Source organism: Salmo salar, chromosome 16 (genome assembly GCF_965601325.2).
Source record: "Salmo salar chromosome 16, fSalSal1, whole genome shotgun sequence".
NCBI lineage: Eukaryota > Metazoa > Chordata > Actinopteri > Salmoniformes > Salmonidae > Salmo > Salmo salar.
In genome coordinates, this window is record NC_138306.1 from 25,552,617 (window position 1) to 25,624,371 (window position 71,755).

The following is a 71,755-nucleotide window of genomic DNA, read 5'->3' on the forward strand; positions in this document are numbered from 1 at the left end:
CTTTCAACAACAGGTTATGTCTAGTATCTGTCAGTAACACTGCTGTTGCCTCTTTGTTTTACTGTTATATGCCCCCCTCCCGTCCCTCTCTGCTACTGGAGTTTGACCTCTAGCCTCTGACCTCTGTCCAGGTGGTGCTGAGGTGTCTGGTACTGAATCAGGAGCGGGAGAGAAAGTGTCTGCTGAGGCTGCTGCACGGGGACTCCCCAGACAAGCTACAGGGACCAGGAGAGCAGAAGTCACCTGCAGAGGGTCAGTCTGTATATCAAATATAGCTAAATGACTGCTTTTATCTATCTGGATCTCTGCTATTATCTGTAATGTAATCAGTGATGTCCAGTAACCAGTTGTGTGACTGTGATCTGTGAGGTGTTGTGTTAGCAGAGTGGGTCCAGCAAAGGGAGGAGGCGCTGAGAGCGGGGTGTATGAGGAGGCTGAGACACACACACACCCTCCTGCTGACTCAGGCCCAAACACATGCCCAGCTCCAGTCCTGTCTTCAGCCCCAAACCCTGCCAGCACAGGGCCCTGCCCAGCCCCAGTCCCTACCCCAATCCTCCCTCCAGCACCAGTCCCAGTGGGGAGGCTGTGCTCTGGTCCTGCTGGTTGAGCTGATGGATCTCCAGGAGGCCCAGGTCTCTGCAGTGCTGTCAACTCTACTGGACAGGGTCAGTCACAACACTGTGTTCAAATCAAAGCAACTTTCCATGGTGGCTACACTGGCAGATCTATTTGGTCCACTATTTGAAGTGTGTGTGTGTGTGTGTGTGTGTGTGTGTGTGTGTGTGTGTGTGTGTGTGTGTGTGTGTGTGTGTGTGTGTGTGTGTGTGTGTGTGTGTGTGTGTGTGTGTGTGTGTGTGTGTGTGCGTTGCGTTGCGTCTGTGTCCAGGGTGAACAGCGCCTGCTGACCCTGATAGAAGAGTATGAGTCTGAACTCAGAGAGCCTCGTCTCTCCTGCTTGCTCACACTCCTCACCTCTAACCCCTGCCTGACCTCGGACCCCAACACACTACTGACTGCTGTTGACCCCTGCCTGGGGCCTTCTGACTCAATCTCAGTCCAGAACAACTCCTCAGCCTCCCCGCCCACAGACCTGACCAGAGGTGACCCAGAAGAACAACACACAGGGGACCTCTGCACAGGTAATACACAGACACACATATCATTAAAAATGACACATCACATATTGTGTGTATGTGTGTCTCCAGGCTGTGGGACGGCCCTGGCCCCAGAGGACCTGCCCTACCTGGAGATCCTGTGTGTTTCAGACACCATCCACTCCCTCGACACACACCACACACCCTCTGCCTCCAATGGATTCTCTGCAGAGCGAGAGGTGTGTGAGGGGCGAGAGGCGAGGCAGGGCAGCCACAGAAAGACTCCTCAGAGCTATGAGAAGCAAGGTTCTCTCATCACTCTGGCCTGGAGCAAACCACCGGATGGAGAAACTGAGCAGCAGACAGGAACAGTAAGATATGCTACATTACCTCACACAGATCTAAGATCATAAACATTATCTCACACACAGATCTACGATCAGAAACACTACCTTTGCTCACACAGATCTAGGATCAGAAACACTACCTCACACACAGATCTAGGATCAGAAACACTACCGCACACCAGACCTGGCATAACTATAGTTTTAACTATGCTTAATGGAAAGTAACTATTTTTCCAGGGGAACAAATAGATCCCAAAGAATGACTACTTTTCAAAATGATTTGAATACATATCTGAGAAAGCAACAACATTTTCAAAATATCTGAATACAGATCTCAGGAAGTGACTACTTTTCTGAAACTATTGGGTTGATTGCCTTCAACTAATGGCAGGGCTGTATCTGGAACTGCATGTTGAAGATAGAAATATCTGAAAGTCATATTTGATCTACACAATACATTTCTATCTGAACATTCTGTAACTGTCCATTCTCCTGAATGTCCATTGCCCCATGTGTACATAATCAAGTCAAATAAGTTGTGACGCTCCACTACTGTATGACTCTATCAACATGCCACTGAATCTGTCGAAAGCTGCAATTCATTTTATGATACCGGAAAATACTTCAGAGTAATTCAAAGCCAATTGCAAACATTGCAAACAGCAAGTTGGAAGCTTACAGAGCATATTATACAATTGCTAAATCAACACTGAAAGTGTGGAGTCTGTGGACCCATATAGGCACTGAAACAGTGTTAAAATTAACACACTGCTTAGCGTAAAGTCTTATTTAAATATTTCCCAGAGTGCCTTGCCTTTCGAGTAAGTTGCAGAGACATGGTTGTTGCATTCATACATTTTTGTTCCTGTAGACTTCACCAAGTAAGCGAATATGTAAAAAAAAAATAAAAAAAATATTTACACTGCTCAAAAAAATAAAGGGAACACTTAAACAACACAATGTAACTCCAAGTCAATCACACTTCTGTGAAATCAAACTGTCCACTTAGGAAGCAACACTGATTGACAATAAATTTCACATGCTGTTGTGCAAATGGAATAGACAACAGGTGGAAATGATAGGCAATTAGCAAGACACCCCCAATAAAGGAGTGGTTCGGCAGGTGGTGCCCACAGACCACTTCTCAGTTATTATGCTTCCTGGCTGATGTTTTGGTCACTTTTGAATGCTGGCGCTGCTTTCACTTTAGTGGTAGCATGAGACGGAGTCTACAACACACACACGCGGCTCAGGTAGTGCAGCTCATCCAGGATGGCACATCAATGCGAGCTGTGGCAAGAAGGTTTGCTGTGTCTGTCAGCGTAGTGTCCAGAGCGTGGAGGCGCTACCAGGAGACAGGCCAGTACATCAGGAGACGTGGAGGAGGCCGTAGGAGGGCAACAACCCAGCAGCAGGACCGCTACCTCCGCCTTTGTGCAAGGAGGAGCAGGAGGAGCACTGCCAGAGCCCTGCAAAATGACCTCCAGCAGGCCACAAATGTGCATGTGTCTGCTGAAACGGTCAAAAACAGACTCCATGAGGGTGGTATGAGGGCCCGACGTCCACAGGTGGGGGTTGTGCTTACAGCCCAACACCGTGCAGGACGTTTGGCATTTGCCAGAGAACACCAAGATTGGCAAATTCGCCACTGGCGCCCTGTGCTCTTCACAGATGAAGCAGGTTCACACTGAGCACATGTGACAGACGTGACAGAGTCTGGAGACGCCGTGGAGAACGTTCTGCTGCCTGCAACATCCTCCAGCATGACCGGTTTGGCGGTGGGTCAGTCATGGTGTGGGGTGGCATTTCTTTGGGGGGCCGCACAGCCCTCCATGTGCTTGCCAGAGGTAGCCTGACTGCCATTAGGTATCAAGATGAGATCCTCAGACCCCTTGTGAGACCATATGCTGGTGCGGTTAGCCATGGGTTCCTCCTAATGCAAGACAATGCTAGACCTCATGTGGCTGGAGTGTGTCAGCAGTTCCTGCAAGAGGAAGGCATTGATGCTATGGACTGGCCCGCCCGTTCCCCAGACCTGAATCCAATTGAGCACATCTGGGACATCATGTCTCGCTCCATCCACCAACGCCACGTTGCACCACAGACTGTCCAGGAGTTGGCGGATGCTTTAGTCCAGGTCTGGGAGGAGATCCCTCAGGAGACCATCCGCCACCTCATCAGGAGCATGCCCAGGCGTTGTAGGGAGGTCATACAGGCACGTGGAGGCCACACACACTACTGAGCCTCATTTTGACTTTTTTTAAGGACATTACATCAAAGTTGGATCAGCCTGTAGTGTGGTTTTCCACTTTCATTTTGAGTGTGACTCCAAATCCAGACCTCCATGGGTTGATAAATTGGATTTCCATTGATTATTTTTGTGTGATTTTGTTGTCAGCACATTCAACTATGTAAAGAAAAAAGTATTTAATAAGATTATTTCATTCATTCAGATCTAGGATGTGTTATTTTAGTGTTCCCTTTATTTTTTTGATATATACACTGCTCAAAAAAATAAAGGGAACACTAAAATAACACATCCTAGATCTGAATGAATGAAATAATCTTATTAAATACTTTTATCTTTACATAGTTGAATGTGTTGACAACAAAATTACACAAAAATAATCAATGGAAATCCAATTTATCAACCCATGGAGGTCTGGATTTGGAGTTACACTCAAAATTAAAGTGGAAAACCACACTACAGGCTGATCCAACTTTGATGTAATGTTCTTAAAACAAGTCAAAATGAGGCTCAGTAGTGTGTGTGGCCTCCACATGCCTGTATGACCTCCCTTCAACGTCTGGGCATGCTCCTGATGAGGTGGCGGATGGTCTCCTGAGGGATCTCCTCCCAGACCTGGACTAAAGCATCTGCCTACTCCTGGACAGTCTGTGGTGCAATGTGGTGTTGGTGGATGGAGCGAGACATGATGTCCCAGATGTGCTCAATTGGATTCAGGTCTGGGGAACGGGCAGGCCAGTCCATAGCATCAATGCCTTCCTCTTGCAGGAACTGCTGACACACTCCAGCCACACGAGGTCTAGCATTGTCTTGCATTAGGAGGAACCCAGGGCCAACCGCACCAGCATATGGTCTCACAAGGGGTCTGAGGATCTCATCTCGGTACCTAATGGCAGTCAGGCTACCTCTGGCGAGCACATGGAGGGCTGTGCGGCCCCCCAAAGAAATGCCACCCCACACCATGACTGACCCACCGCCAAACCGGTCATGCTGGAGGATGTTGCAGGCAGCAGAACGTTCTCATTTACATTACATTACATTTAAGTCATTTAGCAGACACTCTTATCCAGAGCGACTTACAAATTGGTGCATTCACCTTATGATATCCAGTGGAACAACCACTTTACAATAGTGCATCTAAATCTTTTAAGGGGGGGGGGGGGGGGGTTAGAAGGATTACTTTATCCTATCCTAGGTATTCCTTAAAGAGGTGGGGTTTCAGGTGTCTCCGGAAGGTGGTGATTGACTCCGCTGTCCTGGCGTCGTGAGGGAGCTTGTTCCACCATTGGGGTGCCAGAGCAGCGAACAGTTTTGACTGGGCTGAGCGGGAACTGTGCTTCCTCAGAGGTAGGGGGGCCAGCAGGACAGAGGTGGATGAACGCAGTGCCCTTGTTTGGGTGTAGGGCCTGATCAGAGCCTGAAGGTACGGAGGTTCCGTTCCCTTCACAGCTCCGTAGGCAATCACCATGGTATTGTAGCGGATGCGAGCTTCAACTGGAAGCCAGTGGAGAGAGCGGAGGAGCGGGGTGACGTGAGAGAACTTGGGAAGGTTGAACACCAGACGGGCTGCGGCGTTCTGGATGAGTTGTAGGGGTTTAATGGCACAGGCAGGGAGCCCAGCCAACAGCGAGTTGCAGTAATCCAGACGGGAGATGACAAGTGCCTGGATTAGGACCTGCGCCGCTTCCTGTGTGAGGCAGGGTCGTGCTCTGCGAATGTTGTAGAGCATGAACCTACAGGATCGGGTCACCGCCTTGATGTTAGTGGAGAACGACAGGGTGTTGTCCAGGATCACGCCAAGGTTCTTAGCACTCTGGGAGGAGGACACAAGGGAGTTGTCAACCGTGATGGCGAGATCATGGAACGGGCAGTCCTTCCCCGGGAGGAAGAGCAGCTCCATCTTGCCGAGGTTCAGCTTGAGGTGGTGATCCGTCATCCACACTGATATGTCTGACAGACATGCAGAGATGCGATTCGCCGCCTGGTTATCAGAAGGGGGAAAGGAGAAGATTAATTGTGTGTCGTCTGCATAGCAATGATAGGAGAGACCATGTGAGGATATGACAGAGCCAAGTGACTTGGTGTATAGCGAGAATAGGAGAGGGCCTAGAACAGAGCCCTGGGGGACACCAGTGGTGAGAGCGCATGGTGCGGAGACAGATTCTCGCCACGCCACCTGGTAGGAGCGACCTGTCAGGTAGGACGCAATCCAAGCGTGGGCCGCGCCGGAGATGCCCAACCCGGAGAGGGTGGAGAGGAGGATCTGATGGTTCACAGTATCAAAGGCAGCAGATAGGTCTAGAAGGATGAGAGCAGAGGAGAGAGAGTTAGCTGTAGCAGTGCGGAGAGCCTCCGTGACACAGAGAAGAGCAGTCTCAGGTGAATGCCCAGTCTTGAAACCTGACTGATTAGGATCAAGAAGGTCATTCTGAGAGAGATAGCAGGAGAGCTGGCCAAGGACGGCACGTTCAAGAGTTTTGGAGAGAAAAGAAAGAAGGGATACTGGTCTGTAGTTGTTGACATCGGAGGGATCGAGTGTAGGTTTTTTCAGAAGGGGTGCAACTCTCGCTCTCTTGAAGACGGAAGGGACGTAGCCAGCGGTTAAGGATGAGTTGATGAGCGAGGTGAGGTAGGGGAGAAGGTCTACGGAAATGGTCTGGAAAAGAGAGGAGGGGATAGGGTCAAGTGGGCAGGTTGTTGGGCGGCCGGCCGTCACAAGACGCGAGATTTCATCTGGAGAGAGAGGGGAGAAAGAGGTCAAAGCACAGGGTAGGGCAGTGTGAGCAGGACCAGCGGTGTCGTTTGACTTAGCAAACGAGGATCGGATATCGTCAACCTTCTTTTCAAAATGGTTGACGAAGTCATCCGCAGAGAGGGAGGAGGGGGGGGGGAGGGGGAGGAGGATTCAGGAGGGAGGAGAAGTTAGCAAAGAGCTTCCTAGGGTTAGAGGCAGATGCTTGGAATTTAGAGTGGTAGAAAGTGGCTTTAGCAGCAGAGACAGAAGAGGAGAATGTAGAGAGGAGGGAGTGAAAGGATGCCAGGTCCGCAGGGAGGCGAGTTTTCCTCCATTTCCGCTCGGCTGCCCGGAGCCCTGTTCTGTGAGCTCGTAGTGAGTCGTCGAGCCATGGAGCAGGAGGGGAGGACCGAGCCGGCCTGGAGGATAGGGGACAGAGAAAATCAAAGGATGCAGAAAGGGAGGAGAGGAGGGTTGAGGAGGCAGAATCAGGAGATAGGTTGGAGAAGGTTTGAGCAGAGGGAAGAGATGATAGGATGGAAGAGGAGAGAGTAGCGGGAGAGAGAGAGCGAAGGTTGGGACGGCGCAATACCATCCGAGTAGGGGCAGAGTGAGAAGTGTTGGATGAGAGCAAGAGGGAAAAGGATACAAGGTAGTGGTCTGAGATTTGGAGGGGAGTTGCAATGAGATTAATGGAAGAACAGCATCTAGTAAAGATGAGGTCAAGCGTATTGCCTGCCTTGTGAGTAGGGGGGGAAGGTGAGAGGGTGAGGTCAAAAGAGGAGAGGAGTGGAAAGAAGGAGGCAGAGAGGAATGAGTCAAAGGTAGACGTGGGGAGGTTAAAGTCACCCAGAACTGTGAGAGGTGAGCCATCCTCAGGAAAGGAACTTATCAAGGCGTCAAGCTCATTGATGAACTCTCCAAGGGAACCTGGAGGGCGATAAATGATAAGGATGTTAAGCTTGAAAGGGCTGGTAACTGTGACAGCATGGAATTCAAATGAGGAGATAGACAGATGGGTCAGGGGAGAAAGAGAGAATGTCCAATTGGGAGAGATGAGGATTCCAGTGCCACCACCCCGCTGGCTCGATGCTCTAGGAGTATGCGAGAACACGTGGGCAGACGAAGAGAGAGCAGTAGGAGTAGCAGTGTTATCTGTGGTAATCCATGTTTCCGTCAGCGCCAGGAAGTCTAGGGACTGGAGGGTAGCATAGGCTGAGATGAACTCAGCCTTGTTGGCTGCAGACCGGCAGTTCCAGAGGCTGCCGGAGACCTGGAACTCCACGTGGGTCGTGCGCGCTGGGACCACCAGGTTAGAGTGGCAGCGGCCACGCGGTGTGAAGCGTTTGTATGGCCTGTGCAGAGGGGAGAGAACAGGGATAGACAGACACATAGTTGACAAGCTACAGAAGTGTTGTTTCTTGTATTATTGTCTCTTGTGTCTTTAGAGAACTGTTTCACTTTGATATCCTTTTTCTTCTGTCCTGATTTTCTCTTTCTTTTCTTCTGTTAACTAGATATTCTTTGTTGTTCTTCGTTAGCTAGCTAGCTTCTTCCAAAAGAGTCCCTAGCAACTGCTTAGCAACTGGTAAACAATTCAGCTAGCTAAGATAACTACAATTTTATGAAAAATAGTTATTTTTCAAAAGCCTATCTTATTTGTTTGTTGCTTGTTTTTTCTCCTATTCAGTCTTGCAGTTTTCTTTTGCTTTTTTCCGATGTACTTCACTCTAAAAACCATGTAAATTTCAATATTTGTAGGAGCTCATTTTTCAGCTGCTGCTGCTCAAATTGTTGTTCTCCACGGCGTCTCCAGACTGTCACGTCTGTCACATGTGCTCAGTGTGAACCTGCTTTCATCTGTGAAGAGCACAGGGCACCAGTGGCGAATTTGCCAATCTTGGTGTTCTCTGGCAAATGCCAAACGTTCTGCACGGTGTTGGGCTGTAAGCACAACCCCCACCTGTGGACGTCGGGCCCTCGTACCACCCTCATGGAGTCTGTTTCTGACCGTTTGAGCACACATGCACATTTGTGGCCTGGAGGAGGTCATTTTGCAGGGCTCTGTCAGTGCTCCTCCTTGCACAAAGGCGGAGGTAGCGGTCCTGCTGCTGGGTTGTTGCCCTCCTACGGCCTCCTCCACGTCTCCTGATGTACTGGCCTGTCTCCTGGTAGCGCCTCCATGCTCTGGACACTACGCTGACAGACACAGCAAACCTTCTTGTCACAGCTCGCATTGATGTGCCATCCTGGATGAGCTGCACTACCTGAGCCACTTGTGTGGGTTGTAGACTCCGTCTCATGCTACCACTAAAGTGAAAGCAGCGCCAGCATTCAAAAGTGACCAAAACATCAGCCAGGAAGCATAGGAACTGAGAAGTGGTCTGTGGTCCCCACCTGCAGAACCACTCCTTTATTGGGGGTGTCTTGCTAATTGCATATAATTTCCACCTGTTGTCTATTCCATTTGCACAACAGCATGTGAAATTTATTGTCAATCAGTGTTGCTTCCTAAGTGGACAGTTTGATTTCACAGAAGTGTGATTGACTTGGAGTTACATTGTGTTGTTTAAGTGTTCCCTTTATTTTTTTGAGCAGTATATATCGCACAATACCACACGTATTTCATAAGGCCTTATCTTGAGGGGCTGGATTTACCCTAAATTGTGCTGAAAAACGGTGATTTTGTCGGTGCTTCGTTATCTATTCACAATGCACATTAGAGACATCTGCTGGTCAGCAATAAATAGCAGCATCTGATCATTTTTAATCCATTTCATTATAATACGGTGGTGCACCGGTAAATCGTTGCCTTTAGTAACCTATAATCAGTTGGAATATCAGGTTCGCATCTTACATTCTGCTTCCCTTTTTCACCTTCAAGTTGACTATTTTTCAAAAACTGAATCTATAGCATTATTTAGGATGCTTAAGACATAAGCTTTTACTATACTAAATAAAACAAATACTTGAACAACAGTGCAGCCAAAACCATTTTCATACTAGTGTGCCCTCAACGAGATTCAACCTTATACCTTTCACATCCCTGAATGTTCCACACAGTCCCCTACTCTACCTGCTATGCTACCGGTCAGGTGAATCTTTATATACAAAATCCTAACTCTATTTGTAAGTACAGTGTCCAGTAGAGGACAGTGTCTGAAAGCAGCTTGGAATGGGAAAAAGCAGTGAAACCACGGCAAAATCAGTGGGATCTCACATTTTGCAACACACGGCGTGCAGTCCAAACACTTAAATAAACATCCTCGTCCACTTACCCTCACCTTATGCTCTTGGGGGAATCCCCGCCGGCCATCTTGGTGGGCGGTCCAAATGGTTAGCCAAGCAAGTTTGCAACGTAAGCCCCTCAGCCCTCGTTTTTTGTTGGCTTTGCGAGTGTACAAATATATTCACTCCAGGGCCTGAATCTCCCCATAATTCAATTTGCGACGATTGTACATCCGCTAAGAAAAGTCAGCGAAGTGTACACTCGTCAGACGTCATGATACGTCATCAGAAGTGTCTTCTTAATTTGAGGGCTGAGGGGATAGTGTGTGTCTTTTAAGTGTTTGGACCGGTATGAAAAAGCATGTGATCAAATGAAGCTTTGTATGTAATTGATTACGTACTTCTGATAAAGCGATTTCAACACATCCCTCATAGCTCCGGTATCAAATGTAACATCAGTAGAAAAAAATGAGAAAAATGGAACATACAATAAGTAAATATGGAATGGGAAAATGAACAAGCCTTCTAGAAGATCTGATGAAGGAGAACATGGTGGATAGGGAAAAAAAGTAGAAAATTGGAACATGTTTTGAGTGAATATGGAGTGGTGGATCACACAGAACTTTTGGAAAAGCTACAGAAGGAATTTGAACGTGACAAGAGTGAGGACGAATCAATTGTGGTGGCAGGTACGGTGAAGACCGCCAAGTTTGAGCCTCGTCCTTAGGATGACAAAGATGATTCTGGCCAAGTAGGAGTGAGATCTTCGGAGAGAAGGTATCATTGCCTTGTGGCAGATCCATATGTGGTGTCAGGTTGGGTGGAGAAGAGGTTGGGTTGATGAAAGTGACTCGAAATGTAATCGTGTTGATGTTTTGTGTTTCTGCCATCCAGAGGGAGCGTGCGCTCCGCGCCATGCAACCGGGGACAAGAAATGTGTCTGCGGTCCAAACACTTAAAAGACACATCCTCGTCCACTTACCCTCGCCTTAAGCCCTTAGGGAAATCCCCGTCGCCATCTTGGAGGGCGGTTCAAATGATTAGCCAAGCAAGGGAAGTTTGCAACGTAATCCCCTCAGCCCTCATTTTTAGTTGGCTTTGCGAGTGTACAATTATGTTCACTCCGGGGCCCGAAACTCCCCATAATTCAATTTGCGACGATTGTACATCCGCTAACAAAAGTCAGCGAAAACTTAAAAACAACATCAATGGAGAAGTCAACATACAAGTGTAAGTAAAAACGAATGCAAATAAGTTAGAAATTGTGCTACTAATGCACATGACGGCACAAACACGTCTCATTAAAAAGTAAATATGTTTTTGTTTGGTTAGCTTTTGGAAATTGTAGAAATAAAACATTTCCTTCTTCAGAAGTTCCAGCTAGGCAGGTTAACGTTAGTTAGCTAATTAATTTGCTAGCTATCATACAGTAGGCGTATATTAAAAATTATATTTTTAATATAAGTCGACATGCACTCATAATTGACTGTAGCGCATATAAAGCACCCACAAGCTAACGGTGGCTGAAAACACAATCATCGCGGGATGAATGAGTGACGAATTTCCAGCCAAGGGTGGTCCATTTAAAAATCATTCTTTCCTCACTCGCCCCTTGCAAGTGTATACTCGTCAGACGTCATGAACGTCATCAGAAGTGTCCACTTAATTTGAGCTTTGGACCGCAACCTGTGACTTGCTTTCCTATCTGGAGCAGGGCACGGTTGAAAGTAGTGGCAAATGGAGTGGCGTTAAGTGTTGAAGATTCCCGGTGTGTGTGACTCTCGCCGTTGGGTGCGATGCAGACCCAGTGGAGAGCGTGGTGAAACAGAGAAGACGCTGTCTGTACTAATGAGTTTTTCCATTACAGATTACAGTGTTTAAGTTGTTAAATGTATGGTCACGTGGCAGCAGTGTGCAATAGGGAGATTCCTAGATGTGAAAAGTGTGCAGGAGGACTTGAGACAATGGAATGTGTATTATCAGTGGAAAAAGTGTGTGTAAACTGTATGAGTACCCATGGTGCTGGTTGTCAATTGTACCGCATAAACTGAATATAAATCACAGAGGATAGATGTTGTGGTGGCAGCTGCAGAGAAGTACTTGGGTGTACGAGATTTTACTGCATTAGATTTATACAATGTTTTGAACAATAGAGTCCCGTTCTCCCAGGCTGCTGGCCTGGAGTAGGATCAGGTAGGGCCAAAGTAGTGGAATAGTGGTGAGGTTTTAATGGGTGTAGGTTTAGTTGGTAGGGCAATTTTTCTCAACACGTAATGAATTCATACTACTGTCGTGTCTTTGGCATCATTAAACTGAAGACTGTTAGTTTATCAAATCAATTTTCTGTAATTATTATTACGTGATTAACTAATCAGGTAAATGTTATTAACTAGGAAGTCGGGGCACCGAGGAAAACATTCAGATTACAAAGTTAAAATTTTCCTAATATAACTTTCAGATATGTTAATATCTGATCAATTAGTCTTCTAATTAATGAATTATTCTTTACCTCACGTTAGTCTCATTCCAAACGGCGTAAATTGTTGGTTATCTGCATGAACCAAGTCTTCACTATGAATCATCCACACATCAATTGTCTCAATCATTTATTTATTAACTAACTAAATAATCACAGAAATGCATAAACAAATAACAAAGTAGATATGGTTACAAGGAAATGATAGGGGATGTGCCCTAGTGGGCTAAACCGGAATGGCGGCTTGGTAGACAAAGGGACTGAGAAGGGCGCGAAAGACAAAAAGACACTACACCGTTGATAATTATAACAATTGAAATGCTAAGCCTTTGCACATGAACGCTCACTCATTCGGGAATAATTGCAATCAATATATATATTTACGCTCAGTGTGTCGTCATGATCTCTGCTGGAATCGTCCTTCTTTCTGTTGGAAGTTCATCCGCCCCTCTCTCTGCGTACCTGGAGTCTTTGGTTAGAATGGCTACTTCAGAGTAACATTCAGAAATTTTCTTATAGAATAGATGTTTCGGCGGTTATCGGCCTTCGCATTCAATGGTATAGAATTCCTAGCTGCAGACTAGTAATTAGTATCAAAGATTTGCTCTTATTCTGTCGCTATCGATAGTCTCAGAGTTTCAACAACCATTGCAACCTTAGGTTTATGGTCTCTACTCAAACCTTAACCCACTCAGTAATCGAGGTAAGCTGGTCTGCTGGGAAATACTTCAGGTGGGGGTTATATTCATAACAGCAGAAAAGGCCAGGTCAATGTCTGTGCTCATGGGGCAGGCCTATGACTTAGTTAAACTCCAAAGGGAATTGGAGTTTCCTTCATTAAACAGTTTATAATCACATTACATAATTTCACAAATAGTTTAATCTTTACTCATTCATTTTATACAACAATTAGATGCAAACCTCACAACTGAGACTCTTGTATAAACAGAGTTATGGTAATGTGGCTGTATTGTCTCTCATGAGATTCACAAACATTAAACGAAATGGACCGGTAGTAGCTGGATTCTCCCCCGACCGTGTACACATTCTCCAAAACATGGACATTGTTCAGTTCTCATGCACCTTTAATATTTGTTTGCAGACCGCCATAATACCGAAGAAGAACAATCCATACAATTTATGTAATAACCTCATTATTATGGAATTATAAAACATTTTCAAGCTAAGTCCTATGAAACAACAATGTTGCTATTGTTATGATCAAAAAGTTACTACAGATGTATAAGAAATTGATGTCAAGTGTTACTGTATTACCGTAGGTCTCACTTATTTTTAAAATATGTTAGGTCATTTTGAAGCCGCAAACGTGGTCTACTCGAATGTTGAGGTGATTCAATGTCCCTCAAGTATTTTATTCTTGCTATAGTCTATATTAAGATTCATATTTAAGAACCCTCCAAACCATATGCTTATGATAACATATTTAGACTAATTCAACTACAGAGCCTTGAGAAAGTATTCACACCCCTTGACTTATTCCAAATGTTTTTGTTACAGCCTGAATTCAAAATGTATTACATTCATATTTTGCCTCACCCATCTACGCACAATACCCCATAATGACAAAGTGAAAACATGTTTTTAGAAATCTTAGCAAATGTATTGAAAATGAAGGCGAAGGTTCACCTTCCAACAGGACAACAACCCTAAGCACACAGCCAAGACAACGCTGGAGTGGCTTCGGGACAAGTCTCTGAATGTCCTTGAGTGGCTCAGCCAGAGCCCCGACTTTAACCCAATCTACCATCTCTGTAGAGACCTGAAAATAACTGTGCAGTGACGCTCCCCATCCAACCTGACAGAGCTTGAGAGGATCTGCAGAGAAGAATAAAATAAATACCCAACAAGACTGGAGGCTGTAATCGCTGCCAAAGGTGCTTCAACAAAGTCCTGAGTAAAGGGTCTGAATACTTTAGTAAATGTGATTTTTTTTTCTCCATTTGTAATAAATTTGCAAAAATGTATAGAAAACCTGTTTTTGCTTTTTCATTATGTATAAGGGCGCAGGGTAGCCTAGCTGTTAGAGCATTGGGCTAGTAACCGAAAGGTTGCAAGTTCGAATCCCCGAGCTGGCAAGGTACAAATCTGTCGTTCTGCCCCTGAACAAGGCAGTTAACCCACTGTTCCTAGGCCGTCATTGAAAATAAGAATTTGTTCTTAACTGACTTGCCTAGTTAAATAAAGGTAAAATAAATAGATTGATGGTGGGGAAAGAACAATTGAATCCATTTTAGAATAGGGCTGTAACAAAACAAAATGTGGAAAAAGTCAACGGGTCTGAATACTTTCCAAATGCACTATATTTGACTACCTTGAGTATTTGAAAAGTTGGCCCAGGTACGTCTCACACACAGATCTAGGATCAGAAACACTGTCACACAGAGATCTGAACTGTGTATTCTTTGTGTTGTGGTTCTGTAGGTCATGTCTACTGCAACAGAGCAACAAGAGGAAGTGGGTGAGGTGAGTGTGCACTGTGACACACACAACACCCCCGGATTCACACACTATGACACACCTGGACACATACACTACAACGACACAACCAGAGACACAGACCAGGTGGCGTTGGACTCGTCTCTGTTCCAGTACAGCTCTGAGGTTGAACAGCTCTTACCGCCTACAGACCAGCACCCCACTACGGGCCAGGTAGTCTATGTTCGTCTCTCGTTCCATCTGGCTCTCAGATTCAATGTGGCACTCTTAAGATTCTGTTTGGCTCACCAATGTTCCATCTGGCTCACTAAGGTTTTGATTATAACTGTGATGACTGTGTGTGTTGCAGAAGGAGTTGATGATGGAGCAGTCAGAGAAGACAGAAACACTTCCTAATGTGCCCACACACACCCCTATCACACACACTCTGCCCCCTGAGCACACACACACTGAGGAGCCTCCAACATGGGGCAGAGCCCAGCAGGAGGCTGAGACAAGGCGCGGAAGTCCACCGGTCAATGAGGAACACACTGATGACCTCACTGCTTTGGGAGCCAATGGAAGTGCTTACCCACGCTCTGTGGGAGGGGAGAGGGAGGACATGACAGAGCTCTGGGCCCTGAGTAGACCTGCACCCCTTACATCAGCCCATGAGACCCTTAACACCCCACACACTACTCTAGAAGGAGACAGAACAATGGAGGGAGAGAAAACAATGGGGAGTGTGATGGAGAGAGAAAAAACATTGGAGCCAGTCTCTATGATGGAGAGAGAGAAAACAATGCGCAGCTTGGTGGACCTGCAGAGGAAGGTGGAGCAGAAACAACAGCGAGACAGAGAGAGACAATTACTGAGGGTGAGACAACTACTGAGAGTGAGACAGAGTGGGGGTGATCAAGAGAAGGGAGAGAAAGAATGGAACAGACAGGGACTACTGAGGGTGTGTGAGAGAGCGAGAGCACTGTACCAAGGGTGGGTTTTTAGAAAGAAAGGCACAGAACAAAGGGAAAAAAATATTATAAAAGAGAGATGTCACTAAGGCATGTGACTACTTCCTGTGTCAGGTCCAGGAGCGGCTGTCAATCATTCAGAACAAGAAGTCCCAGGAAGACCTGATGGGCCTCAGACAGACTGACAGACTCCGACACCTCACACATAACCTGCCCCAGGTGACAAACACACACACAACCACATGTAATATACCCCATTGTCCGGCATTGGAGGGGGTGTGTGATTCTGGACTGTGTGTTTCTGTCAGGCGGATAAGAGCCAGCAGAAGACAGTGGTCAGAGAGAGACTGGAGCAGCTGAGGAGAGAACGATCCTACGTCATGCAGTCCAAACGAGACAGGTAACACACACACACACACACCCACACAATATGTAAGAGATACAGGTAACAAACCAGACTGGTGTCAAGTTCCACCTTTCACTCGTTCTTTATTCACGCTTTCCCTTTTGCTCTCCCTCCTCCCAGGAATACAGCAGGCTTCAAGGAGCTGCTGGGTCCAGTGAGACTCCACAGTGCAGAGCCAAACGACACTGCTGACTCACTCAGGCTAGCCACCAGCGCAAGCTAATTTTGCTATTACTACACATCTGTCTCACTAGAAATCTGATAAGTATTTGCTGGTTAAAGTCCCGCCCCGGCTGTTCCCCCCTCAATCTGTCACACTACACTACTACCCACCCCGTTTACAAGCCACACTAGCCATTTCTGGCTTCTTCTGTCATTAGCTTATACTGTAGCCTGATGGTAAGTGGATGAACACAAAAACAGAGCTGATTATACAGTTTATTATACAGTTTAATTGTCATCCTGACAAACATGAGCATCATTAACAATAATAACATCATTTACTAAATAAAGCCCCTGTCTGTAGCGTGTCCCTCCAGTGGCCTATATAGCATATATACAGTGACAGTCAGATTACTACATCTCTACAGTTTAAAGTAGCCTCCTATCCACTCCATCTGTACTGATCTGACAGAACGACATGAGAAAGGAAATCCATGTGTGGCCTAGTAACGCCATCCTGCTATCACCTGGCTCATGTTCAATAGTGCACACTAATGCAAAATGTTGAAACAGGAAATTATTGTTTTTCCAGGTAGTGTTCCAAAACATTTGTGCCAACTGACCATGATGTCTTGTCCCATCAGTGCAGATGAAGAACAGGAATTTGGATAGGAGGGAAGGAGGCAACTGTAGAGTATTGAGATGTGACCGTGTACAGGGGCTGGGGTTGGTATTTACAGAGCTAAGGGAATGGAAGTTGAGATGGCATGTGTGACAGTTGTACTGGCATGGAAAGTTGTGTATAATGCACAGGTCAGAGGGCAGGGGTCAGGGGCTAAATGTTACATGGTCAAGGTGGGAGAGAAGTTCAACACATTCAAATCTTTTTATCTTTAATTGAACATAAACGAGGTCTCCACTCACACTGGTGATACACACAGAACACACACCGCTATGAGCAGAGAAGCCAGAATATTCTACAGCAGCTCACACACACCCAGCTACTAAATCACACACACACACTCACTCAGTTTAGAGTATGCTACTCAAGACACAAGCTCTGTGGTCACACGCACGCATGCGCAAAAGCACAATCCTCACACAGAAGAGAAACATGTTGTTTTCTGACAAATGTAAATAAGCCTAAAGATTGAAGCTATTTGATTGGTGGAGAGAAATCTTAAACAGGTAGTCCCGAGGTGCCTCGGCGATGGTTTGAGCTTACAGGAAGCAATACAATAGCTTTCTGTGTGGCTCAGCAGGCCGCCGTGTAGACCAGGGGCTATGGTAGGTCTGTGTTAAATGTGTTTTCAGCATGCGCTGGTGTGTGACTAAGCCTAGACTACGACACTGAAGCCTGTTAGAAGATAAATTAATAATTTCACTAGACAATATTTTCATTTTGTACACAAGGTTCCCAAATGACAACGTTTCCAGACAGATGTAGAGCCTACAAACCTAAGATGTCAAATGGCCAGTAAACATCCATCACAGCCTGCTGACCACACTCAAACACACACACTGATTGGCTGATGGAGGAATGAAGAGGATGGAGGGTCCTGATGGGACCTGGGGGTGGGGCAGTGGAGGGGTGCCCTTCCCTCCGAGTACTCAACAGATGGGCACACAGACCAGCGAGAGAAGGGTGTGTATGTATTCAGTCTACTGGTGGGCACACTGTACCCCTGGGCCATGTGGTCCACCCTCCTCATCAGAGCTGTCGTTGTAGGCCTCTCTCCTGGCCCCCGCTGACCCCTGACCTCTGACCTCACAGTCCTGAAGGTCAACCTCTTCCGCCTCCGATGAGATAACTGGAACCTCCGCACGCCCAGGCAGCAGATCCTCCAACTCCTAAAAACACAGAAAAAACACACATTCTGCATATCTCAGTACCAGGTTAGCCGGTAATAGCCGTCTTTTGGATGATACAAAAATGTAAATCGGTCTATAGGTTAATTTGCATAATTTTGTGTACTTATATTTGCGGGTGTATTTTTGTTAGTTTCAAGATTATTATTTACACACGCACAGCATACAGATACAGAGCCAAGTTTATGCAGAAAATTGGTCAGACGGTGCAAGAGCGGCTGCTACAGCTCCTGTTGCTGCTGGAGTGAAACGTGCTTTTATAAGCCCAATCATTGCACAACAATTCTAAATGAATTCACATGTTAAAAACTGTTATGATAGCCACCATTAAAAATAGGTACTATTTTTATTTCTCAACTGGTAATTGAAGTGCACTTCCCATTCAAGTGCATATACAGTGCCTTCAGAAAGTACTCACATGCTACCTTTTTCCACATTTTGTTGTGTTATAGACTGAATCACCTTTATGTGATTGTTTGAAAATCAGATGAAAACATCATGACTGGTTGTGTTTATGCCACGTTAAAAGGCATTTGCCGCGTGTCCATAAAGGAAGCTAACAGGCTGACTACACCGCGAGAGTTGCAAATTAAATTTAGAAATCTATGTTATTCAATTATTGCACCCACACTGCTTTCGCGCGCCAACGGGCGTCTGCGTTGCCAAGGGCTAAAATAGAAGTCAGTTCTATGTCTGACGCAGATCGCGCTGCAAGTCCTGCCTCTCCCATCTCCCCATTGGTTTATAGAAGCAGGTACCCACGTGCCATCTCCTCATTGGTTATACCCACATGGGTGACTGAAAAATGAACGAGATCAGTGGCAGTAACGCACCTAATTTATGAAAGTTGCCAATCGCAATATAAAGTCAAGAGAAGAAAAAGCCTAGGAGGAGAGGACTAGAAACGATTTGGTTGACCGTTTTATGTGTGGATTAATTGTCGGAGTAGAGGACCTTGTGCATTTCAGGTAAAATAACTCAATGTTTATATCCCAGGACAAATTTGCTACCAACAGCAAGCCAGCTAAATAGGACAAATTATTTATATATATATATATATATATATATATATATATATATATATATAAACATGTTTACAACCCAATATTGTTAATCAACCAGGTTGTCACCGAAATACTTATAATAGCAGCCTTACGTTAATGCCAATGCTGATTTCTATGCATGTTTTCACTTAATAATTGGAGTAAAAAGCTGTATTTGTCAGATTTGATGAATATATAAATGTTGGGAAAGACGACCTGTAAAACAAATCTGTTTGGTTTAAATTCCCCTGGTGAAACTGTGTAGTATTTGCAACTATAACGAATCTGGACTATGATCAATTAAACCGTATCAATGCAGCTAAACAGGTTAATGTAAAATAATGAATTATGTTGGCTTACAGTTATGGCACTTCCAAGGCTGTTTCATGATGATTATTACAATCGTGTCAATCACGTTATATACTTAGGCTATTGTAACAAGGCATATGCCAGCATTATTGGCTAGACTTTCATGGCAATGGCCATTAGAGCTCACTTTTCCACGTATGAGCCCTGGTTAGAGTCCCTATTGCAGCTTTCACTTTATTCCGCTATATTGGTGGCAGCGTTGGGATCACCTCCAGCTCACATCTAGTTATGTGATCTAGAGGTGGGAAGCATTCGGTTTTTCAACAACGTCTTGTGTGTTATTACATTGATATATCTAGTGAACAATAGATAAGCAACAATGGGAGTGACAAATAGAAGTAGTTACTACAGGTGGGATCAAGCCTTACATCAACGTTGCCTGAAGCTGAATGGAAAGTGCTATGTCCTGACCAGTTATTCAGAAGAAAAATCCTCTGTGACTGTCTAATTTACATAAGTGAACTTATCAGTGTGGAACCAAAACAAACACATTCTACACATTTACAAACTACCTGTTTAAAGTGTTATTACAACCATGGTGTTATTTTGTTACTAAAACTTACATATCTAATAACCTGACGATGATCCCACATCATATGGGCAGACAAATAATGTAAGTGTGTTATGCAGCAAAACACAACTATCCTTTTTTTAGGATGCAGACCAGTAATATGAATCACTGTTGATCCATCCTGTTCTGATCTAATAAGATGGATATTGGATTTTCTACAGCCTAGAATTGAGGCCTTTCACAGTCATGAAGGACATTTCTAGGCCCTTCTTGGTTCTCATTGGCGAAGACTGAACTCAAGTTAGGGGTCAGACTCTCCTATATCACTTTTCCCAACATGTTATGCCCCAGAGGTTGTAAATAAACCCTTTTTAAAATTTCTTACGGATCAAATCCCTTTAGCGGGATCGATTTGACAACAGCCAGTGAAAGTGCAGTGTTATGCACAGAATTAAAGATACACTTCTCCTTAATGCAACCGATGTGTCAGATTTCAAAAAAGCTTCACGGCGAAAGCACACTTTGCAATAATCTGAGTACAGCGCTCAGACACCAAAAGAAGCTATACAGATACCCGCCATGTTGTGCAGTCAAAAAAGTCAGAAAAAGCATTATAAATATACACTTACCTTTGATGATCTTCATCAGAATGCACTCCCAGGAATCCCAGTTCCACAGTAAATGTTTGTTTTGTTCGATAAAGTTCATTTTTATGTCCAAATACCTCCATTTTGTTTGCGCCTTAGGTTCACTATTCCAAATGCAAGGTGCGCGCTTACTAAGTCCAGACAAAACGTCAAAAAACTACTATACTACAGTTTGTAGAAACATGTCAAACGATGTATAGAATCAATCTTTAGGATGTTTTTATCATGAATCTTCAATAAAATTCCAACCGGACAATACCTTTCTCTTTAGGAATGAAGATCAACTCAGCTCGCTCCCAAGGCCGTGCGCGTTACTGAGCTCATACCTTTTTTTCAGATACCTGACTCCATATGCTCTCATTCTCTCCCCAATAACAGTAGAAGCCTGAAACAACGTTCTAAAGACTGTTGACATCTAGTGGAAGCCTTGGGAAGTGCAATATGACCCCACAGACACTGTATATTGGATAGGGAATCACTTAAAAAAACTACACGCCTCAGATTTCCCACTTCCTGGTTGGATTTTTCTCAGGTTTAAGTGCTGATGCGTCACTAAAGCTGTGTCACAGTCGGCCGTGACCAGGAGACACGAGGCGGCACACAATTGGCCCAGCATCGTCCGGGTTAGGGGAGGGTTTGAACGGGGGGCTTTACTTGGCACAACGCACTCTAGCGACTCCTTGTGGTGGGCCGGACACCTGCAGGCTGACTCAGTTGTCAGTCCAACAGTGTTTCCTCTGACACATTGGTGCAGCTGGCTTCCGGGTTAAGCGGGCGGGTGTTAAAGAAGCGTGGTTTGGTGGGTTCATGTTTTGCTGGACGCATGACTCGACCTTTGCCTCTCCTGAGCCCATTGGGGAGTTGCAGCAATGAAACAAGATCGTAATTGGATGACAATCAATTGGATATAATGAAATTGGGAAGAAAAAGGGGGTACATTTTTGTTTTGTTTTATTCGTTGAAATGACAGTTTCAATAAATTACTTAAATGGCACCATTTTTTTATTGACTGAATGAGACAATTTAGCAATTAGGATTCGTTATCTATAATGGTTATGATAAATTAGGCATTTGGCGCAGTGTTGACATACAGATAAATTCACCGATTTGAAAGTACTCCAACAGTCCAAAAAGGTCTATCCCTAGCCAAAATATGACCAAACGTGGAGGTAATTATTTTATAATGACTTCCATATACAGTGGGGGAAAAAAGTATTTGATCCCCTGCTGATTTTGTACGTTTGCCCACTGACAAAGAAAGGATCAGTTTATCATTTTAATGGTATGTTTATTTGAACAGTGAGAGACAGAATAACAACAAAAATATCCAGAAAAACGCATGTCAAAAATGTTATAAAGCGTCCCACCCCTGGTACACCCTATCAACAGCAGGTGAAATATCAAGGGCGCCAAATTTGAAAACAATTAACCTGTTGGGGGTAGGGGGCAGTATTGACACGGCCGGATAAAAAACGTACCCGATTTAATCTGGTTACTACTCCTGCCCAGTAACTAGAATATGCATATAATTATTGGCTTTGGATAGAAAACACCCTAAAGTTTCTAAAACTGTTTGAATGGTGTCTGTGAGTATAACAGAACTCATATGGCAGGCAAAAACCTGAGAAGATTCCTTACAGGAAGTGCCCTCTCTGACAAGATCTTGTTCTTCTTGTCTTTGTTTATTGAAGACTGAGGATCTTTGCTGTAACGTGACACTTCCTACGGCTCCCATAGGCTCTCAGAGCCCGGGAAAAAGCTGAATGATATCGAGGCAGCCCCAGGCTGAAACACATTATCACATTTGGATAGTGACTGGTCAGAGTACTCTGAGACTCAGGCTCGTGCACGAGATGTTTTTATTTTCTCTCTCTTTGTACGTATACACGCATTCCCGGTCGGAATATCATCGCTTTTTTATGAGAAAAATGGCATAAAAATTGATTTTAAACAGCGGTTGACATGCTTCGAAGTACGGTAATGGAATATTTAGAATTTTTTTGTCACGAAATGCGCCATGCTCGTCACCCTTATTTACCCTTTCGGATAGTGTCTTGAACGCATGAACAAAACGCCGCTATTTGGATATAACAATGGATTATTTGGGACCAAACCAACATTTGTTATTTAAGTAGAAGTCCTGGGAGTGCATTCTGACGAAGAACACCAAAGGTAATCAAACTTTTCTAATAATAAATCGGAGTTTGGTGAAGGCTAAACTTGCTGGGTGTCTAAATAGCTAGCCCTGTGATGCCGGGCTATCTACTTAGAATATTGCAAAATGTGCTTTCACCGAAAAGCTATTTTAAAATCGGACATATCGAGTGTATAGAGGAGTTCTGTATCTATAATTCTTAAAATAATTGTTATGCTTTTTGTGAACGTTTATCGTGAGTAATTTAGTCAATTTTTTGTAAATTCACCGGAAGTTTGCTAGTTCTGAACGTCACATGCAAATGTAAAAAGCTGGTTTTTGATATAAATATGAACTTGATTGAACAAAACATGCATGTATTGTATAACATAATGTCCTAGGGTTGTCATCTGATGAAGATCATCAAAGGTTAGTGCTGCATTTAGCTGTCTTCTGGGTTTTTGTGACATTATATGCTAGCTTGAAAAATGGGTGTCTGATTATTTCTGGCTGGGTACTCTGCTGACATAATCTAATGTTTTGTTTTCGTTGTAAAGCCTTTTTGAAATCGGACAGTGTGGTTAGATTAACGAGAGTCTTGTCTTTAAAATGGTGTAAAATAGTCATATGTTTGAGAAATTGAAGTAATAGCATTTCTAAGGTATTTGAATAACGCGCCACGGGATTTCACTGGCTGTTACGTAGGTGGGACGAAATCGTCCCACTGGCTCTAGAGAAGTTAAATGTCATAATTCAAATTTCTCAAACATACAACTATCTTACACCCTTTGAAAGATAAACATCTCCTTAATCTAACCCCGTTGTCCGATTTCAAAAAGGCTTTACGGCGAAAGCATAAAGTTAGATTATGTTAGGACAGTACATTGAAAATAGCTGTGTGTAATGTTTTGTCAATGCAAAGACAGGCGTCACCAAAAGCAGAAAACCAGCTAAAATTATGCACTAACCTTTGACAATCTTCATCAGATGACACTCCTAGGACATTATGTTAGACAATATATGAATTTTTTGTTCTATCAAGTTCATATTTATATCCAAAAACAGCATTTTACAATGGCGTTGATGTTGAGAAAATATTTTCCCTCCAATACCGCCAGTCAATCAGCACAACAAATTAAATAATTACTATTCGAAACCATTGGTAAAATATTATATTGTCATTCAAAGAATTATAGATTAACATCTCGTGAACGCAACCGCATTGCCAGATTTAAAAGTAACTTTACTGGGAAATCACACTTTGCAATAAACGAGGTCCTGTGCTCAGAAAAAAAGGCTTGGCGATACAGACTAGGTGCCATGTTGGAGAGATCTAAAATCAAAATTCTATGTAAATATTCCCTTACCTTTGATTATCTTTATCAGAAGGCACTTCCAGGAATCCCAGGTCCATAACAAATGTAGTTTTGTTCGAAAAAGCTCATAATTTATGTCCAAAAAGCTCCGTGTTATTAGCGCGTCCTGTAGGCTACTCAAAAACATGAACGTCACCCGCCGGACTTGTCTTCACCAAAGAGGGAAAAAAATATATTTACGTTCGTTCAAACATGTCAAACGTTGTATAGCATAAATCATTAGGGCCTTTTTCAATCAGAACTTCAATAATATTCAAGGCGGACGATTGCATTCTCTTTTAAAACGTATTGGAACGAGAGTACCCAAACATGCACTCGTGTGCCAGAGTAGTATAGGCCATCCGATTATGACCAACTTTCCAAGTCTCTTGTTCGGTCAGTTTTCACAGTAGAAGACTCAAACCACTTTGTAAAGACTGGTGACATCTAGTGGATGGCGTAGGAAGTGCTCAATGATTAATAAGTCCCTGTGTGTTTCAATGGCATAGGCTTAAAAGTAATTCAACACATCAGATATCCACTTTCTGTAAGAATTTGTCTCAGGGTTTTGACTGCCATATGAGTTCTGTCATACTTACAGACACCATTCAAATAGTTTTAGAATATTCAGAGTGTTTTCTATCCACATCTGTTAATAGCTTCTGAGGTATTCTCAATACTGCCCCCTAGCCCCAACAGGTTTTAAAGGGAGTGCTCTTAACCGCAGCTTGTTACCTGTAAAAAAAGACACCTGTCCACAGAAGCAATCAGATTCCAAACTCTCCACCATGGCCAAGACCAAAGAGCTCTCCAAGGATGTCAGAGACAAGATTGTAGACCTACACAAGGCTGGAATGGGCTACAAGACCATCGCCAAGCAGCTTGGTGAGAAGGTGACAACAGTTGGTGCGATTATTCGCAAATGGAAGAAACACAAAAGAACTGTCAGTATCCCTCGGCCTGGGGCTCCATGCAAGATCTCACCTCGTGGAGTTGCAATGATCATGAGAACGGTGAGGAATCAGCCCAGAACTACACGGGAGGATCTTGTCAATGATCTCAAGGCAGCTGGGACCATAGTCACCAAGAAAACAATTGGTAACACACTACGCCGTGAAGGACTGAAATCCTGCAGCACCCGCAAGGTCCCCCTGCTCAAGAATACATATACATGCCCGTCTGAAGTTTGCCAATGAACATCTGAATGATTCAGAGGACAACTGGGTGAAAGTGTTGTGGTCAGATGAGACCAAAATGGAGCTCTTTGACATCAACTCAACTCGCCGTGTTTGGAGGAGGAGGAATGCTGCCTATGACCCCAAGAACACAATCTCCACCGTCAAACATGGAGGGGGAAACATTATGCTTTGGGGGTGTTTTTCTGCTAAGGGGACAGGACAACTTCACCGCATCAAAGGGATGATGGACGGGGCCATGTACTGTCAAATCTTGGGTGAGAACCTCCTTCCCTCAGCAAGGGCATTGAAAATGGGTCGTGGATGGGTATTCCAGCATGACAATGACCCAAAACACACGGCCAAGGCAACAAAGGAGAAGCACATTAAGGTCCTGGAGTGGCCTAGCCAGTCTCCAGACCTTAATCCCATAGAAAATCTGTGGAGCTGAAGGTTCGAGTTGCCAAACGTCAGCCTCGAAACCTTAATGACTTGGAGAAAATCTGCAAAGAGGAGTGGGACAAAATCCCTCCTGAGATGTGTGCAAACCTGGTGGCCAACTACAAGAAACGTCTGACCTCTGTGATTGCCAACAAGGGTTTTGCCACCAAGTACTAAGTCATGTTTTGCAGAGGGGTCAAATACTTATTTCCCTCATTAAAATGCAAATCATTTTATAACATTTTTTACATGCATTTTTCTGGATTTTTTTGTTATTCCGTCTCTCACTGTTCAAATAAACCTACTATTAAAATTATAGACTGATCATATCTTTAAGTGGGCAAACGTACAAAATCAGCAGGGGATCAAATACTTTTTTCCCCCACTGTAACATTGAAACCAGTAGCCTATTTCACTCATGTTCTACTAGTTTTCAAATCAACTTTTTCATTGTCCAGTAGCCAAAAGATCTCCCCTCTCAAAATATCTAACAGATATGTTAATTTATATCTCATCATGACAACTGTGTTTTCCCGCTAATTGCATTATGGAATGAACACTCACGCATAGCCTACTGCCTTGTGCGCTCATAATGTGAAGAAATAATAGTTTATAAAAATGCTAAGCTAAACATTCTGAACTGTTGCATCAGCCTCATTGCTGCTGCTGCTGAAAAAAATAAATGTAGCCTAGCCTAGCCTAGCCAACCATACTGGTTGTATGAATTTAGGATCTATCGTCCCACAACTGTCCCATAGTCTGTTTGGGATAGGCTATTTCTTTCTCGCACAGAATGACAAGCTGACCAATAGAAAAAGTAAATTGTTCTACTATGGGGGATAGTAGATTGACGTAGACTAGTGATTTTGCTGTTCATTACTCGTCTTATTGTGCATCGGAATTCGGTAAGGAGGCACGAAATTGCATCCTCGACATGTTCTGTTAAGATGAATTACCATAATCTAAATGTGATTTCTGTCATTCTGAGCACTGTGGGTGGATGGCCTAATTAGGTTATGCACCCAATGCATATGGGACTGGTAAATTTCTCAAATGTACGATAAATTAAAATGCTGCCAGTCAAATGTCCGGCGGCGTTACATTTTCCTAATGGAAACCCTGCTCAGTACGATCATGTAGACAAAGTGATGGTTGAGACAATGTGTGATGTCCTGAACTGTGAACTAAGTGGTTGGACACCTTAGGCAGGCCAGTTGGTTCTTAGAGGTACTTACAGAGAGTTTCTCAGGACTGATCCAGTTGTTTTCAGGGAACTGGACGTCAAACTTGATGAACAGATCTCCCTTCTCAAATGGGTTCCTGTACTGAGGCATCCCCTCTCCCTTCACCACCCGGATACAACCTGACACAAACAATCATCAATTTAATGATACAGGTCGGACCAAATAGATATATACTTGAGGTGATGTGTGTTTTACCTGGCTCTATAACCTTGCCGGGGGGATATTTGACAGCGAGCTGGCGTCCGTCGAGGTGTGTGACTGCCAGTTGGAAGCCACACAGAGCCTCCACCAGGCCGATACGCTGCGTCATGTGAAGGTCATGGCCGTCACGACGGAACCCCTGCACAACACACACACACACACACACACGTAACACTTTCTCAGCACTTTGACCCAACTGCTCTGAATGACAAGTGGGATGAGAGTTTCAGGAATGTCTCAAACTCAGAAGATGTGAATTGAGGGCCATCTTCATGGAGGAATCTAAGGAATTTCCGAACACTTCACTTGAAGTTTAAGTCTTCAAGTACTTTCTGCTACAATGTGTGTGCGAGTGTGTGTATATTACCTCATGCTCCTTCTCCTGTAGGACCAGTAGTATGTCTCCAGGCTCAGTGCCTGGGGCTTGGTCAGCCTCTCCTGTGAAGCTGATCTTCTGGCCGTGTTTCATGCCTTTATCAACATGGACCTCCAACAGCTTGGTCTCCTTGTTCACCTTACGACCCTCACACTTCTTACAGCGGTCCTTCTCACTGATCACCTCCCCTATACAAAAACATCAAACAGATTAGTTTCCTATCAGAAAATGTGTTTCAAAAGTGTATTCATAACATTGCAGACTATGTGAATGTGTGTGTGTTTTCCTACCCTCTCCGTTGCAGTCTGTGCAGACTGACTGCATCTGTTGGACCATGCCAGGAGCCAGCTGTCTGATCATGATCCTCATGCCTCTCCCTCTGCAGGCCACACACTTCTGCACCGCCCCCGCCTTACCCCCCGCACTGGAGACAGACCAAAGTGAGGAGAGTAAAGTGTCACATTAAACAATATAGCTCATGTTAAAGATGTGATTTATTTCAAAAAGTGGAGTAGCTCAGCAACTACTAACATTGATTTTCACATGAAATACATTCTTTAAAAGTGTGTAGACTCACCCATTGCAGGAAGCACACAGGACATTCTTGCTGAGCTGTAGTTTGGTTGTTTTACCATTGTAGAGGTCTTCCAGTGATACTCTGTGTTAGAAAGGTAGGCAGGGTTAGGTAAGGCATAACCAACAATGTCTGGATGGAAGACTAGAGAAGTGAAGGGAGAGTAACTGTCACTCACTTGAGGGGGTGCACCATGTCCTCTCCTCTCCTGCGTCCCCCGTTGCGTCCTCCCCCTCCACGTCCCTGCCCCCCCATAAAGCCAAACAGCCCCCCTCCAAAGATGTGGGAGAAGATGTCGTCCATGCCAGCCCCTCCACCACCTCCCTCCCGCAGCCCCTGCTCTCCATAGCGATCATACAGCTCCTTCTTCTCTGGATTGGTCAGCACCTCATAAGCAAAGCTGATCTCCTTAAACTGTGAAAAAAGGGGTGAACCATTAGGGACATGCCATTCTTTATCATAACTACCTCCCACAGACATTCTACAACCTCAGGTGACATTGTTCCACTGTTTACTTTAAATCTGCATGAACAATCACCACATGCAGTTGTCTCACAGATACTCCTCTCCCAATGCAATAGTCTAACATGGTTTACTTTCCTCTCCTCCTTCATCTGCACTGATGTTACACAGGTCAGTTGAGAGATGCAGAACATGCTGGTTAGGAATTAGCTTTCACCTGCCAGTTATCTCAAGTCAGTGCTGTATATGAAGCAGATGAGACCAAGAGAGAGAAGGAGCCTTTACAGACTAGCCAGGTGCACTCCTACTCTCGAGAGGAGGTCATTTGAGTAATACCAAAGTCAATTAATATCAATCTTAGTTACTGTTCAATACAGATAGGCCTGTGTAATGGTACTACCATGGCTGGTGATCCTGATGTGGCGTGATTAGCATGCTTCTACACCTGCATTGCTTGCTGTTTGGGGTTTTAGGCTGGGTTTCTGTACAGCACTTTGGGATATCAGCTGATGTAAGAAGGGCTATATAAATAAATTTGATTTGATTTAATTTGTGATTCGTTGTGTGCTGTGTCACATGTGTGTATAACCACCTGTCTCTTACCTTGTCCCCGGCATCTGGGTTCTTATCAGGGTGGTACTCTTTGGCCAACTTGCGGTATGCCTGCACACAAAAGAGACAACTACATCAGTTACTGTCTCTGGCTATTATAGGGCCAACATTTTTCTAACTGCGTAGCTTTACACTGCTGCTGCCGCAATACCAACACTTTGTGAATCTGAAAATCTTCCAGCTAGCTAATAGTCTAACCAGAAATTCTGATCGTATGTACTAACCGGCTAGCTAACACATAGCCTAACTAGTACCTCTATGGTTCTACGCTGACAGATTTGTTTCCTCGCGCTAACGTTAAGCCAGCTAGCCACTGCAGCTAACTTCGAGCAGCAATCTGCAGCGCATCGTCTAGCAACGATCTGACTCCGTCTGGGATAACGAATGTTACTTTTCTATGCATTAAGGAAGGCCTAACGTTAGTTTCCCATGTATAAAATACATCTAACCAAATTCCTAACAGATAACTAACTGTCTAGCTACCTTAGATCAGGTTGTCAATCAGAGAAAGACATAGCTAGCTTTTCATTATATAAGTTATTTTCTCCAGAAATATCCACTGTCTAACTCGCAAGGCTAGTTAGCTTAGCATCTGAACAGTGTTGGCAAGGCCACACCAACCCAGTTTTGCTGTCTAATTATTCACCAAAATGTCTGTGTAGGCACTGTGGTGGTGGTATTTTTTTAAAACAATAATAACACCTGTCACGTACCTTCTTTAGCTCGTTTTCGGAAGCGGAGGGTGAAACTCCAAGGATGTCGTATAGCTTGGTATCCACAACGTTGGCCATAACGCTATCTATCTAGGGCTACACACAGAGAAAGACCTGCGGAATTGCGGATGAAAGGAAACGAGACAAAACAAGCCGGGTGGAAACGTCATACGCAATGCGTCAATTTGGGTCAGCCCGCTGTCAGTCAGCTGATGTGCTCCAGAGAGACGATGAGAGTCATGACGTACAGTTAGCTACAAACATACATATGTATCTGTATAACGTTATCTGTAGGCTAACAGTTACAGCTTCGGATAACATCTGCTTGTCAATTTTGGAAGTATCCTCCTGACTGTGTCACCCAGTTATCATTTTGACTAATCTCCTATTGTCAATAATCCGTTAGGGCGGGGGCATACATATAGCAGTGTGAAAGCTATGGTTTAATGGTGGTACCCATCTTTTTGGGAATTGTAATATTCAGCACAGTGTCTACTCTTTACCACAATGATAAACCACAAGTGCCCGTAGCTACTTTTTAATTTTGCGCGTTCCCGTAACAGTGTCCGCCATTTTGATAAAAAAATATGACAGCATCCTTGTCTGTCTTGCTGCAATCTTGAGGGTAAAAGCGACAATTAATTTACTGGCGCTGGGATTGATTGTACTATACACGGGTGGAAGGGTCAGGCAGCCACCGGTGAGCTGTCAAAGAAACACTCGCCAGATTACTGACAGATTTGGTTGATGGGGCGTGCAGCTCCAATTGACTGGCTTGGAATATAAACAAACTGCTCAACTAGCTACTTTAGCAGACTGACACTGACGCCCTGGAGCTAAATGACAAGGTAGGTGCTTGTCGTAGCTGTGCCATGGCAAGATTACAATAATCAGCCTGGCTAGCTATATACGCAGTCTAATTAGCTAGCTAGCTAACATCATCCTACTAGTTAATATGGTCAGACATATTTGACAGTCATTGGCAGCTAGCTAGCCACCTTGCTACGCAGCACAGCTTCCTAATCTTGGTGATTAGGAGAGTGAGAGCTGTATGTATGTGCTGGAACCCACTGATTCTTTCTCCCTTTCTATCCCTTTTCGGGTTGCAGACAGTTTATCGGTGTGTGTGTGCCAATGGTGTGAGTGTGTATTCATCCATGCAGATGACCATTCCTTCCTGGGTCTATGAGACAAATGACTGAAGAGATCTGACCAAGCACACAAATTACTTAGGTAAAAACTCACACACATTCTCACTTAAAGGTGCAATCTAACCTATATCTGTTTCACTATAGGTTTAAAGTGCTTCCTCTGTAAACTGGGGGGGGGGTCTGGCTGTGTGTATTCATCCATGCAGATGACCATTCCTTCCTGGGTCTTTGAGACAAATGATTGAAAAGGTCTGACCAAGGACACACATTATTTAGGTACCCCCCCCCCCCCCCCCCCCCCCCCATTCAAGACCCTCCTTGCATCCTTCTTGAGTAAGACCGTGGGAAACGAACCTCATCACACTCCAGACCGAGCAGGAAATGTAAAGTTCCAAAACCTTTGATACTCGGTTGGTGAGGATGACTTTCTATTCACTCTTTCTCCTAGCAGCTGCAGCCATGTTCTGGAAGTTTGACCTGCACATGTCATCCCAGCTAGAGGCCCTGCTGGAGAAGGATGATGTCACACTCACTGAGCTCATGGAGGAGGAGGACGTACTGCAGGAGTGCAAGGCCCAGAACCGCAGGTTATCCTTCAGCATTAACATCTGCCATAGAAAGCACAGTGTTTATTATCATTAGTTTGAGCATTTAGAATAGGAAATGGTGTCATGCTAATGAGTGTCTCTTTGCTCCTCTCTGGGCCCAAGGCTGCTTGTCTTCCTGTCCCAGGACACCAGCATGCAGGAGCTGCTGCACCTCATCACCACAGAGCCCCCTGCTGGCCTGGAAGAAACAAAACGTTTTAAGTGAGTAGACTAGGGATCATCAACTAGATACAGCTGCGGGCCGATTTGTTTCTCGAGCGGGTGGTTGGGGGGCCGGAACATAATTACAAATCATTTATAGACTGCAAGTTGACTGCAAGAAGCCCAAACAGAGATAATATTTGACAAAACATAATCATTTAAAACCTTGTTTACTTTCGTATATGAGCACATCTCTCTATTATGCGTAGGAGTACTTGAGAACTGATTTCCAAAATTAAATCACTTGGAGCTGATTTCCTGGTGTTTTTAGTCTTTTATGTCCAACAATTAAAATTCAGTTTTGTATTTTTTTATTTTTGTTCAGACAACTTTGGGGGCCAAGAGGAGTAGAGACACACACGCACTGTCTGTCAGTCAGTCAGTCAGTGGGATACTTTGCTGAGTGTGTGTGTGTTCCAGGCACCCTAACATAGCGTGTGAGCTGCTGACGAGTGATGTGGGGGTGATAAATGATAAGCTGGGTGGAGAGAAGCCCCTGCTGGATACCCTGTACTCTTTCCTGGAGCAGCCCCCTCCCCTCAACCCCCTTCTTGCATCCTTCTTCAGCAAGACCATCGGAAACCTCATCACACGCAAGACCGAACAGGTACAGTAACACCAACTCTCTCACACAGTTGATCATTTTATTCTGGTTGTGTTGTAGTTTCATTGTGGCGGTGATTCATTTTCTGCAGAAGAAGGAAGGTTTCCTCTCTTTAGTGTAGAGCCCTGTAAAATCTGTGTTGTGGAAAATGCGCACGGAATCCAGACATTAAAACAGAATTCAACAATATTCAACATTTATTGCACTTAGTAGGAAATCAACTAAATGTATTGATCTTATTAGAAAATGCATCAGTTATTCGTATTTTCTTGCAACTTTCTGAAACAACCTGTGTGTGTGAGTGAGTGTGTGAGTGAGTGAGCGCGCGCCAGGACTTCCGTTAGCCGGCTTCTGGATGTAAAAAATAAATAGAATTGGTACCGTCCAATTGCCCGGGAGAAGAGAAAATCCTATTGCGAAATAATGCTCATTCATCATTGCTTAACATTTTTTATATCTATATAATACCAGTAAAAAGTTTGGACACACCTACTCATTCCAGGGTTTTTCTTTATTTGTATTATTTTCTACATTGTAGAATAATAGTGAAGACATCAAAACTATGAAATAACAAAAATGGAATCATGTAGTAACCAAAAAAGTGTTAAACAAATCAAATTATATTTTATATTTGAGATTCTTCAAAGTAGCCACCCTTTGCCTTGATGACAGCTTTGCACACTCTTGAAACCTGGGAAAAACTAAACTGAATGAGGCAAAAATAAAACAGATTTTATAGGGCCGTACCTGGGTAGATAATATTGGTTGTAATCATTTTGTTGTATGATCATTTATTTTGGTCTTTAGATGATCTGCTTGACAGGTGGTTGTGTTGTGGTCTCTGTAGGTGGTCTCCTTTCTGCGGGGAAAGGAGGGTTTCCTGGGTCTGGTCCTGAATCACATCAACACATCAGCCATGATGGACCTCCTGCTACGCCTCATCAGCTGTGTAGAGCCTGCTCCTCTCAGACAGGACACACTCAACGTACGACACACACCCACACATCCACACACCCTCAGTGTGTGGTAAAATATGTAATAGTTTGTGTTCCCTCTGCAGTGGTTAAATGAAGAGCAGCTGGCCCAGAGGCTTATAGAGCTCATCCACCCTGGGAAAGACGAGGAGGTAAGACCGACACACACACACACCCACACTACTGATGACTAGAGAGTGCTGTCAGAGGGGTAACGCCAGCCATGTGTGTGTGTGTTTCAGAAACAGTCAAATGCATCCCAGACTGTGTGTGACATCATCCGTCTGAGCAGAGACCAGGCCAATCAGCTCCAAGAGAACTCTGAGGCTGACCCTCTGCTTGCCGTTCTGGAGTCGTAAGTCTCTCACACACCCACACACACACACACACACACACACACACCTGTAATATCCTCAGCCCTGTGTGTTCCTGCAGGCAGGAGTGTGTGGGTCAGCTGCTGGACAACATGTTTGTGGGAGAGAGGACAGAGAGCTGTATCATCTGTGGAACTCAAATCCTTCTAACCTTACTGGAAATCAGGAGGACGGGGTGGGTGTTCTATTCTCGCATACTTCAAAAGTCTAGTGCTCGCCAGCTTGCAGTCCTAAAAAGGGAAATGAGTTAGCATCTTCTACCTCTGTTTCTGGTTCATTCCTATGGGGGAAATGAATGGGGTTTTGGGATATATGCAGAAAGTAAGGTCTGAGTTAACCCAGGCTTAGGAGATTTTATATACGTTTTGTTCTATGAGATAATATCAGTCAGTTAACATGAACTTTATGAATTATGAAGCCTTTAGGTGCTTGTTTTGATTACATAAATGCTTCAAAATTCACAAAAAAAAAACGATCAGAATTCCGAAGATTGCCGAAGTCATGACGGAAAATGTTTTCTGGGGATGTGGTGTATTACACGGAACCCAAATCGGCTGTGCGCATGCGCCATCGTGCGTAAATGTATTTTGTCCCCCCACACCAAACGCGATCACGACACGCAAGTTAAAATATCAAAACAAAAGCATTAAACATTAATGGGAATTTAGCTAGCTAGCTTGCACTTGCTAGCTAATTTGTCCTATTTAGCTAGCTTGCTGTTGCTGCCTAATTTGTCCTGGAATATAAACATTGAGTTGTTATTTTACCTGAAATGCACAAGGTCCTCTACTCCGACAATTAATCCACACATAAAACGGTCAACCAAATCGTTTCTAGTCCTCTCCTCCTAGGCTTTTTCTTCTCTTGACTTTATATTGCGATTGGCAACTTTCATAAATTAGGTGCATTACCGCCACTGACCTCGTTCGTCTTTCAGTCACCCATGTGGGTATAACCAATGAGGAGATTGGAGAGGCAGGACTTGCAGCGCAATCTGCGTCACAAATAGAACTGACTTCTATTTTAGCCCTTGGTAACGCAGACGCTCGTTGGCACGCGCGAGCAGTGTGGGTGCAATAATTGAATAATATAGATTTCAAAATGTATTTTGCAACGCGAGGGGTGTAATCAGCCTGTTATGGAGGACCCGGCAAGCCAGCCTATTCCCTATAATGTAAACTCCAACAGAAATAACTTCAAATGTATAACTTAAAATTAAACCAAATCATTTGCACTCATGACTACTAGATTGAAAGTAATTTTCTACCAATTTACAAGCAAATAATTAATTAATTGTTACCAATCAACTTGCAAGGTTGCTAGCCAACTAGCCTGCTAACTTTAGCCCTACTAGTTTGCTAACGTTTGCCCTACCAGCCTGCTAACGTTACATTAGCACTGCAATAGTCAGCCAGTTGTTATCAATACCTAGCGTACAGCTACATTAAAGTAAATTTAAGTTTTGGAAATGCATAAAGCCATTTAACCAGTTTTCAAAGAATGTTAGCTGTATGCAGTTATCTTAGCCAGCAAGCTAGCCAGCCAGGTAATGTTAGCTATTTAGCCAACTAGCATAGCCAACCACAACTAACACAACTTAAACATAACCGCAGATTAAAAGCAAAGAGAGAGCAGAGACCTACAGATTGAAGTGTTGGGCCCATCCGATGGTAAAACTTTTAAGAGTGCAGGTTGAGTTGGCTACCAAAGCGAGGGGTAGGTGGGCATTTCGCTGGGCCGAGGGAGAGTCAGGGAAATCCAATAGCTATATAGTGAGAGAAATATAAAATAGATAGATTCCAGAAGTCAGTCAACTAGTGTGATAGCACTAAGCCAAGGTGGGAAAAGTTCCAAAACTCTCGTAGCCTACTTCACAGAGAACATGCTGAAAGGTTGACAGAACAAACAGGAGAACAGATTAAAGAACAGGTACTACACAATTAGAGCAAGCAGGTATGATTTTTCTATTTTGTTTTGAGCCCACGGCAAGAAGCCACCAGAGCCTGCCATGCTAATGGGTTCCCACTAGATAACGGCCACAAAGTTCGTAAAGAGCACGGGGATGCCGCAGGTGCCCCATTTGTACATCACACCTCCTCTTGATCAGTGGATTGTAGCTCACCACTGCCAACGCTTGGTCTGGAATGTAATTATGTGCTAGCATAGCTAGTGGCTAACGTTAGCCAGCTTGAGCTAGCTGCCGAGCTAGCATACGAACTAGGCAGCACAGAGTAGATTTTCCATGTGACGTTGAGAAATAGTGCATTGTGGGTTGTTTAGAAGATATCCGGAAATAATGTATTAAATATGTAATGACCCAAAAACAAAACCATTCTTGTACTTATAGGTAACCAGATCGTGACTACAACTAAGTTACTAAGTCTTTGACCACACCGTGTTGTTACATTGGTGAGAAAAAACTCATGCTTCCTACCCTTTAAGCCTGTGTTTACCACAGACCTTATTAATAGAGTTTATCCAAAACACCCATTCATTTCCCAATAGGCTTTGGCCAACGAGTCATGGCGGAGTTAGCCTCTGTTATTGCCTTCAAAAATAGTAAATTAATATTGCTCTCTATTAGATTGAATGTGGTCACAGCCTCTTTTTGGTTTCACTGCACACACACATTTCCTCTTATAACAGGAAGTCATTTCTCAGTAGCTACTGCCCATGGATGGGGGTGTAAATGGAAAAGCTGTGACTGATCTAGATGCTTATCTAAAGATACCTATCTTACCTGTGTGTGTGTGTGTTACAGGGTGGAGGGTATGTTGGATGTGTGTGTTCAGGGGCATGAGAGGTGTGTCAACAGTAGCATCCTGCAGGCCATCCAACCCCACCTCACACACTACCACCAACTACTGCTGGATCCGCCCAGGGTAAACTTGTACACGCACGCAAACACACACCTTCAACATACACACATCCTGTATTCTCTGACTTAGTCACCCATACAGTCTTGCACTGTTATGCCATGTATAGTTTCAGAGCTGTAATGTCAACTATTCAACACATCATACAACTCAATGGTGTGTGTGTGTGTGGGTGTGTGTGTGTGTGGGTGTGTGTGGGTGTGTGGGTGTGTGTGTGTGTGTGTGTGTGTGTGTAGGTGACCCCCATGCTTACCAGTCTAGGTGTGTTGGAGGTGCCACTGGGTAACTGTCGTCTCCATGTGGCCAAACTGATGGCCTCTCTGCTACAGACCACTAACACCAGTTATTACATCTGTTGTAACAACACCATTTATAACAACACCGTCACACTGGAGCTCTGCAGACTCAACACCATAAACATTCTACTGGTCAGTACACACACACACACACACACACACACATCATGTCCTGGTTTGTATACACTTTTACATCTTTTATCCATTAACCTGTTTTTGTTGTGTGTTGCAGGACCTGTTCTTTAAGTACACCTGGAACAACTTCCTGCACTTCCAAGTGGAGCTGTGTGTGGCAGCCATCCTCAGCCACTCTGCCCAGGAGCAGAGGCCCCTGGTTACCCAGGAAAATCCCAGGCTTCAGCAGGAGCCCCAGGAGAAGCAGGCCTCGCCTGGCCCCACACTCCCACTGCCCTCTGTCCCTCCCGACATCTCCACACATAACCCACTGGTGACCCATGTACGTGTCTGTCTGTCTCTCTCTCTGTTTCTGCCTGCCTGTGTGTCTCAGTAACATTCTCTCTCTCTCTCTCTCTCTCTCTCTCTCTCTCTCTCTCTCTCTCTCTCGCTCTCTCTCGCTCTCTCTCGCTCCATCTGTAGTTGTTTCAGGACTGTCGTCTGGTTCAGAGGATATTGGAGGCCTGGGAGGAGAATGATAAGATGCAGTAAGATACTTAAAACTGTTAAACAGATAGCAATTCAGCTATTTTTGAAACTGTTTTGTCATCTGTGATTGGTGTATCACTAGTATAGTGTGTTAACGTTCATAAATATAATTGTGTGTGTTACATATTGGCACGACCGTGTGTGTTCTCAGGGCGGAGGGGGGCATGAGGAGAGGCTACATGGGTCACCTGACTAGGATCGCCAATACTGTAGTCTGTAGCATGGAGAAAGGAACAGTACACAGCCAGATCAGCAGCCTTATTACAGGTAGGGCTGTGTGGGTTACTTAGGGTTACGGACATAACACGCCTATTGTAGAATAACTGTCTGTGTGTGAAGCTGTCTCTACTGTGACTGTCTGTGTGTTGCAGAGCTGCTTGTGGATTGCAAGGGGCGCTGGGAGACCTTTGTAGACCAGGCCCTGACAGAGATCAACAAGAAGAACACTGTAGACCTGGTACACATAACATACATAACACACACACACACACACACACACACACACACACACACACACACACACACACACAAGTAAAACCCTGGCCTTGTGTGTTTCAGGTGTCTCACAACCTGCGCTCCTCCAGTGAAGACGATGACAGACAGAGTCCCTTCCCCAAAGAGCTGTCACTGCAACAAGTACACACACACGCATGTATTTCCAGATAGTCATCTACTGCTCCTACTCTGTCATGGTAGTTACCATAATCCAGTTCTGTTTTCAATGTCTGCTGTCTTTCAGACATTCTCAGACTACCAGATCCAGCAGATCACTGCTAACTTTGTGGATCAGTTCAGCTTCAATGACGACGAGTTCTCAGAACACGGCGACAACATCAAGTAAGACACACAAACAAACAAACAAACAAACAAACAAACACACAGCATCAAGTAAGTCCTCTAAGTGGTTCTGACTTGATTGTGATTGTGTGTATGTTGTGTGCGGCAGCGCCACCTTTGACCGGATCGCAGAGATTAACTTCAACGTGGACACAGAGGACACTGTGAGTGACAGAGTCCATAGCCTCTCTCCTAGGCGCTTCCATTTGAAATTCACTGTGAGTCATTACGTAGACTGGTCTACGAGTACAGTTATGCAGGGATCTATACACATACATTGTGGTGTGTGTGCATACGCAGGCTAAGACTGCAGCATTTGAGGCCTGCACTAAGGAGAAGATCCAGTCGTTTGATGACAACGAAGAGGAAGATATCTGGGAGGAGAGAGAGATCAACTATACTACACACACCAAGTCTAGGACCAGGTATACAAACACACACACGTTCACACACTTAGATTAACAATACGACACACCAGGACCAGAATACGACACACCAGGACCAGAATACGACACACCAGGACCAGAATACGACACACCAGGACCAGGATACGACACACCAGGTCCAGAATACGACACACCAGGACCAGAATACGACACACCAGGTCCAGAATACGACACACCAGGACCAGGATACGACACACCAGGTCCAGGATACGACACACCAGGTCCAGGATACGACACACCAGGTCCAGGATACGACACACCAGGACCAGAATACGACACACCAGGACCAGAATACGACACACCAGGACCAGAATACGACACACCAGGACCAGAATACGACACACCAGGACCAGAATACGACACACCAGGACCAGAATACGACACACCAGGACCAGAATACGACACACCAGGACCAGAATACGACACACCAGGTCCAGAATACGACACACCAGGACCAGGATACGACACACCAGGTCCAGAATACGACACACCAGGACCAGGATACGACACACCAGGACCAGGATACGACACACCAGGTCCAGAATACGACACACCAGGACCAGAATACGACACACCAGGACCAGAATACGACACACCAGGACCAGAATACGACACACCAGGACCAGGATACGACACACCAGGTCCAGAATACGACACACCAGGTCCAGAATACGACACACCAGGTCCAGGATACGACACACCAGGACCAGAATACGACACACCAGGTCCTGGACCAGAATACGACACATCTGGTCCAGGACCAGGTACACATACAACGCTCTCTGTCTTGCTCTCTCAGGTTTGGGGGGTCACGGACGTCTGTTGGAGCGGCTCAGAGTGATGGGGTGAGCGATACTCCTGATAGCTCAACAGGTTCTGAAACGGAGGAGTGGGAGGTGCCTAGTGAGGTCACAGGTCAGACGGAACACAGCAAGAACATCAGCCAGACTGAGACTGCACAGAGTAAGGATGAATATTTGAACCCAGGTCTGTGTGTGGGTATTTCATGTGTTTTTGTTCGTGGGGTGTTTTTGTGGTTGTATGTGCTTATCATTTTCTTTGGTTGTGTGTTGCTGTGGTAGTCGATGCGTATGTTTCTGGTTCTGCTTGGTTTGTTTGTGTGTGTCTGGTCCTCAGCTCTGAGTTGTATTTATTCCTCAGGCCCTGGCTGGGCGGCTAGTTTCGGGGAGGTGAACTCGAAGTCACCCTCTCCTGGAGTGGGCGTGGATCCATGGGCTAACCCCACCCCCAAGTCTGGAGTGGTCGTAGACCCATGGGGTAGCCCTGCCCCCACACCTGGAGTGGGCGTAGACCCATGGGGTAGCCCCGCCTCTAAATCAGGAGTGGGCGTAGACCCCTGGGGTAGCCCCACCCCCAAGTCCGAAGTGGGCGTAGACTCATGGGACAGCCCTGCCCCCAAGTCAGAAGTGGGCGTGGATGCATGGGGCAGCCCCGCCCCCCAACCCATAACTGCAGAGAAGGGCTGGGCCAAGTTCACTGACTTTCAGCCCTTCTGCTGGTGAGTGTAGCCACATTTCAGTCTGTCTTTATGAACATTCTGCTGCTCATGTATAAGTTTGTTTGTGTGTGTGTGTGTGTGTGTGTGTGTGTGTGTGTGTGTGTATTCAGTTCAGAGACAGGTCCGAGGTGCACTTCTCCAGTAGACTCAGAGATCTGTGGGTCAGACAAAACAAAACCCAGCCAGGACAAGAACTGTAAGTCTGTGTGTTTTCTCCCTGCATTGCGTGTGTGTTCAATTTGCCAAGTGTGTGTGTGAATAAACGTGTGTTTTCTCTGCAGCTTGTGTGTGGAGTGTGTGTGTGGCAAGGAAGGCTCCCCTGGTAGCATCAGACAGCTCTTCATCAGGAGGCTCAGAAAGTGATGAAGAGGACAAAACTGAATCTGTTACTATGGAGACGGTATCCAAGGAAATGGTCACTACAGAGACCGTTGTCACAACAGCCGGACGGGAGACCATCAGACTTAGGATGGACGCCAAGAACGAGAGAGCTGTCTTCACCAGGTACACACACACACATTCTCTTCTCAGTCGTGCAGTATATTCCTCTCCCTGCCTTACTGTCCAATGTCCCCACCACACCGCTCCTCTCACCTTCTCTCTTTTCCTCTCTCCTTCCCTCCCTCCCACTTTCCAAATCTGTCCTCCCTCCTCTCCTCCTCTTACTCATCTTCTCCTAATTTCTTGTCTTGCCCTCTTCCACTCCTCTTCTCTTCTCTCCACTCCCACATTCCCTTCCATCTTCTTTCCTCCACTTCTGAATTTCCTCTCCTCCTCCAGAGTGTTTCATCCTGCAGTCAGAGGGTAGGTAGTGTATGAGGTCTCTAGCCATTGAGTGTGTTGCCTGTGGAGTTGTATTGCCTTGGGAGTGTTAGAGTGTATAACACTTTGCAGAGCAAAACCCAATGGAAACATAGCCACAGACAACATCTGCTAACAAAAAAAAGACAGGTTTTTATTGTCGCATATACCAGATAGGTGCAGTGAAATGTATTGTTTTAAAGGGTTGGGCATAGTCGTACCGTGCCCCTGGAGCAAATTAGGGTTAAATGCCTTGCTTAAGGGAACATCAACAGATTTTTCACCTTGTTGGCTCAGGTATTCGAACCAGCGACCTTTCGGTTACTGGCCCAACGCTCAAATCTCTAGGCTACCTGCCACCCTATTAGCAGTGAATGGACTGCAGTTCTGCTGTTGATAACGTCAAACCAAGGCATTGAGCTTTGTGTTCAGCTGCATGCTAACTGTATGTTTTTGACCTCTGACCTTTGGCTGGGCATCCCTACATTCCTCTCTGACCCTATGACTATGCCTCTCTACTCTAGGACTGTGCTGAGTTCTGATGGGTCTACTAAAAAAATCCTTTTGGCAAATCCAAAAGCACTCGAAAATCCTATATAGTGCACTACTTTTGGTCAGAACCACACAGGGCTGCCACATACAGTGCATTCGAAAAGTATTCAGACCCCTTCACTTTCCACATTTTGTTACGTTACAGCCTTATTCTAAAATTGATGACGAAATTGTTTATTTAATCCATCTACACACAATACCCCATAATGACAAGGCAAAAACAGGTTTTTAGAAATACCTTATTTACATTAATATTCAGACCCTTTGCTATGAGACTTGAAATTGAGCTCAGGTGCATCCTGTTTCCATTGATCATCCTTGAGATGTTTCTACAACTTGATTGGAGTCCACCTGTGGTAAATTCAATTGATTGGACATGATTTGGAAAGGCACCCACCTGTCTATATAAGGTCCCACAGTTGACAGTGCATGTCAGAGTAAAAACCAAGCCATGAAGTCGAAGGAATTGTCTGTAGATCTCCGAGACAGGATTGTGTCGAGGCATAGACCTGGGAAAGTGTACCAAAAAATGTCTGCAGCATTGAAGGTCCCCAAGTACACAGTGGCCTCCATCATTCCTAAATGGAAGAAGATTGGAACCTAGAGCTGGCCGCCTGGTCAAACTGAGCAATCGGGGGAGAAGGGCCTTGGTCAGGGAGGTGACCAAGATCCCAATGGTCACTCTGACAGAGCTCCGGAGTTCCTCTGTGGAGATGGGAGAAACTTCCAGAAGGACAACCATCTCTGCAGCACTTCACCAATCAGACCTTTATGGTAGAGTGGCCAGACGGAAGCCACTCCTCAGTAAAAGGCACATGACAACCTGCTTGTGTTTGCTAAAAGGCACCGAAAGACTCTCAGACCATGAGAAACAAGATACTTTTTTTCAGCTGCAAAGACTTGGAGACTAGTCAGGATCAAGGCAAAGATGAATGGAGCAAAGTACAGAGAGATCCTTGATGAAAACCTGTTCCAGAGCTTTCAGGAACTCAGACTGGGGCGAAGGTTCACCTTCCAACAGGACAACGACCCTAAGCACACAGCCAAGACAACGCAGTAGGGGCTTCGGGACAAGTCTCTGAATGTCCTTGAGTGGCCCAGCCAGAGCTCGAACTTGAACCCGAGCGAACATCTCTGGAGAAACCTGAATATAGCTGTGCAGCATCGCTCCCCATCCAACCTGACAGAGCTTGAGAGGATCTGCAGAGAAGAATGGGAGAAACTCCCCAAATACAGGTGTGCCAAGCTTGTAGCGTCATACCCAAGATTTTTATAAATTTGCAAAAATGTTAAAAAAAAAAACGTTTTCCTCTGTCCATTATGGGGTATTGTGTGTAGATTGAGGGAGGAAAACAATTGAATCAATTTTAGAATAAGGCTGTATCGTAACAAAATGTGGAAAAAGTCAAAGGGCCTGAATACTTTCAGAATGCACTGTAAGGATCTGGCCAATAATAGTGCCCTATAAAGGGAAGAGGGTGTGATTTGAGACACAGCCAATATGTTCTTAGTTATGTCTTTCTACTCTTACAGTGAGGCTGACATGAGAGAGAAAGCGAAGATGAAGGAGAAAGAGAGGGTGATGGGTGGAGGAGACCCTGTCAATGCCACCGCTGCTCCCCTCAGAATTCGGTCTGCCACCGTCACAAAGTAAGTGTGTATCTGTGTCTGTGTCTTGTGTACCTGCTTCTTCACTGACACCACCCCCTCCACTCTCCCCACAGAGACACACCATCCTTGGCAAACGGACCAGCCTAGTACTACGGTACCACGACACACACATACACACTCCATTCCCTAGCAAACTCTTAACACACTTCCCAACAACACTCCATGCCATGCAACATCCTGTATCGTGAGCAGTGCTGCCCTGTCATAGGTCTGTGTCTAGGACATCTACGGTGGCTGAGAGAGTCAAAAAGCAGAAGAGAAAAGCCATTCCCGGAAGCCAAACCACAGCTCCTAAACACAACAGTTTATAAACAGAGTCATGTGATGTTTTGTCCCTGCCCTTCTGCTGTAGTCTCTCCTACACACCTATCACCACACTGCGACGTGTGTGTGATCCAGCTTTATGTAGTCTTGTTAGTTCTTGGCTCAGCCGGGTTTTTTTACAGTAAGTAGAGAAGACGCTCCATTCCCACTAGTCACATCATCAGCACAGAGTAAAGTCTGAGGCCTGGGGAGGAGGGGAATGAGTAGTCACTACTGACTGTAAGGTCTTCAAAGACAACATGTGTTCCTAGTTTTTATTTATTTGACTCAAATCATTTCAGCATAGAAAATCCAGCCTGATTATGAAAATGCCCCACTATCTTTCTCCCTCTCTGTGTGGACTATTCCGTCTGTTCTCTCTCTGTGTGGACTATTCCGTCTGTTCTCCCTCTCTGTGTGGACTATTCCGTCTGTTCTCCCTCTCTGTGTGGACTATTCCGTCTGTTCTCCCTCTCTGTGTGGACTATTCCGTCTGTTCTCCCTCTCTGTGTGGACTATTCCGTCTGTTCTCCCTCTCTGTGTGGACTATTCCGTCTGTTCTCCCTCTCTGTGTGGACTATTCCGTCTGTTCTCCCTCTCTGTGTGGACTATTCCGTCTGTTCTCCCTCTCTGTGTGGACTATTCCGTCTGTTCTCCCTCTCTGTGTGGACTATTCCGTCTGTTCTCCCTCTCTGTGTGGACTATTCCGTCTGTTCTCCCTCTCTGTGTGGACTATTCCGTCTGTTCTCCCTCTCTGTGTGGACTATTCCGTCTGTTCTCCCTCTCTGTGTGGACTATTCCGTCTGTTCTCTCTCTGTGTGGACTATTCCGTCTGTTCTCCCTCTCTGTGTGGACTATTCCGTCTGTTCTCCCTCTCTGTGTGGACTATTCCGTCTGTTCTCCCTCTCTGTGTGGACTATTCCGTCTGTTCTCCCTCTCTGTGTGGACTATTCCGCGCCCCCTCGGTGGCTTCCGTCGCCTCTCTGTGTGGACTATTCCGTCTGTTCTCTCTCTGTGTGGACTATTCCGTCTGTTCTCCCTCTCTGTGTGGACTATTCCGTCTGTTCTCCCTCTCTGTGTGGACTATTCCGTCTGTTCTCTCTCTCTGTGTGGACTATTCCGTCTGTTCTCCCTCTCTGTGTGGACTATTCCGTCTGTTCTCCCTCTCTGTGTGGACTATTCCGTCTGTTCTCCCTCTCTGTGTGGACTATTCCGTCTGTTCTCTCTCTCTGTGTGTATGTGTGGGAGATTTGGAAAATATATTCTCAGGTTAAAAGAGCAGTTCTGTGGATGTGATGAAAGTACACCTGTGTGACGTCACACACAGCATGAGTACACACACATACAGCGTGATTATTCACACACACACGACACACACAAAGCGTGAGGCATACACACACGCCACTTCGTGAGTGTATACACACACACACCCAAACACATAGTTTGCGGAGACAGAAGCACTCACACCCTTCCATATCACCCCTCCACAGAGCTGTGTAAATGTAATATTGTGACCTTTGAACCTTTTATTAGGTTGTGGTATAATGTAAACGTATTATAATGTAAACAGTATATATATATATATAAACACGTATCTATTTTTGGTATCAATTCAGATGTATCGGAAAGCGGATGTTTAGCAGGTTGCTGTGTGTGTGTGTGTGTGTGTGTGTGTGTGTGTGTGTTTATAATGTTGAAATGAGGCAATAATGACATCTGTGTTGTTATGGTTTTTACCCCAGCATCAGACCCTGAAGCCCTGCTACGTGCTTCCTCCTGGGTGGGTGGGTACATGTATGTATATGTTTAGTGTATTGGAAATGTCTTCCGTATACAATTCCTCATGCTATATCATCTTATCAGTATCTAAAGCGCTCTCTGCCCCTTCTTTCTCTCTTTTAGAGCCTGTCATTCAGGTATGACTTGGTGAAGCTAGTTTCTGTTGTGTGGTTTTATGTTTAAAGCACTTTGTGATGGTGGGCAGAACCACCAAGGGTTTTTACTCACAAGTGAGGAAGAGGTTTGACTTAAAGGAATCAGGGAGTTATTACAAAATCTTAATAATATTTGTATGTGATATGACGATTTGATCTACCTATTGTGATGCCAAAGTGGGCTAGAGACTAATGAAATTGGCTAGATTTGGGAAAGGGATCCACCCTGATTCAGGGTCTGATAAAGCTAACCAGAGTTACGTCATACCTTCACTGCATCTGACCCATACAACACCGCACGCTGCATCTGACCCATACAACACCGCACGCTGCATCTGACCCATACAACACCGCACGCTGCATCTGACCCATACAACACCGCACGCTGCATCTGACCCATACAACACCGCACACTGCATCTGACCCATACAACACCGCACGCTGCATCTGACCCATACAACACCGCACGCTGCATCTGACCCATACAACACCGCACGCTGCATCTGACCCATACAACACCGCACACTGCATCTGACCCATACAACACCGCACACTGCATCTGACCCATACAACACCGCACACTGCATCTGACCCATACAACACCGCACACTGCATCTGACCCATACAACACCGCACGCTGCATCTGACCCATACAACACCGCACGCTGCATCTGACCCATACAACACCGCACACTGCATCTGACCCATACAACACCGCACGCTGCATCTGACCCATACAACACCGCACGCTGCATCTGACCCATACAACACCGCACGCTGCATCTGACCCATACAACACCGCACGCTGCATCTGACCCATACGTGTGCGTGCTCTCTGTAGTCAGAGGCCTTTTATTAAGGGTTCTGATGCTGGCGGTCCCTTTTCTGTATATGTAATTGTGTGTGTTACTGTTGTCAAACCTAGCCTGTAAATTCAGATATCAAATTAATAAATATGTCAACCATCAACACTGGGCTCTCAATGTCATTGATTCATGTGCTGAAATGACACACAGCAGCCAAAACAAATACAGTATGTTTACCTTTAGGTCAGGTGAGTAGAGGGGTTGGGTTCAATTTGCAGTCTCACACACACACCAAACCAGGGACGGGGTGGAGTAGAGATGGAGGGAGGGGGTGGAGTAGAGATGGAGGGAGTGGAGTGGGGGGGTGGAGTAGAGATGGAGGGAGGGGGGTGGAGTAGAGATGGGGGGGGGGGGGTGGAGTAGAGATGGAGGGGGGGTGGAGTAGAGATGGAGGGAGGGGGGGTGGAGTAGAGATGGAGGGAGGGAGGGAGTAGAGATGGAGGGAGGGGGGGGGGGGTGGAGTAGAGATGGAGGGAGGGAGGGAGGGAGTAGAGATGGAGGGAGGGAGGGGGCGGAGTAGAGATGGAGGGAGGGAGGGGGCGGAGTAGAGATGGAGGGGGTGGAGTAGAGATGGAGGGAGGGAGTAGAGATGGAGGGAGGGAGGGGGCGGAGTAGAGATGGAGGGAGGGAGGGGGCGGAGTAGAGATGGAGGGAGGGAGGGGCGGAGTAGAGATGGAGGGAGGGGGGTGGAGTAGAGATGGAGAGAGGGGGGTGGAGTAGAGATGGAGAGAGGGGGGTGGAGGAGAGATGGAGAGAGGGGGGTGGAGTAGAGATGGAGAGAGGGGGGTGGAGTAGAGATGGAGAGAGGGGGGTGGAGTAGAGATGGAGAGAGGGGGGTGGAGTAGAGATGGAGGGAGGGGGGTGGAGTAGAGATGGAGGGAGGGAGTGGAGTAGAGATGGAGGGGGTGGAGTAGAGATGGGGGTGGAGTAGAGATGGTGGAAGGGGGGTGGAGTAGAGATGGAGAGAGGGGGAGTGGAGTAGAGATGGAGAGGTGGAGTGGAGATGGAGGGAGGGGGTGGAGGAGGGAGGGAGGGGGTGGAGTAGAGATGAGGGGGTGGAGTTGAGATGAGGGAGGGGAGTGAGGGGTTGGAGTAGAGATGGAGAGAGGGGGTGGAGTAGAGATGGAGAGGGGGGGTGGAGTAGAGATGGAAAGAGGGGGGGTGGAGTAGAGATGGAGGGAGGGGGTGGAGTAGAGATGAGGGAGGGGGTGGAGTAGAGATGAGGGAGGGGGTGGAGTAGAGATGAGGGAGGGGGTGGAGTAGAGATGGAGGGAGGGTGGAGTAGAGATGGAGAGAGGGGGTGGAGTAGAGATGGAGGGAGGGGGTGGAGTAGAGATGAGGGAGGGAGGGGGTGGAGTAGAGATGGTGGAGTAGAGGTGAAGGGAGGGGGGAGTATAGATGGAGGGAGGGGGTGGAGTATAGTTGGAGGGAGGGTGGGGTGGAGTAGAGATGAGGGAGGGAGGGGGTGGAGTAGAGATGGTGGAGTAGAGGTGAAGGGAGGGGGGAGTATAGCTGGAGGGAGGGGGTGGAGTATAGTTGGAGGGAGGGTGGGGTGGAGTAGAGATGGAGGGAGGGAGGGCGTGGAGTATAGTTGGAGGGAGGGTGGAGTAGAGATGGAGGGAGGGCGTGGAGTATAGGGTGGAGTAGAGATGGAGGGGGTGGATTGGAGATGGAGAGAGGGAGGGGGTGGAGTAGAGAGGGAGGGGGTGGAGTAGAGATGGAGTAGAGATGGAGAGAGGGAGGGGTGGAGTAGAGATGGAGGGAGGGGGTGGAGTAGAGATGGAGGGATGGAGGGAGGGGGTAGAGTAGAGATGGAGGGATGGAGGGAGGGGGTGGAGTAGAGAGGGATGGAGGGGGGGTGGAGTAGAGATGGAGGGAGGGAGGGGGTGGAGTAGAGGGGGGTGGAGGGGGGGTGGAGTGGAGATGGAGGGGGTGGATTAGAGATGGAGGGGGTGGATTAGAGATGGAGGGGTGGGTGGAGTAGAGATGTTTTTTTATTTCATTGAATCTTTATTTAACTAGGCAAGTCAGTTCAGACCAAATTATTATTTACAATGACGGCCTACCGGGGAACAGTGGGTTAACTGCCTTGTTCAGGGGCAGAACGACAGATTTTTACCTTGACAGCTCGGGGATTCGATCCAGCAACCCTTCGGTTACTGGCCCAACGCTCCAACCACGAGGCTACCTAGTGGAGGGAGGGGTGGAGTAGAGATGGAGGGGGAGGAGTAGAGAGCTCTTGGCTCAGTAAATATGTTTGTGGAGAAACCTGCCTGACCACCTCACAGAGGAGGAGTCTAGGGGCGTGGGACACAGACAAAGAACAGACACACACACTAACACGAGGAGGGAGCAGAGGACTTTTCTGTACACACAGTGGATATTACACTTGTGGAATATAATTCATACTTGGAGCTTTGCTGGAGGAGGTCTGTGTGTTAGTGTGTAGTATAGTGTGCCTACATTAGTGTGTTTTGTATGAGTGAATGTGAGAGCATGTGTGAGTGTGTTCTGTTGTGTGTGTAACAGCCCGGCCCTGGATGGAAAGGGTTGTCGCTGGCTACTCCGAGGTCTTAGCTCCCAGCCATGGGGGGCTGCCAGAGTCACCCCTCTGCTGCGGATACACAAATAGTACCCCAGCCCTCTGACGTCAACAAACTGTAAGTATCTCTCCCCTTCCTCTCTCTCAATCTATCCATTCCCTCCATCTCCTCGCTCTCTTTTCCCCCCTTCCCTCTCTCATTGTTCTATGCTAGTTCAGATTAGACTGGGTTTGTGAGTAGGGCTGGCAGTAGTTTGAACAGTTAGTTAGAACTCAAAAGATCTGAGGTGGAGAGAGAAAATTGGGGATAGAGCGAGAGATGTAGGGACGGGGAAAAAGAGAGACGGCTGCTGGACATGGTAAACTGAGGAATGTTCTCTTTATAAGGACGTGTGTGTGTGTGTGGCACATATTTGTCTGATAACATCAACGGATATAGATTCCTTTACTGAGGCAAAAAGCAGGAACAATGGGATTGTGGTTTAAAAAGTGTTTAAGAAGAGATGGTGTGTGCTTTAAAAAATGTCATGAATATATAGATGGCTTGTGTGTCTTTGAACAGAGCCAGTTATGCTGGGCTTACTGTTTGCTTCGTCCACAGAGTGCAGTGAAGTGTTAACACACACACACACACACACAAACGAGTGAGAGAGCAGGCTCACAGTGGATTCTGTTTACCTATAAACACACCACCTACTTTGGATTCATTTGTGTGTGTGTACAGGTGGTTGGTAGAGAGGGTAGTCTAAATAAAGGGACAATTGTGTAGAGTAGAATAGGGAGGAAGTTTAGTTGACAGTTCCCTCAGCGTGGTAAAACCAGCCTGATTGCTGTGTTCACTGCTAATTCATTATATTGATTCCCAGTGTGACCTTCCCTCTATCTGTACCATCCCCAGATGCTGTTTAAAAGCAATTATTCCTACATACTTTGTCCTGACCTTACCCTTTAGCCCTAACCTCCCTCTGTCATCGTTCACTTGCTCTCTCTGTCTCTCTCTTTCTCCTGTGGACAAAGGCCATGCTGTTTTGCCAATAGGACACACACACCAAGGCAACCCCAGCAGGGACTGAAACTCCTCATAGAGAACAGATTGTGTCTGTTATCAGTGTAACAAGGTCACACACACACACACACATTCTCAAATACACACACAGATATCAAGGTTGAAAGTATTTTCGTTGCTTTCACTTCACTGACTGTGTGGTGATATAGTCAGTGGAAAACATTGACAGTGTAGTGTAGTACAGTGGAAAACTTGGACCTGCTTTGCATGAAGTCAAATCTCTCTGGCTCCAGTCCCTGGTTTAGACTCTCTAGGACAGAGACATTGACCAATATCACAATACATTTAATGTGTCTGTGGTTATAATGCATTATAACAAAGTATTACCCCTCTCACTTTATCATCTCCTCAGCCCACCCCTCCTCATCTCTGATTTGTTATGCTGAACAGATGCTTCCGTAACAACCAGACACACAGCTCTTTAACCTCATTACACAGGTGCATAATTCATTCGCTTTAGCACCCAAGAGCACCGGAGATAACCAAGCTAGCACATTTACACTGAACAAAAATATAAACGCAACATGAACCAATTTCAAAGATTTTACTGAGTTACAGTTCATATAAGGAAGTCAGTCAATTTACATGAATTCATTAGGCCCTAATCTACAGATTTCACATGACTGGGAATACAGATTGGCATCTGTTGGTCACAGATACCTCAAAACAAAGGTATGGGTGAGGATCAGAAACCCAGTCAGTATCTGCCTCGTGCAGCGCGACACATCTCCTTCACATAGAGTTGATCAGGCTGTTGATTGTGGAATGTTGGACTGAATATTGGCAGGAACTGGAACACACTGTCGTATACGTTGATCCAGAGCATCCCAAACATGCTCAATGGGTGACATGTCTGAACTGGGACATTTTCAGCTTCCAGGAATTGTGTACAGATCCTTGCGACATGGGGCTGTGCATTATCATGCTGAAACAAGAGGTGATGGTGGCGGATGAATGGCACGACAATAGGCCTTAGGATCTCATCACGGTATCTCTGTGCATTGAAATGGCTATCAATAAAATACAATTGTGTTCGTTGTCCGTAGCTTAAGCCTGCCCATACCATAACACCCCCGCCACCATGGGGCAGTCTGTTCACAATGTTGACATCAGCAGACCGCTCGCCTACATAACGCCATTCACGCTGTCTGCCATCTGCCCGGTGCAGTTGAAACCGGGATTCATCCGTGAAAGAGCACACTTCTCCAGCGTGCCAGTGGCCATCGAAGGTGAGCATTTAACCTAAGCTAGCAGTGTTATTAAAAGTATAATTTAAATCTTCAGTGAAAGTTAAGGAAGTTATTTAAAAACCTTCAAATAAACAATCATTTCCATTCTCTGAAGTCGGTTATGATGCCGAACTGCAATCAGCTCAAGATCCTGGTGAGGACGACAAGTACGCAAATGAGATTCCCTGAGATGGTTTCTGACAGTTTGTGCAGAAATTCTTCAGTTGTGCAAACCAACAGATTCATCAGCTGTCTGGGTGACTGCTCTCAGATGATCCCACAGGGGGAAAAGACGGATGTGGAAGTCCTGGGCTGGTGTGGTTACACGTAGTCTGCAGTTGTGAGGCCGGTTGGACATACTGCCAAATTCTCTAAAAGGACGTTGGAGGTGGCTTATGGTAGAGAAATTAACATTAAATTATCTGCCAACAGTTCTGGTGGACATTCCTGCAGTCAGCATGCCAATTGCACCCTCCCTCAAAACTTGAGACATCTATGGCATTGTGTTGTGGTAAAACTGCACATTTTAGAGTGGCCTTTTATTGTCCCCAGCACAAGGTGCATCTGTTTAATCAGTTTCTTGATATGCCACACCTTTCAGGTGGATGGATTATCTTGGCAAAGGAGAAAAGCTCACTAGCGGGTGTAAACAAATTTGTGCACAACATTTGAGAGAAATAAGCTTTTTGTGCATATGGAACATTTCTGGGATCTTTTATTTCAGCTCATGAAACATGGGACCAACACTTTACATGCGTTTATATTTTTGGTCACTGTAGGTCCTTGGAAGTTGTGACAGAGAACGTTTTTGGTTTCCCATTGGTCTGGTAACGAAGCCATACGTTTCCTGACCGGTAAAACAACGTTTTTTTTTTAACGTTCTGAGAACGGGAGTGAAAATGTTGCCTGTTCTGGGAGTACATTTTTTAGTTTGCAGGGAGGTTCTGAGATTGTTTTATGAACATTCTGAGAATGGAAATGATTGGTTATTTGAACGTTTTTAAATTACTTTCACTGAAGGTTTCAATAAGACTTTTAACAACACTGCTAGCTTAGGTTAACTGTTTTGAACACAGATAGGACATTGAAATGAATTTGCTTAGGCATTTTATTGTGGCACGGCGTCAGTGAGATTTGCACTTATGATCTTCTATTCTCTATCCATTGAACTAGTCCACTGCACCACCGGGATGGCGCTAGTGTGTTTATTTTACATTTTTATATTCATACAAAGCTTTATTTATTAATTTTAGTCTATTCAAACAGACCCCATATCAAAGTGCGGCCAAGACTCCTGAACAAGATAGAGAATAGACATAGTTTTGTTGACGCTGAGAACGGAATGTATATATTTTTTAATAACATTCTCAGAACATTCTTTGAACGTTACTAATGTTTTGTGGGTTTTATGTAACAATAACAAATAGAACTATGAGGAAACCTGTAGGAAACGTTATGCTGAAGTACTGAAATTCCCACAGAAGAAAGTTTTTTCTTAATGTTCTCTGAACTATTTGAGAACATTCCCCAATGTCAAACTAGTTGGAGAACGTTCCTTGAACGTTACCAAAATTGACAAATCTAACCATGTTTGTACTTTAAGGTAAAAGTAATGAAATACCACAAATATAATGATTTTTTTGTCAAATTCCTTAAATATGCTGAGAATGTTCCAAACCAAGCAACTATCCTGCACCATTCCCAGAAAGTTGATGGGATGGCTGTATGCAAAATAACCATGGGATAACCATGCTCTCACCAAGCTCTAAGAAACATATGGTTCTCAGAACGTTATGTGCTAGCTGGGCTCATTGTACTACAACATGCATGAATATATACCGAATGTGTATTTCAGTGTGTATATAGTCACACACACTGGCTGAGATAGAATATGCCCAAAGATCTGTATGATATATCTCACCTCAAAACCTCCAGTTTACAGTGTGGACTCCCTAGTCCTCCAGAGAGCAGCTGTACTCCTAAATCCTGCAGTTCATTGTTACTCAGATCCAGCTCTATCAGGTGTGAGAGATTTGACCTCAGAGCTGAAGCCAGAGAAGCAAAGCCTTCCGCTGTGACTTTACAACTCTCAGCCAGCAGTGGGAGAAACACATTTACATCTCAGCTCTACATGAAGGATCAATTTATATTTTCGAACAAATTAGTTTTAATGGCATATTTGAGCGATGTCATTACTTCAGTGTCTTCGGTTTACAGTGTGGATTCCCCAGTTGAGTAGAGAGCAGCTCCAGTCCTGCATCCTGCAGTTTAGTATCACTCAGGTCCAGCTCTCTCCTAGATTAGAGGAGTTTGAGCTGAGAACTGAAGCCAACACATCACAGCATCTCTGTGAGATTACACCCTTTCTGCCTGAATAAGGAACAAAGAAGTGACAGATGGGGTCAAAAATCGATTATTACTAATGAAATGAGAGTGTGCAACCAAATATTAATCATATAAATCGTATAGCTTGGTCACTCCTAAATATTGTGGATTATTCTGAAACAGTTAATTGTACTAACAAATGAGTTAATACATACTGTAAGGTAGTGTGTACACTTATTACTATGAAATGATTAGGAGGGCACCAGTCTAGTTATTGGACAAACTGGTTTTCTAAGAAGACCTGACTTATGAGTTATTTTAGTAATAACTCTATAAGACTACAATTAGAATAATATAGTAGTAATCTGAAGGTATGAATTAGTTGAGTCAATTGGAGTTCTTTTCCAGAATAACAAGACAAACACAATTGGTTTTCAGAACATTATGTGCTACCTGGGAAGAGACTGCAGCAACAGCTGTGTGTATGTGTATATAGTAAACCATATAGTCCAGACTGCAAACTATGCAATCTGATGACTGCAGCTGGAGCAGTGAAACATGGACACTTAAATACTGACAGACACACTCCCACTTGAACTGTGTGTGTTGTATTGTTTAGGGGAGATAATAACAATGAGCGGGTGTTGGAGGAGCGTCCCTATCTGCAGCAGCAGTATGTCTCTGAGAGGATCACACACACTGACATGACCGCCCTCACCACCCTGCCACCCGGACTGGACCAGGCTGAGTGGCTCGCCAGCAACAGTCAGTACACACACACACACACACACACACACACACGTAAGCATGCTCTCACACACAAAAACCACACAAGACCAGACATTGGGAATTCAGAAATGGGAGTTCTATTTGGGAGTGTTAGGTTAGGGTTAAACCAGGGTTAAACATGAAGTGTGTTAGGGTTATGCCAAGATTAGAGTTGTGGTTGAGGTTACGGTTGAACCGGGATGTAGACATGAAGCTAGGGTTGGGGTTGAACCAGGATGTGGATATGAAGCTAGGGTTGGGGTTGAACCAGGATGTGGACATGAAGCTAGGGTTGGGGTTGAACCAGGATGTGGATATGAAGCTAGGGTTGGGGTTGAACCAGGATGTGGATATGAAGCTAGGGTTGGGGTTGAACCAGGATGTGGACGTGAAGCTAGGGTTGGGGTTGAACCAGGATGTGGACATGAAGCTAGGGTTGGGGTTGAACCAGGATGTGGATATGAAGCTAGGGTTGGGGTTGAACCAGGATGTGGACATGAAGCTAGGGTTGGGGTTGAACCAGGATGTGGATATGAAGCTAGGGTTGGGGTTGAACCAGGATGTGGATATGAAGCTAGGGTTGGGGTTGAACCAGGATGTGGACATGAAGCTAGGGTTGGGGTTGAACCAGGATGTGGATATGAAGCTAGGGTTGGGGTTGAACCAGGATGTGGACATGAAGCTAGGGTTGGGGTTGAACCAGGATGTGGATATGAAGCTAGGGTTGGGGTTGAACCAGGATGTGGACATGAAGCTAGGATTGGGGTTCAACCAGGATGTGGACATGAAGCTAGGGTTGGGGTTGAACCAGGATGTGGACATGAAGTTACGGTTACTTTAGGGTTATGCCAAAATAAGAGTAAGGGTTAATTTGGTATATCCCTAATACCAATATTGCATTACTAGAACAAACTGTTTCTCTCTCCCCCTCTCCAGCGGTAGCGTTCTTTAAGCATATTAACCTGTTCTCCAGTGCCCTTTCTGAGTTATGTACTCCTACCACCTGTCCTACAGCCTGCGGACCAGATAACACGTAAGTCACACTCAAACACACACACGTACGTACATTAATATTCACACTCATGCAGACATACCTTTATGCTCCCTCACTGTGTCTGTGTGCAGAGTGTATACATGGAAAGACGATCAGGGGAAGAAGTTGAGGTGTTCCGCTCCTCTCTACTTTGACTACACCATGTCCTACATCCAAGACCTACTGACAGATGAAGACGTCTTCCCCACCAGAGCAGGTACACACACACACACACACACACACACACACACACACACACACACACACACACACACACACACACACACACACACACACACACACACACACACACACACACACACACACACACACACACACACACACACTATAGTAAATGAACACAAGTGCTGCAGACATTCACTGCCCCACTGATCATCAACTAATGACTACAACATAACAAACCAACTAATCTATGAGTCAATAAAATACTCAACCCTTCTCCCCATTCACTCCCTCTCCCCCACTACCTTACACATCATCCTCCTCACTATTTCCCTTCCCTCTCTTATCCCCAACCTCTCTCTACATCCTATCCATCTCATTTCTTCTCTCCTCCCCTCCTTCCTTCACCAGGGTCAGTGTTCCCAGCAGGCTTTGTGTTCTTGGTCAAGAAGGTGTTTCTGCTGTTGTTCCGTGTTCTGGCTCATATCTACTGGAGACACTACAGAGAGGCCCTGGTTCTGGGACTACACCCCCACCTCAACACGTTGTTCATACACCTCACACACTTCAGCCTTCAACACGACCTGTTGGAAGCAGAACACACACAACCTCTACAGGACCTGATCATTGCTCTGGGACAGCACAGCCTCACCTGACACACACACACAAATGTACCTTCACAGATGTACACACACGCATGTATGTACACATGCGCACACACACACACACACACACACACACACACACACACACACACACACACACACACACACACACACACACACACACACACACACACACACACACACACACTCAATGAATTTAGAGAGACAGACTCAGCGACTCTGTTGTATAAACTGTGAGTTAACCTTTTAATGCAGTGGGCTAAATCAGGGTCACTTGGTAGTCTTAAGAAAATCTACTTTGAAACAGAAGTATACAACTCACACATGGGCTTAATAAAGAAGACACCTGTACTATGTCAGATATAGAGTTGAAATGTATTCCATTTTGAGTTTACATCCCAATAGACTTTATATACTGTACATCTCAGAAGACTGAAATATAACGAAACTGTGTGACGTAGAAACACAAGATTTTCTGATTTAAAAAAAATGATGTTTATTAATTCTAAAAAAACATATGAATAACATTCTACCAACGAGGCCACTAGGTTGTTTGACTGCAGGAAAGGGTTACGTAAGAAGAGGATGTGTATTGCTCTTTATGCTTTTGCATGTGATATGTATAATAGATAATATATGTTATGAAGATGTTCTTGTATGTTATTAAATTGAGGTCAAATGAATTTCAACGGTCATGTATACTGTAGGTCAACTATTATGCTCTCCTTCAAATCAAATTTTATTAGCATGCACTGAATACAACAGGTGTAGACCTTACAGTGAAATGCTTACTTACGAGCCCCTAACTAACAATGCAGTTTAAAAAAAATATTTAAAAAATGGATAAGAACAAGAAATAAAATTAACAAGTAATTAAAGAGCAGCAGTAAAATAACAATAGCAAGACTATATACTGGAAACTCTACCCTTACGTTCAATTCGGCTACACACAAGTTATGTTCCAGGTTAATACAGTAGGTACAGTCACAGAAAGCACAGTTTCCCTTAAATGTTGCTGAGAATGTCTTCTTTCAGATGTTCTTTTCCCTGGGTTAATAGCCCCAACCTTTCAATAGAGCCAAATGTTTGATGCATGTCAAAGACATAAATCTGCCAGATCGTCCGTGATCCAACGTCGTAAGTCAACATTTGTCAAAGCTCAAATTCAGATCAGTGTTGCTCAGCCTCTGAACATCATAGGGAAATCATTCTTGTATCTATGTGGTCGGCGTGGTTGCACCATTCCTGTGCAGCTTGTTTCTAGGACACTCCAGTCAAAAGTTATATAGACTAAGGTCAAGGACAAATTGTGGGGGTCAAATTGACCCAGAACATCATGGATGTCACTTTTCTTGTACCATGTAGTGATTTCTTTTATTTATTTTTATTATGTGTTTTACAGAAAGTTCAAGGGTCAAATTGCATGTCAATTTGACTCCAGATCAGTGTTGTTCCGCGTCTGAGTATCATAGGGATATCATTCCTGTGCAGAAAGCAGCTTATTTCTAGGACACACCGTTCAAAAGTTATATAGACTAAGGTCAAATTGACCCAGAACATCACTTTTCTTGTACCGTGTAGTGATTTATTTTATTATGTGTTTTACAAGTTTGAGACCAGTAGCTAAGAGAGTATATGAAGGGTCATGGTGAAAAAATTAACTAAAACTGTAGGCCTATTTGAGTGATAAAAAAGTTAAATTGAACATAAGGGAAGAGATGTTACTGAAAAAAGTTATATGAACATACACGTCTTTAAAAGTTATATGAACATACACGTCTTTAAAAGTTATATGAACATACACGTCTTTAAAAGTTATATGAACATACACGTCTTTAAAAGTTATATGAACATACACATCTTTAAAAGTTATATGAATATACACATCTTTAAAAGTTATATGAACATACACATCTTTAAAAGTTATATGAATATACACATCTTTAAAAGTTATATGAACATACACATCTTTAAAAGTTATATGAACATACACGTCTTTAAAAGTTATATGAACATACACGTCTTTAAAAGTTATATGAACATACACATCTTTAAAAGTTATATGAATATACACGTCTTTAAAAGGGGCAATTCAGAACCAAGATATGCGCACATAAATGGAACTTAATTCCTTTTTCATGCAATTTCCTGTCTGTGCGCATTCTGACCTTGAACTTAAGCATGGGGAAATGCATGTACCAGCCAGCTATTCGTTTGGGTTGGAGATTGCAGAAATGGACGTGTGGCAGTGGTGTTTATGGATATGCGTATTCTGACCTTGACTTAATTCCACCAGCTTTATGTGCGAGAAAACCATTAATAAGGTTGAGCAACCTGTCAGGTTCCAAGTGGAAAAATATCTACTTAATTTTTTTCCTTTTAATTACCAAACTGATTACTGCTGTTTAACCTTTGTGCACTCTCGAATGTTTAATTATATGCCCCGACTTTCACTGTTTTCCATTTGTAGCCTATCATGTTAAATATTATCCACTATCCACCGTCAGTAATACAAGTTCCGATTTGTAATACCAACATACATTTATAACTCACTTTAGTATTAGTACCCTTCAATTTGTAGCCTGCATTTTGAGGGAGGGAGGGAGGGAGTAGTAGGAGAGAGGATGCAAGGAATTAAGGGAAGAATGCATCTCATGTCTTAATAGGACATTCTGGTTTGAACTGAAGTAAAACATTGATCTCCAACAACCTCCAGCGGTATTGCGGTTTAACGGCACCATTTACGGGGAAAAGGTGCAGGGATCTTAGACTTTGTTAAAGAGAGCTGAGACGCCCAACCCGGGTGTGAACATGGCAGAGCGACTGTTCCAGAGGAGAACAGAGAGGATGACACAGTGGACCCTCAGTGGTTCTGTGAGGAGGAAAAGAGAGCTGTGTGAAAGTGAGGCTTCATGCTGATATCATACTGTTTTGCTCTGTTATACAAACATTCCAAATCAGCTTAGCTTTGAAACAATCCATTCTGATATGTCTAAAATGTTTTGTTTTTTTATTCAACTAAAAAATATCCAGACATTATTAGAACAACTGCAGAAGAAGCTGGAGAAATCTAACGACCTTGATTTGTCTGTTTCTTTTCCGGATTCTGCTGGATTCTCAGTGAAACACATTGTGTATAGCTAGTATACCATAACTGTTACAAACATATTATGGTACTACAATGCATTTTTAAACAGAGAAGACGGGCCGTCTGCTCATCCATACGTTACATATTAAGCATTACAGCTTCACGCATGGTCCTCATACTGTCCCGATATTATGAGCATTTTTTGTACAAATTTCAAGGTGAGAAAATAATACTAAAATCACAGTAGCATGCTATAGTAGTACTATAGTAAAACGGATAGGTCCTTTATCCTAACACTGTTATAGCTAAGTTGACAAAAGTATTTACATGGCACAGGGTCAGTGAAAGAGCCAGACCAAACCCTGGGTATAGGGGCTCAGTGAATGAGTGGAATGTGAACAGGTGGGTCAGTGAAAGAGCCAGACCAAACCCTGGATATAGGGGGTGGGTCAGTGTGCCATAAGAGATGCTGTAGAAGGACAGAGTACCGGCCGGCCAGTCCAGATAGACACCTACTCTGTTGGTGCGGGATGAGTGGACAGGTATGCCGGTTTTATGATAATTGTGTCAGAAAGTATCTATCATCAGAGCACTCCAGACTCTAGGACTTGTTGTTGAGTCCAATCACTAGCTTCCCCTGTCCTGCTTATTGTTCTACATGCCACCCCTATATATATCAACCCTCTTCCCCCTCCACTCGACCTCCCAGTAACAGCGTTCAGTCAGACCCTCTCTACACAGCACTTGTGACCATTCCTCAAACTTCTCTGGGTGATCAGGATACAGCTGTTCCTTTTTCCCCCCATGTCACGTTTCTGTTCTCCTTAGACCGAATCAGATATCTGTGTGCTGTGTTTTGGTCCAATGTGAGCTTGCAGGCATATGATGGACAGGATGAAATCAATTGTAAAAACCATTGCAAACCATTAATATTGCATTCTTGACAATTTCATTTTACAGTCGTGACTTACATTTCAAGTGCCCAGCTTTGATCTGTCATTTTCTATTGTGGTCCACACTATATAAATAACAGAGGAACAGATTAGTGATATTTTCTTCATAAAACAAAAATCACACACAAGCTAGGTTTCCATCCAATTGGTTACAGATTTTCATGCAAATATATTTTTTAAATTGCATACAAACAAAATGTGCATTTTCCCACCAGAGATGTGTTTCCATCAAATTGACTTGTTGGGGATAAAAGGCTGTGTGTGATGACATAATTCAAATAAAAATATATTTTGCATTTAAATTCCCATGTACCGAATAAAAACTACAAGTTAAATGGGTTTCCATCTCATTTTCAACTCTACTGATGGCTTTCTCATAACCAAATGTTGTGTTATATAGTGAGTGTGCCCTCTCTGGTATTGGCACATGCACTCTAGCCAACAGCTTGCAGATACAGTGCGGGTAGGGTGCGAATTACGGGGGAGACAGAGGGCGCTCAGCTCCCCTGAATGAGACCGTAGCTCCCTTAAATGCAGCTAAAGTCTAACCTTGGAGAGGTCTCTAAATAATGCTAATTTAACCATTCTCCTATTTGTTTAAAATGCAGTGGTAAATATGTTTTACAGTGGTAAATATTAAAATAAAAGCTTCCAAATGAAACAAACACCCACACCTCTCTGTCATAGTTGAAACTATTTATTTCTACAAGGCTGCACAAACGATCTCCCTGTCCATGGCGCTGTCCACTCAGGTTTGCTGAATTTCAGGTCTCAGCTGAGGTCTCATAGATTTTCTTTTGTACTTGCTAATTTTCCCCCAAAAATGTCCATGCAACCTTGATAAAAATAGCCTTAGTTGCAATACAGGAGATTTATCCATTGATTTATCATTGTTTGCGTTTGTCAGTCAGCTGTTTAGAGGGCTCGTTGCTTTGTTTTTCAGGTGCGAGCAGGTATTGGTTTTCTCTGTGCTGTCTGTGGCCAGAAGTAGTAGACCATTTATTTTCTATCTATATTTGTTTTCTTTTCTGGACAAGCTGATGATGCCGCCAATATCACTAGACAACTAGCCTACAGCTAGACCCAAATGCGCATCTAATCCATCCAATATTAATGAAAGTAGGACTATAGTTCTCCTTTGGTTAGAAGCATTCAATTTAGCAATAGAAGCCTACATGATTTTGGATTTGTGTGCCCATGAGAACTGTTTTCATGGCAAAAAAACGGTGCATTTTACGAGATCTCCAAGATCCAGGAATTGTACAGGGTTTAAGTTCAATGTTCTAATTAAATTGGTAAATGCCTAATATAGACAAATAACACTGTCATTAATGTAAGGAAAAAAAGGTAGTGTTTAATGTCACACGATCTGTGAAGACTCCAAGCATTCAACTCATGAATTATGGACAACTCATGAACTAGGGTGTAAACATGTTTTGATTCAACTCCTACCTGTGTATCAGTGGAGGCTGCTGAGGGGAGGACGGCTCATAATAATAGCTGGAATGGAGTAAATGGAATGGTATCAACCATCAAACATGTGGTTGATACCATTCCATTGACTCCATTCCAGCCATTATTATGAGCCGTCCTCCCCTCAGCAGCCTCCACTGCTGTGTATTATATTGAATGTAGGCTACCTGTTCATGTGTGTAAAATTGCCTCGGCTGAGAGGGTAGGCTACCGGCAGTGCTGTAGGCCTTGTGGAGGGTAAACAACTAAACGCAGTTTAACCACCTTTTTCAGAAAAATGCATTGAAAGAATAGGGAGTGTTTATTATTTCACTGCGATCAGCAATCAGTTTTGCCACCTATTTTCGTACATAACTGGCTACGGTAGGCCTATTTCAAATTCATGGTAATAGGCCTACACATTGTAGCCTAATCTAGTAAATTCATGATGTTTTTCCCGCTACAGTTTCAGCCCTATTTCAGGTGTCTTGACTTTTCAGGCTACAAAAAAGGTACATTTGTAAGCAAGACACATCAATTAATGTAGGCCTAATCAATGGAAATCGCTGAATGACATTAGGCACAACTTCTGGTGTTTTGTCAACAGATTTCCATTCATCAAATAGCACGAGTATACATGCATTGCACTGCTTGAATTATTTTGGAGAGGACGACCATGCACAGGTTGCCTACTTTTTGAAGTGATTTGTTTGAAAATCAGATGAAGGCATCATGACTGGTTGTGTTCATGCCACACTAAGATGAACGTTTTGTGTGGATAGTAGATATTTATAGAACGTGATAACACTCAACAGTGAACCTTTATATATTCTTACAGGACTACAAGGCCAGTAGGCCATCTGTGGCATATTGTACTTTATTGAAGAAACAATGCCTGAATTGGAAAGAAATTTGGTTGGGAGAGTAATTTTGTATTATTTGGAAGTCGTTATCTTAAAGGGATACATTAGGGATTTTGGCAATGAGGCTCTTTATCTACAGTACTTCCCCAGAGTCAGATAAACTCGTGGTTACCATTTTTATGTCTGGGTGCAGTTTGAAGGAAGTTGCTAGCGCAATGGTTAACTAGCGTTAGCATGCTAGCAGATATCCATAGACTTCCAGTCATTGCACTAAAGCTAGTTAGCATTGTTAGCTAACTAAATCATTGTAATTGACATACGCTACATTTCAAGTCGAATCATTTTTTTCAGTTGGAATCTGTCACATTCTTCCATCTATCTTTTTCATATTTCTATTTTGTTGTTCCATATAAGATGTTATTTAATTGGGGCCGGAGTATGAACGCAGAATATGACCATTTCCCATGCCGTCTCCGCTGTCTAGTATTAAGCCGTCTTGACACCGTAACAGCATCAGATCAGCTGGTCTACAAGTTTTATTTCTCCGTTTTGTCGTTGCAACCAAGATTATTTTAGCACGGAGCTCTGTGAAATCTCCCGTTAGTAGCGTGTTAAGAAATTCAGCGATAACCTACAGGTAATGTGCAGGTCCTGCATTTACTTAGCAATCCCGCCTGTGGATCTAGTTTAACACTGCTACTTAGTGTGTAAACTCACCTAAAAGTCATCTCTCTCACACTCTCATGATCCGGTTCCATTCATTCTACCCCCGTCACTCCCATGGAGACTACATGCACATGATGCCCTAGGTCCGTGGATTCAAGTACGTCTCTCACACACACAGATATTTTCTCTGCAGTCAATTTGATCTAACCTCTGAACCCTACACCACGATCACTGAGCTGTCTAACTTGGAGAAGCTGAAGCCATATTACCAGTCTCTCATTGACAAGTACGGTTCTGGGGTACTAAAGTGGTGACACACACACAGAGCTCTGGCCTGACATTCACACATACACCTCACATGCTTCATAAACCAACTAACTTTATCACAATCCGTCTCTCACACATACCTTTAAAAAGATCATGCACAGCAGCAAAACCAGCTTATTTCCTCAGAGATAGTGTGATCTATTACCTTTTTCCCCAACACACCAGGACAGCCTTTACCATGTTATGTCATCTTTAGTGAACTGTGTTCTCTTCTAATGACAGAACACTTAAATGAAATGTTTTTCGTTGCTTAGGATTGCTGATTAGAATTAATATGGTCTATGACGAACTGTCAGATTACTTTGACGGGGTCTTATTATGAACAACCAATGTATACATCTATCTTTATTATGAATGATACAAAAACATTAAAACATTTTACATACACTTGGTTGGAAAGGGCAAAGTGCAGAGTTGGTGATTCAGTACATATCTGGCAGCAAAGAACCACAGTCACACACAGTTAACATGTACAACTATAAGGACATTGACAAAACAGAAGTTACTTCCTCCTGATTGTCATCATACTATAGAAAATAATAAATATATTTTCTTTTCTAATGAAAAAAAATATTGTTAAATGTAGAATAAAGCACCAGCTAATGTTTGAGATGATCGATAGTCTAAGTTCTTTGGTCAGAAGGTTACTGTAGGTTACAGAAGGTTACCATCTTGAATAGACCAACATATAATTGGAGGACACAGGATGTAATCTTTACTTGTCATTTATTAGGAACTGATTTACCACCACTATCTATAATGGAAACCAATACTCAACTATAGCAATCTCTATTGCTCACAGAACGGTTACCAACCTAGGACCGGTGATAGCACTGCCTATTGGTTAGATGAGCCAGCATCATTTATCACTCTATAACACTCCTCCCCCCATAAATCTGAACTAACTCTAGTTTAACATTTTCATATTTAACACCTACTGTATGAGTATTCCAACAACAATAACAGTAACCATTCTCATTGTAACTGGTAAGTAGATTTCACTTAGCATCAATAACATAACCTTACAGTGTGTTTCTTATATCAACTGAACAACGTTTGCATTGTCTTTTCACTTTTGTTTATTGGAAGTAATGGTAGACTACCTTACTTCCTAAAGGAGATAAGGGAGCATTCTAACCCATGAGAAACAAATATCTCCTTTACTTTCAAAACTCTCCAAAATGAGCTGGAGGTTTCCTAACTCTTTGAGAGCGTAGCAATTCCCCTCTATGTGAACCTTTATTGGTTTCCTTAACAAGTTCATTGTCCATTGGTGGCCGTGGAGTACCTGTGTCCTGAGGTAACGCCTCGTCTGCTGGACTGAGCTCTTTGTTGCGTGTCACTGGCTCTGCATAGTCCTGTTCCTGTCTGCTGTCCTCGTCTCTGTTGTCTGTCACTGGCTTTGCATAATCTGTTTCCTGTCTGCTGAACAGCTGATCAACGTGCCAACGTACTCCTCTACCATCCCCCACTAGTACAGTGTATGACACAGGCCCTGTGATTTCTTGAACCAGCCCAGGTATCCATTTAGGTCCTTACCCAAAGTTCTTGGTATACACTGAGTCTCCAACTACAAAACTGCAAGCTTTTGCATTTTTGTCATGGTATGTTCTGTTCTGCTTGCTTAGCCTGCACCTTACTCTTTAGGTCTGGATTCCAAAGATGGCGCCAAAGAACATGGCTGACGTTTTACATTCTCCCAACCAATTGTGCAATAATGAGATTTTTTTTGGCGTAACTTATTTTTGTACTTATTGTGTACATAATGTTGCTGCTACCGTCTCTTATGACCAAAAAAAACTTCTGGACATCAGAAAAGCGATTACTCACCGCGGACTGAAAGAAACTTTACCTTTAACGAGTCCGACGAGAAGGATATCCTGCTTTCACTGGAGCAGGCCCAGATCCACGCCTTTTGCGTGAAGAAAGCGAGTAAACTCCCAATGCCTTCCATTCTCTTTGCTAACGTGCAATCGTTGGAAAATAAAATTGATGACCTACTATCAAGATTATCCTACCAACGGGACATGAAAAACTGTAACATCTTATGTTTCACCGAGACGTGGCTGAACGAAGAAACGGACAATATAGAGCTGACGGGATTTTCCATGCACCGGCAGAACAGAGACGCTACCTCTGGTAAGACGAGTGGTGGGGGTGTGTGTCTTTTTGTCAATAACAGCTGGTGCGCGATGTCTAATATTAAATAAGTCTAGAGGTATTGCTCGCCTGAGGTAGAATACCTTATGATAAGCTGTCGACCACACTATCTACCAAGAGAGTTACCTATATTATTCGTAGCCGTCTATTTACCACCACAAAGCGAAGCTGGCACTAAGACCACTCTCAACCAACTCTATAAGGCCATAACCCATAATGTCAAAGGGGAATTATGTGTTTTGAAATTATTATAAATTAATTAAAAATGAAAAGCTGAAATGTCTTGAGTCAATAAGTATTCAACCCTTTTGTTATGGCAAAACTAAGTTCAGGAGTAAAAATATGTCAAACGAGTAACATAATAAGTTGCATGGACTCACTTTGTGTGCAATAATAGTGTTTAACATGATTTTTGAATGACTAACTCATCTCTGAACCCCACACATACAGATCATTTTGTAAGGTCCCTCAGTCGAGCAGTGAATTCCGAACACAGACTCAACCACAAAAACCAGGGAGGTTTAACAACAACAAAAAAGAAGTGGACCTATTGGTAGATGGGTAAAAGAAAAAGCAGACATTGAATATCCCTTTGGGGAATCATGGGGAAGTTGTTACTTACACTTTGGAGGGTGTATTAATACACCCAGATACAGGCGTCCTTCCTAACTCAGTTGCCAGATCGGAAGTAAACTGCTCAGGGATTTCACCATCAGGCCAATGATGACTTTAAAACAGTTACAGGGTTGAATTTCTGTGATAGGAGAAAACTGAGGATGGATCAACAACACTGTAGTTACTCCATGATACTAACCTAATTGGCAGAGTGAAAAGAAGGAAACCTGTACAGAATACAAATATTCCAAAACATGCATCTTGCACCAAAGTAATACTGCAAAAAATGTGCCACTTTCTGTCCTAAATACAAAGTGTTATGTTTGGGGCAAATCCAATATTACATATTACCGAGTACCACTCTCCATATTATCAAGTACAGTGGTGGCTGCATCATGTTATGGGTATCCTTGTAATCATTAAGGACTGGGGAATTTTTCAGGATCAAAAAAATAAACGGAATGGCACTAAGCACATGCGAAATCCTAGAGGAAAACCTGGTTCAGTCTGCTTCCCACCAGAGACTGGAAGATGAAATCACCTTTCAACAGGACAATAACATAAAACACAAGGCCAAATCTACACTGGAATTTCTTACCAAAGAAGACAGTGAATGTTCCTTACAGTTCTGACTTAAATCTACTTAAACATCTATGACAAGACAAGAATTGGCTTTCTAGCAATGATCAACAACCAATTTGAGAGCTTGAAGAATTTGAAAATAATAAAATGGGCAAATGTTGCACAATGTAGGTGTGGAAAGCTCTTAAAGACTCTTAAAGGTGCTTCTACAAAGTATTGACTCAGGGGTGTGAATACTTACGAAAATTAGTTATTCCTGTATTTCATTTTCGATACATTTGCCAATATTTCTAAAAACATGTTTTCACTTTGTCATTATGGGGTATTGTGTGTAGATGAGTGATAAAAAACATTGATTTAATCCATTTTGAATTCAGGCTGTAACACAAACTGTGGAATAAATCAAGGGATATGAATACTTTCGGAAGGCACTGTAGTATTTTAGAAAAACATAATTTCCTTACCTTGATTACATTGGGATACGATCATATTGGGGAACTCCGATACACAGTCAAGTTAGTACAGCCAGGAGAGGTACAGTTGAAGTTTACATACACCTCAACCAAATACATTTAAACTCAGTTTTTCACAATTCCTGACATTTAATCTTAGTAATAATTCCTTGTTTTAGGTCAGTTAGGATCACCACTTTATTTTAAGAATGTGAAATGTCAGAATAATGGTAGAGAGAATGATTTCTTTCAGCTTTTATTTCTTTCATCACATTCCCAGTGGGTCAGAAGATTACCTACACTCAATTAGTATTTGATAGCATTGCCTTTAAATTGTTTAACTTGGATCAAACGTTTAGGGTAGCCTTCCACAAGCTTCCCACAATAAGTTGGGTGAATTTTGGCCCATTCCTCCTGACAGAGCTGGTGTAACTGAGTCAGGTTTATAGGCCTCCTTGCTCGCACACGCTTTTTCAGTTCTGCCCACAAATCTTCTATAGGAATGAGGTCAGGGCTTTGTGATGGCCACTCCAATACCTTGACTTTGTTGTCCTTAAGCCATTTTGCCACAATGTTGGAAGTATGCTGGGGTCATTGTCCATTTAGAAGACTAATTTGCAACCAAGCTTTAACATCCTGACGAATGTCTTGAGATGTTGCTTCAATATATCCACATCATTTCCCTTCTCATGATGCCATCTATTTTGTGAAGTGCACCAATCCCTCCTGCAGCAAAGCACCCCCACAACATTATGCTGCCACCCCCGTGCTTCACGGTTGGGATAGTGTTCTTCGGCTTGCAAGCCTCCCGCTTTTTCCTCCAAACATAACGATGGTCATTATAGCCAAACAGTTCTATTTTTGTTTCATCAGACATTTCTCCAAGAAGTACGATCTTTGTCCCCATGTGCATTTGAAAACCGTAGTCTGGCTTTTTTATGCCAGTTTTGGAGCAGTGGCTTCTTCCTTGCTTCTTCCTATACTACCTCATTTGCATATGCTGTATATAGATTTTTCTACTGTATTATTGATTGTATGTTTGTTTATTCCATGTGTAACTCTGTTGTTGTATGTGGCGAACTGCTTTGCTTTATCTTGGCCAGGTCGCAGTTGCAAATGAGAACTTGTTCTCAACTAGCCTACCTGGTTAAATAAAGGTGCCATAAATAAAAATAAAAAATAAATTGCTGAGCGGCCTTTCAGGTTATGTCGATATAGGTCTCGTTTTACTGTGGAAAAAAAAGGTACTTTTGTACCTGTTTCCTCCAGCATCTTCACAAGATCCTTTGCTGTTATTCTGGGATTGATTTGCACTTCTCGCACCAAAGTACGGTCATCTCTAGGAGACAGATCGCGTCTCCTTCCTGAGCGGTATGACGGCTGCGTGGTCCTATGGTGTTTATACTTGCGTACTATTGTTTGTACAGATGAAAGTGGTACCTTCAGGCATTTGGAAATTGCTCACAAGGATGAACCAGACTTGTGGAGGTCTACAATTTTTTTGTCTGAGGTCTTGGCTGATTTATTTTGATTTTCCCATGATGTCAAGCAAAGAGGCACTGAGTTTGAAGGTAGGCCTTGAAATACATCCACAGGTATACCTCCAATTAACTCAAATGATGTAAATTAGCTTAGAAATTTGTGGATTGATTGAAAAACGAGTTTTAATGACTCCAACCTAAGTGTATGTAAACTTCCAACTGTAGATGAGGCTAAATGTAAGAGTACAGCCATTATGATAGATGTGTGTTATGATAGATGTGTGGCAGAAGAGGTGGGACAGTGAGCCCAAGTGCCGGGATTTATATGCCCTCCAAATAAAGTTTGGTTGACCAAGATTCAAAGGTCAGATTAGGAAGGAAGAGGTGGTGTTTGCTCAGTTGTGCCTAGGACATTGTACATCGAACTCATTCTGGTTGGCAAGCATGTGAATGGTTTGTGTGCGGAGTGTATGGTTTACGGCAGCACCGGTATGTGGAAGAGGGGAAAAGATTGATATGTAGGGTTTAGTGCTTGGCTCCTTTTTTTATTTTTCTTAGTTGTACAGGATTAGGTAGGAGGGTTTAGTTTTTCTTAATGTTAGTTATTTTGTTTAAAGTCCAAACTGAAATAGCTAACTATCCTTACCTTAACATAATAGCTAGTTAGGTAACTGTTGGCCAGTAAATGACTGGGACGATTACCATGGAAGTAATGGTTGAGTTCAACTCAATGGATGGCAAATTCGACTCTCTGTTAGATCAACTTTGGAAAGAATAATAGCTACCCGGTCTGTTTGTTGAGAACACTCTAATGCAGTTAACATTTTCAATTCTGATTTATTTAATTGTGATTTATTCAACCCAAATGAATAAATCATTGGTGGCATCCCATATAATCTGGCAGTCAGACAGTTTTTAATGATCATTATGAATTAATTTAGTTCAATTTCAAATTGATCACAGAATGTAAGTTTTTGTAGAAATGAAGTGTTGAATCGCCACCTTGTGGCTCTTTTAGGAGATTCGGACATTTGTAATTGGCAGTAGCAGGTGTGGTTAATAGACAAGCTCATATGTCAAATTGCTATTGTCTTAAAAGAGAAGTTAACTTTTTTACAACCAAATCTCTATTTTTGATGTAAATGGCATGTTATAGAAGGGACCAGACATGTTTTGTGATTTCACATGTTTTTGAGAAACTACATGCTTTTAGAAACAGCAAAGCTCTGAGTATAGTGATGCCGGTCTTTCGATGTTGTACACATGAAATTGTGTCATTCCGAACTTTATATTCCATGTTCTTGTGACTCGAGCATACCTCTCCATCCATTCTACATGTAACTGCCAAAATAAAGGAAACACTTGAGTAAATGAGGGCTACAAAGTATATTGAAAGCATGGGGTGCTTCCACACAGAAGGTTTCAGACACTTGTAGAGTCTATGCCAAGGCGCATTGAAGCTGCTCAGGCGGAATAACGCCATATTAAGACGCTTTATGTTGGTGTTTCCTTTATTTTTGCAGTTACCTGCAGCAGCAGGCTAGACGGAAAATGGAACAGGCAATGGAACAGGCGGATAGGGGAAACATGACATTGATGTAAATGGCATGTTACAGAAGGGCCCAGACATTGTGTGTGATTTCACGTTTTTGAGAAACTGGATTGTGGTTGTCTTATTAGATTTGTCCCGCATGTCCAAAATTACATGAACGTCTGTTCCAATAACCAGATGGAATTCTGTTAATTATAATAATATGCTGTTCAGAGACTCAAAAAACGTAGGATCATATGAATTTGGAGCAAACACATCAATATGCACATTACTGCATTTTCTTAAATGAAAACACACCATTACTCATCAACACACAAATTAAGTGCAATATGCGTGTGAAATCAATTATGTAAACCTGGCTCAGACATTGTATAGGCCTATGCTATGTCTTTGTACAAAGAGAAAAATGTGCCGTTGTGTGACTCTCATAAAGGGAGCATGTCTGTAGTACTTCTAATTTCCCACTCCGGGTTATTTTGATGGGCTGTCACTGTTAAGTAGCTCTCTGTAACCCTGGAGGTCCATCCATCTGTAGTAAGCGAAACACCGGGTGCATTGGCAAATTCATTGACAACTACGGCTTTAGCTTATATAGAGCAGGTAGGACCTGTTATCCTGAAATGGGTGCGAGAGGGTGAAGTTCGTAATGTGGCTCAAGCACTTTCACGAGGGGCTGAAAAAAACCCATTATTATCTACGAAGAATGGGCGCATATCTGTGGCTATAAATGTAGGCCCAACCTATCGCTCTTGTAATTTCTTTGGAACGGCCAGAATCAGTTGCAAATAGCTGCTTGAAAGCAGAGGGGAGACAAAGTTGTGTTATTTTTGCGTTTTCGTCTTGTTCTGGTGGTATGAATACTGGGGTGATGTCAGTGTAAATGTGTCAACATGTTTGTGTTGTTGGCAGCTGTATAGGCTATTCTCGTTGAGCAGTGGCGACATACTTGCTCTGTCCATCCCCATTGTAATCTACTGGGAAGACAAAATGTTCCCAAACTGTAGATTTAAACGATAACGGAAAATCCTCCTGGTTTATCGACCCCACCACTTACTGCCATTCAGAACTAGTTCCTGCCTGCGCCTCTCAAACGGATAGTTTGAAATGCAGCAATTAAGATTATAATTTTGATTACAAAGTGCGGATAGGATCTAGTTGTTTTAACGGAATAGCCTGAAATGTCATCTCTGATTTTCTCAAGAGGCATACAAAGCAGCATAGGCATAGCCTATAGGCATAGTGTTTTTATTTTGTAAATATTTTTTTATGTATATTTTCTGGTTCA

General features: G+C 44.0%; 3 protein-coding genes across 9 annotated transcripts; 2 read left to right on the forward strand and 1 right to left on the reverse strand.

Moving 5' to 3' along the window:
* Positions 1-16,367: 16,367 nt before the first annotated feature.
* Positions 16,368-30,018, reverse strand: LOC106573423 (dnaJ homolog subfamily A member 2). Its single transcript, XM_014148459.3, has 9 exons — positions 29,832-30,018; positions 29,110-29,169; positions 28,223-28,458; positions 28,048-28,128; positions 27,761-27,894; positions 27,462-27,658; positions 27,089-27,233; positions 26,885-27,012; positions 16,368-17,956 (listed from the first exon to the last, which is right to left on the reverse strand). Exons 1-9 carry the CDS (start codon positions 29,907-29,909, stop codon positions 17,768-17,770), a joined length of 1,248 nt encoding a protein of 415 aa, XP_014003934.1. The 5' UTR covers positions 29,910-30,018; the 3' UTR covers positions 16,368-17,767.
* A 72-nt stretch (positions 30,019-30,090) lies between these two features.
* On the forward strand, positions 30,091-44,657 carry LOC106573421 (serine/threonine-protein phosphatase 6 regulatory subunit 2). Of its 6 annotated transcripts, none has more exons than XM_014148456.3 (25): positions 30,091-30,679; positions 30,941-31,064; positions 31,431-31,569; positions 31,693-31,791; positions 32,212-32,398; positions 33,243-33,380; positions 33,456-33,521; positions 33,612-33,724; positions 33,805-33,918; positions 36,505-36,625; positions 36,856-37,047; positions 37,148-37,372; positions 37,513-37,577; positions 37,730-37,845; positions 37,950-38,035; positions 38,137-38,214; positions 38,318-38,415; positions 38,525-38,579; positions 38,716-38,840; positions 39,661-39,848; positions 40,023-40,380; positions 40,491-40,576; positions 40,662-40,884; positions 43,267-43,383; positions 43,458-44,657. In XM_014148456.3, the coding sequence occupies exons 3-25, from the start codon at positions 31,442-31,444 to the stop codon at positions 43,489-43,491; spliced, it is 3,012 nt and encodes a 1,003-aa protein (XP_014003931.2). In that variant the 5' UTR covers positions 30,091-30,679; positions 30,941-31,064; positions 31,431-31,441; the 3' UTR covers positions 43,492-44,657. The 6 variants fall into 6 exon arrangements, with proteins under 6 accessions (XP_014003931.2, XP_082818748.1, XP_045553018.1 ...); XM_082962622.1 differs by having other exon boundaries at positions 39,661-39,824; XM_045697062.2 differs by having other exon boundaries at positions 31,434-31,569.
* A 4,137-nt stretch (positions 44,658-48,794) lies between these two features.
* Positions 48,795-56,962, forward strand: LOC106573435 (MOB kinase activator 2). Of its 2 annotated transcripts, XM_045697083.2 has the most exons (6): positions 48,795-48,936; positions 49,037-49,167; positions 54,289-54,434; positions 55,374-55,470; positions 55,563-55,687; positions 56,065-56,962. In XM_045697083.2, the coding sequence occupies exons 2-6, from the start codon at positions 49,094-49,096 to the stop codon at positions 56,307-56,309; spliced, it is 687 nt and encodes a 228-aa protein (XP_045553039.1). In that variant the 5' UTR covers positions 48,795-48,936; positions 49,037-49,093; the 3' UTR covers positions 56,310-56,962. The 2 variants fall into 2 exon arrangements, with proteins under 2 accessions (XP_045553039.1, XP_045553038.1); XM_045697082.2 differs by having other exon boundaries at positions 48,800-49,167.
* Positions 56,963-71,755: the final 14,793 nt, after the last annotated feature.

What these genes read in the sequence shown, in the direction of transcription:
- LOC106573421 (XM_014148456.3), top strand. Translation starts at nt 31,442, where the DNA reads ATGTTCTGGAAGTTTGACCTGCACATGTCATCCCAGCTAGAGGCCCTG. An exon ending in CTGCTTGCCGTTCTGGAGTC is followed by an intron (nt 33,725 to 33,804) that starts GTAAGTCTCTCA and finishes GTGTTCCTGCAG; the next exon opens with GCAGGAGTGTGTGGGTCAGC. An exon ending in ACACCATAAACATTCTACTG is followed by an intron (nt 37,048 to 37,147) that starts GTCAGTACACAC and finishes TGTGTGTTGCAG; the next exon opens with GACCTGTTCTTTAAGTACAC.
- LOC106573435 (XM_045697083.2), top strand. Translation starts at nt 49,094, where the DNA reads ATGGGGGGCTGCCAGAGTCACCCCTCTGCTGCGGATACACAAATAGTA. An exon ending in TGAGTGGCTCGCCAGCAACA is followed by an intron (nt 54,435 to 55,373) that starts GTCAGTACACAC and finishes CCCCCTCTCCAG; the next exon opens with CGGTAGCGTTCTTTAAGCAT. An exon ending in CGTCTTCCCCACCAGAGCAG is followed by an intron (nt 55,688 to 56,064) that starts GTACACACACAC and finishes TTCCTTCACCAG; the next exon opens with GGTCAGTGTTCCCAGCAGGC.
- LOC106573423 (XM_014148459.3), bottom strand. Translation starts at nt 29,909, where the DNA reads ATGGCCAACGTTGTGGATACCAAGCTATACGACATCCTTGGAGTTTCA. An exon ending in CCGAAAACGAGCTAAAGAAG is followed by an intron (nt 29,170 to 29,831) that starts GTACGTGACAGG and finishes TTTTGTGTGCAG; the next exon opens with GCATACCGCAAGTTGGCCAA. An exon ending in TACAGGAGAAGGAGCATGAG is followed by an intron (nt 27,234 to 27,461) that starts GTAATATACACA and finishes TGTGTTGTGCAG; the next exon opens with GGGTTCCGTCGTGACGGCCA.